The sequence below is a fragment of the Xyrauchen texanus genome, chromosome 5 (genome assembly GCF_025860055.1).
Source record: "Xyrauchen texanus isolate HMW12.3.18 chromosome 5, RBS_HiC_50CHRs, whole genome shotgun sequence".
Taxonomy (NCBI): domain Eukaryota; kingdom Metazoa; phylum Chordata; class Actinopteri; order Cypriniformes; family Catostomidae; genus Xyrauchen; species Xyrauchen texanus.
In genome coordinates, this window is record NC_068280.1 from 26,227,074 (window position 1) to 26,299,162 (window position 72,089).

At 43.8% G+C, this 72,089-nt stretch overlaps 1 protein-coding gene across 1 annotated transcript; it reads right to left on the reverse strand.

Annotated features, from left to right (window-relative positions):
- Positions 1-626: 626 nt before the first annotated feature.
- On the reverse strand, positions 627-31,840 carry irs2a (insulin receptor substrate 2a). The gene is made up of 2 exons (XM_052126597.1): positions 28,616-31,840; positions 627-3,163 (listed from the first exon to the last, which is right to left on the reverse strand). Exons 1-2 carry the CDS (start codon positions 31,698-31,700, stop codon positions 3,159-3,161), a joined length of 3,090 nt encoding a protein of 1,029 aa, XP_051982557.1. The 5' UTR covers positions 31,701-31,840; the 3' UTR covers positions 627-3,158.
- Positions 31,841-72,089: the final 40,249 nt, after the last annotated feature.

The window sequence follows — 72,089 nt, forward strand, 5'->3', positions numbered from 1 at the left end:
GTGATCATTTGTTTGTCAGGTGTCTGGTGTACCTGTGCAAACATGACAGAGTCAGAACACATTTTGTTTTCTGCAGTATCAACCTACAGGTCTCACCTCTTTAATGTTTATGCATCATAGAGAAATGTGATTATAATAACACTCAAAAAATAACTCTTAGGTTGAACTTAATTCAATGATGGACAGTGGTTCCACATGTTTGGAATGAGTTTTCTTAAATTAAAATGAGTGTGTTATTTCAATTGAAATACTTCAAGTAGAGGAAACCTAACTGAATCAAGTAAACCCAACAAAAATTTACTTGTCAAAGTACCTCAATTTAAACATTTTTGGTGATATGTTAGCTAGTCATTGTCAGCATGCTAAACGCATGCTTGATGGAAACACTACCAAAGTTTTGAAAATGTTCCAAAGAGCATCACGTGTGCTTAAATGGAAATGAGGATATCTGATCTTTTGTGCAAAGAACTTAACATGGTAATGTCACAAATTTGCTTTTTGATTAGTGAGCTAGTAATATTTCCTAGAGATATAATATACAGTAGATGTTATATTTCTTGATATAGATATGATTTTTCTTATTCGTTTTAGGTTATGTTTCTTTGTTTTACATTTTTTCAAATTCCTTAAACTTTGTTTACTTCCAGGTTTGAATTCGATTTTGAATCCCAAATTTTCAATGCTTTTGAACAGCACCATATGTTAGAATTTTTTTTTTTGTGTTTGTATCGTCATGCGTGTAATTGCTGTCTGGGCATAATTCTTTCTAGCTGTGTGTCCAACAGTGAAAGCATGAAGGATGTCTTTCAAACTCTATTAGCTTCCTGCTAACAGTAACAGAGGAAAAGAGGCACGTGGAGCTGGACTAGACCTCACTGTTTAGCACAGACTGGAATATTGTGATCCTGCAGCTTCTTGTTCTCTCAATGAGAACATGGGAATCATAGCATGGCCAGGGAAACACTCTGTCCTGCTCTTTCAACAGGAAGTAATCTTTCGACTTGTTTATTAATGAACTGTGTTCCTTCCTTTATTGCCCTCAAGCTAAGGGACACTGTGTCAGCAAAGAGGTGGAAATTATGGTTTTGTGTCATTTTCATTTCAGGTTTATTCAAATTTTTGTAGATAATTACTTAAAGGATGTAAGGAATATTAAAACAATAACACAGCTATTGTATTTTCCTTAAATAATGGTATTTATTTTGTATTATTGCATGTGACTACGCTTTGTCAACACGAACAAAAGCAATATTAATCTAGAATGCTTTAAATTATCTATCAAAATCATAATATATGACATTTGTACAATGGATGAATACTTTTTCAATCAAACTTTGCAAACATTTAAAATATATTAACCCTTTGATATGTAAAAACAATAGATTTATTTATATACTTCTACTCTGGATCTTCAAGAACACTGTTAAAAATACTTTTTGTTTTATAATGCAAAATAAGCTTTAAAAATAAAAGAGCAAAAAGAAATGTACAAACAGCGCAAATTCAATATCTCTGTAAAATCTTTTGACAAATATATTAATATAACTTATACATTTGGTTCCACTTTGTAAATTAATTTGATTTGTAAATATTGCATATCCAAGGGGTGAATGAATGCTGCCTAAGAAGCAAGACAGAATCTAGTAGCTGAGTACCATTTCTTCAAGAAATTACTTATTAATAAAGTGGCATTGAGTCATGTGTTACTCTTTTTAAAGGCTGACAATACCATCAACGCATCTACATCTGTGAAATAGATTTTTGCAGGTAAGGGAATTAAGTTTCACTAATGCAATTGTTTGTGTCTTGCATTTTTGTTTATTTGCTTATTTATATGCAAGACACTCTATTATATTGCATTGGATGAGGGATGTCAAATGGGATGAAATGCTTGGCAGATCCCAGCCTTGTATTTAGTTCACAACATTCAGGAAAATGACAAAAAATGACTCCTGTGGCGTTAATTTGTTTCTGCCCCACGATGCCGTTCTCTCTCATATAATTGTATTTTGTGCACTACATTCAGATTTGTCATGCTACAATCTATTTGAACGAGACATCACTGTCAATATTATGAACACAGAGCCAATGTGAGTGGATAAAGACACAGTCAGCAACTTACAAATTGCTGAGTGCCCATGATTTATCCGCAGTCTGACTTACTGGTAAGCATGTTAACTGTAAGCCAATAAGAAGTAGGTGTTGTTGTCATATACTATAACACTATTGAATAAAATCAATTATGCGAGTTCCTTACTTGAGGCAGAGAAACAGGGAATGGCTAAAACGTAAGTAAATTGGGGAAATGTCAGATGACAGAGTGACAATATTTGGTCATAAATATAATCTGTACTTGTGAGGGAAGTTATTAAACATTATGTGCAATTACCATATTGGAGTTAGATACTTTTAATACTTTTCAATACTTTCATTCATAAAAATATGTAACTATTTAATAAACTAAATATCTTTAAAAAATCAAGTGAATACAATATAAATAGTATATTTTGATATTTTTTCTTTGTTTAGGCCCAGAAAATTAAAAAAAAAAGTGTTTTGGGTGGATTAAAGATTAAAGTTTCATGTGAAAACATTCAAATTTGGAGGAAAAATAATACATTTCAGAAATCTTTATCTTTTCTAAATTGTGTGTACATGAATGCAAGTCTTTTTGTGAAGGTGGACTTGTGGCCGTTTATTTTAAGTAACTACCATTTAAAATCAGTTAAATTCCACAAATATACATATCTATTTGTACAATTGGGTAATAGAGGTAAATAATCAGGTAAATAAAGATGGAGATTTTCATAGGAAGATATGATCCAACCATTAATCTGATCTCAAACAAACCCAAAACAAGTGTTGATGTGAACAACAATAAACAAAAAAAGTCTCTTGTATGTGATTCGTGACTCTAGTTACCAAAAGAGCAGCTTTGCAGTTCTTGAAATAAGCAGATGGTAGAAGCAAGTGAAAGACATTAAAGTGGCCACACTGGAATAATCAAAACCCAGCCTTCTGAAGATCAGCTTTAGGATGAGGTGCAAAGGTCACAGTAAATTTACAGCAGCATAGTCCAGACGTTGTGGTGTCCACCTAGTCACTGGACGAGCTTCCACTTTCCCTCAGTACCAGAAGGAGTAACCTCTATTTCCTGTTCAATCTGAAAGAAAGAGGAAGAAAAAAGGCAGATATATTTAGAGACTCAATTTGTATGGTTAATTTGAATACAAATTAAAACCACAAGCAGGAAACACCAGTTGGAGTTCAGGGGGAACATTTGTTTTTTAGCTGCACTGTTAGTAAAACCCCTTCAATCAAACCAGATTAAAGCATCTTAAAAGTTACCCTAGTTTGTAGTTATACTTTTACAGGGTTCCCACACTTTTTTAGCAATTCATTTTCATGAATTTTCCGTAACCTTGTTCTAATTGTTTGTCATTACTGTATAAGGTAAATGATTTCCATGACTATTAAGAATGTATTAATTCCCATGACATTTCCAGGCCTGGAAAACATTTTTTTTATTTTTTTATATTTTATTATTTCCATGTTTTCCATAACTGTGGGATCTCTGCTCTTACAAATTGTCAATTTATGAAGTGTAACTACTACTCAAAAATGTAAAACTGGCTGAATTCACACTGTACAGTTTCTAAACTTCATTCTCAACAGCCATCCCACTTTTGTTAATTTAGACCTCACATTAATTTAGACCTCATGTCTGTAAAGGGATTTTCATTATAATCCTATTGGAATTATAGTCATTGACCAAAGGAATGGGGTAAATCTCTATGTCTGTTTTCTGCAAGTCATCGGGGGTTCAGGGTGATCCTAAAGAGTACTAATTACACAATCAGACAAATGAAGTGTAAAATGATGGCAAAGCACTTCAGGTGATCTCTCATTTCACAAAGGAGGAGATGAAAATTTTAGCTAAGATGCTGTGATAACCTTGGCAGCCAGTGATAGTGGAGGAAGCAAAGCAAATTCTGTCTGAAAATTAGAGGTCGACCGAGGTTGTGAAAAAGGCTGATAGTTTTTCAAACTGATTTATTGAATGTTATAAATGTGATAGAGGATACATAGAGGCCAAAATGTGCAAAATCCCAGATGCAGGTTTATTGTGCAAGTAAAATCCCAATCATAACCTGAAAAATGTAAGATAAAACAGGACTTTTAACTATAAACAAGCCCGAAACACACTTGGGACTTATTTCAAATGGTCTGTGCTTCCAAACAAAACATGCATTCTTACCTACAATGTATTACAATAAAAATGTATAAAAACAAATGTCATATGGGCTAAGTACTGTATGAGCAGAAATATATAATCAGTAGAAAATCATTCATCAATAGTAGATCAACAGAGTTTGATTGTCAATTGTCCAGTATTCTGGTATTATAAAATACTTTTTTTTTCTTTTCCCAATGACACTGTCAGTCAAAATCAACACGAACTCCACAATCAACAAAAGTTATAAAAATAAACGTTCCAATATGTCTGTGCTTCATATGTGTCTTCGTATTTTGTATTAATAATCATGAATTGGTTAATAAAAAGTGATGGTGACAGTGACTTTGCTACATTACAATCCTCTATATGTAAATATTAACCAAATTAAGCTTTTAATAGCCTATATATTAATCAGATTAGGGGTTTGGCCACAAAGGGAACATGGAGATATCGGTTAATTTTTTCAGATAACCGATAGTTCCAAAAAGCCACTATCAACACCGATTAATCTGCAAAACTGATATATCGGTTGACCTGTACTGAAAATTATCCTACTTTTTTATTTATAATTGAAGCAAATCACTCATTAGAACTCCTTATTTTCAAGGTACAGGCTCAAAATCCATCAGTAATAAATTATGCTGAAATCTTGTTTTGGGACTCCTAAACCTGAAGGGGCACATCAAGCTGGTTCAGGAAATGTGCATTCACATTCTAAAACTCGCTGACAAAACAGAATGGATTTAATAAGGAAGAGAGCAGTGACTGCATATAGAGATTTAATTAACTCAAACCCATGATTTCATTTCTTAAGCTGATTTCCTTTTCAGAGACGCATCATTCAAGCAAAATGTAGAGTTTTGGTAGTGAATAATAGTGAGGAATTTAAATGAAAATTTAGGGAAAGAAACTTTAAGATAAAGGGAGAATTCTTGCCTAGTTTAGCCAGCAAGGATCTGAAGAGGTGTAGATCAACGAGAAATGCTTGAGATAATATTTTTTGTTGCTTAATTCTCAGGAATATTCTGGGTTCAATAAAAGTTAAGCTAAATCAACAGCATTCGTGAAATAATATTAATTACCACTAAAATAATTTAGCAAACATCCTGGTTACAGTAAAGCACTTACAAAGGAAGTGAATGGGGCCAATCCATAACCGTTAAAATACTAACTATTTCAAAATTATAGTCACAAGACCTAAACAATGTGTGTTAACATGATTTTAGTGTGATAAAAATCACAACACAAACCTTTTATGTGTAAAATTATAGCCAATTTTACAATTTCGTTGCCATGCTGATGTAATGTCAATCAACCCTACAACCCTAAAATGGCTGTAAAAATTATTTTTACGATTTAAACAACTTTACAGCTCAAATAATACATGAGTTTTAACAGAAGAATTAACGTAAGTGCTTTTACAAAATTATAAGTTTCACATTTCTGCCTTTAAACAGCCTGAAAATTGGTTCCATTCACTTCCATTGTAAGCGTCTCACTTCGATGTTTGCTTTTTTTTAAGGAAAAGGACGGATGACTCAAGATAATTTTTTGTGGTAATCAACATTATGCCACAAATGCTTTCGAATGAGCTTTACGTACATTGAACCTGAAACATTTCTTTAAGGAAATGAACCAAACGCAAAGGAAATCAGAAAGAGGGGTGAAGAGTGATAAGCTTCTATTGCAAGAATATTGATTTTACTTCAAACAGAAAAATAAAACTATTCCGTAATTGACTGCAGTAAATAAGTAGTGGAGTAAGTTGTAAACAAATCTGAATGATCCCTTTAAAGTAAATACTGAGGATAAAAGTAACAACTACAAACTACAAAATATGTATGGATGAAGATGAAACAGACATCGGGAAGCGAGAGAGGGAGAGAGAGAGAGAGAGAGAGAGAGAGAGAGAGAGAGAGAGAAATGGCCTAGTTTTGGAAAGAAAGAGTAATACAATAGTAACCAAATTTTCAGAAAATGCACAGACAGCCCACTTACTAAAGCCACATGAAAACTGTGTGTTTGTGTGTATGAATTATTCTGTTATTCAAACATCTTCACATGCAGCCAATAATATGATTTGTACCATTTCATGCTTTTAAAAAGTGCAAATGTATCCTAACTGAAAACGTCATGGTTACTGTTGTAACCTCCATTCCCTGACCTCCTGAACTTGAGAAAAGGCCAATGAGAAGTAGGCTGACAGAATTTGCATGTCCCGCCCCCGGACATACGGGTATAAAGGGAAGTGGACGTGCCTCTGTCAGTCAGGTTTTGCACCGAGGAGCTGGGAGTAAGGTTTGGCCGCTTACAGTGGTAGGTCTAGTGTCGTGGCAAGAGGGACTCAACATCTCGTTCCCTCCATCAGGGATGATGTCCATGACATTCCCCTTCTGTCACTCACTCTAGATTGCGTTGATTGTAGTGACAAAAGGGGTCCCTCCCCAACGTCCCAAAAAAGTATCATATACAGTTCTTAGGTGAGGAGGGGGGAACAGGCGACATGACTATCATGGGAGCAAGCCAGCCAGCCGCTGCCATTTATCTCTCTATGTTTCTCGTCATAGATCATAAAGCAGCTGTGGCTATCTTAACGCTATGAAACGCACCAGGGAAGGCATTCTTTTCCGTTCCTATTCTTTCAGGGGTAAAACTCTGCGGAAACCACATCCTGTTCAGGCTGGTGGGAGGTAACATGTGGCCAATACATCAAATAGATGTGGAAGTGGCGCAGTGGTAGGTCCTACAACAGGGGGACCGTACCGTGGAAAATACATCACAGGGAGTTGCCTGAAAAGGAAATTAGGCCTGTAGAGCCCTAACCCAGTGCACTTGAGATTCGTAGTGGGCCTGGTCGCAAATTCCTCCACTGAATTCACAGGCGAGCTTAGTCCATAACCTGGGAGAAAGAGCGCACTGGATCACTTTGGTGAAGGGCACTAGGTACAAGCGGAACACCCAGCCAGTTGTTTCCGCGTTACAGAGTTTTATGTGCTCGGACCTGACAAAGCACGTTACGAGACCGACTCAACCCATTACAGAAACTCACCTTTAGGTATTGGGTGATGCCCAGCCCACTGCTCTGCAGATGTCTGCTAGGGAGGTGGCTTTGGCCAGTGCCCACGAGGATGCCACACTTCTCATCGAGTGTGCTCGAACCCGCAAGGGGGCGGGTACGGCCTGGGTCTGGAAAGCCAAGGAAATGACGTCGACGTCACAGCATGCAGCCTCAGTTTGGAGACAGCGTTCCCTTTCCGCTGTCTGCCAAAGCAGACAAGATCCGCTCAAAACATCTAGAGCTCTGCGTGTGGTCCAAATAGATATGCAAAGCATGTACCGGACACAGCAACGAAGGCTGGGTCTGCCTCCTCCCAGGGCAGCTTGCTTGCAGATTCACGACCTGGTCCCTGAAGGAGGGGGGCATGTAGCCCGGTCGCTGTCTTAGGATAACATGAGTATCTGCCGGAACGAACTCCAGGCAAGTGTCGCTGACAGAGAACGCTTGCAGATCCCCAACCCTCTTGATGGATGCTAGTACTATCAGGAGGGCCGTCTTTGAAGAGAGGGCCTTGAGCTCAACTGAATAAAGCGGCTCGAAGGGGGTTCTCTGAAGACCCTATAGGGCTACTGGAAAGATGCCAGTAGGTTGGAGGGGACAGCCTCCCCTCCAAACCTTAGAGTAGGTTCTCCCAAATTTTCACTGAACAGGAAAGTCTATCATGGTGGAAATTATGGGTCCTTGAGGCTTTTTGTTCCCCATGAGAAATTAGAAATGTACACCAAGTTTCAGAAGAATTGGACAAATGGGGTGGAAAAGAATTATTTTGAAAATGGGACTTTTGGGCGTGGCCTGTATCGCCCGCTATGGGCGAAAGTGAGCCATTCTTTGCATAGTACTTCTATGCAAACTAGAAAAAAAAGTTTGTCAAGACAAACTTTGATGTTGGCTTGAGAAAGGCCGAACCTTGAACCAAGACTGGAACTCGATGATAACAAGATCACTTCAAAAATATGATATATGCAATTACTTGAAAATTATTTAAGCTCTCAATGTCATTATTCCACATACGGCATTCACTAAGATTTTCTTATAAGTCTTACTGTACATTTACACCAGAAGCGGCGAGAGCGTCAAAATTCGCCCTGCCTTCGACGCTCGAGGACGCTCGTGGACGCTCTGACGTAGTTGAAATAGGCGGCAACGTTTGTTCAGAATGCTTTGTTTTGTGAACTATATTTAAAGGGGCCGCAATTTAAACATCCAGACATGTCGACCATTTACTTTTTGCAGACCTATCACAAGTAGCGTATATCCTCATGAACTCTTTAAAATGTGAAAATAAGAAAATCGATCGAAGGCAGAAAGTAATTAAAATTATAGTTGTTTGTTATCAAAATAAAATACATTTGTAATAATAACTGTGGTCTTGGTCATATATTACAGGGAAACCCGTCACGGCAATAATTAGTTTCTCCTCCATTTTATCTTCGGAACGAATGTTTGGTGGGAACCAAAGTTTACACGGTTATGTTCTCTAGACTTCACTAGAGCAGAGCACTTCTATATTCCAATAGGTTGCCGCCGAACCGCATCACAGCTCATTACTATAATGTTGACTGCACTTGAACTTCCATCTGACACCCACGCCGCCCAAGACTTCTCGCCGCCGAGAGACGCTGGCTGTCATTGAAAATGAATGACTTCCGGTCGATTTGACACTCTCGCCGCCTCTGGTGTGAACGTATGGTTATAAGAATAAGACTTCATTTTATACATTGTAAAAATAAGTGAATGTTAAAGGGATACTTGATCATTTCCTCACCCTCATGCAGTCCCAGATGTGTATGACTTTCTTCTGCAGAAATTGAATGAAGATGTTTAGAAGAATATTCAGCTCTGTTGGTCTATTCAATGTAAGTAAATGAGAAGTGGTGAGAAACAGATCAATAATTAAGTCATTTTTTACAATAAATCTCTACTTTCACTTTCATAAGCGCTCTTCTCTCTTAAGAGTTATTTTTCTGTTTTTTTGTTATTTACATAAGCATATCACCCCTACTGAGCAGGGAGGGCAATTTATAGTAAAACAATAAATAAATAAATAAATAAATAAATAAATAAATATATATATATTGATCTGTTTCTCACCCACACCTATCATATCACTTCTGAAGGCATGGATTAAACCACTGGAGTGATTACCTGTTCTGATTACCATTCAAGTGCATTGAAAGGACCAACGGGATATTCTTCTAAAAACTTAATTTGTGTTCAGCAGAAGAAAGTAAGTAACACACATCTGGGATGGAATGAGGGTGAGTAAATGATGAGAGAAACTTATTTTTGGGGTAAACTAAGTTTATTTGAAAGACTATCTAGGCACATAATAACACTGTATAGCTGTGACTGTTTATAAGTCTCAAGATGCACGGGCTCACACTTTAAAATGGTCAGTGCTTGGTATTTTAGATTGTTAAAATAGCAACAGATCCAGTGAAACAATGGAGATTGAGTGATTGTTTTAACATTTTACATGCCATTCAAAAACTTGGCATTTTACAATGTAAGAGTGAAATAAAAAACTAAAAATAACACCATTTGTACTTTTCATTTACTTGGAATGTCAATGTTCAGAACGAAGGCTAAATTGTTACTGTCTCTTTAAGAGGGATTTATCGCATGATACGACATTCAAGGCACAGTCTGTACAGTTTGTTTCATTGAGTTTAATATTTTGAGAACTGTGAAGTCTCATTATTTTCATACTCATGCTGTTGCATCTGTATTTAGATTGAGATTGTGAGACTGCAGTCAGTATTAACCCTCCGAGGTCGACGAACGTGCCGGCGCGTCCTGCTGGATATTTTCATCATTACAGCAGAAACAACTTAAAATACGTCATTTTGGGGCATACAGATAAGTTTAAGACATCATTAGAGACTATAAAGGGTGTTCTTTTATTTGTGTACACTCACAATAACAACAAAACCTTGTGCTTTTGTAAAATAAAGAAAATAAAAAGGGTGAGCTTTCAGCTGTCTCTGTGTTCATGAGCATATTTCTGAAACAAGTCACAAAAATTAACTGAAACTCCCCAAATACTTATCACACAAACATGAAACATATGTCTAAAGAAAGCTTAAAATGTCTACTTTTAAATAAAACTATTCAAATTTAAAACAAATATTCTCCTGCAATGTAATCTGTATGTAACAAAGCGATGCACAGTTTTTACTGGCTTAGCTCATTACAAGTGATTTTTATTGTCGTTTCAACCATATACAGTTAGTACAGTACACAGCAAAACGAGACAACGTTCCTCCAGGATCATGGTGCTACATAAAAACAACAAAGGACCAACACAGGACCACATGAGACAACACAACGAAATAAAATACCTATATAAAAAAACCTACATATACCTATATAAAGTGCACGTGCAAACATGTGCAAAAAGTACAGGACAGTACAACAAATTTCTGACAATGAACAGGACAATAGACAGTGCAGCGCCGACCAGTACTCAGTAGTGCAAAAGGATGACAGTTTCTAAAAATGTAAACATAACATACTATGAGATAATGTTCTATGCACATAGCAGTTACTGAGGTAGCAGACAGTTATAAAGTGACAGTAATTAAAGTGCAACTCAGGACACGTGTGTGTCAAACCAGTCTCTGAGTATTGAGTCTGATGGCTTGGGGAAGAAGTTGTTACACAGTCTGGCCGTGAGGGCCCGAATGCTTCGGTACCTCTTGCCAGACGGGAGGAGGGTAAAGAGTTTGTGTGAGGGGTGTGTGGGGTCGTCCACAATGCTGGTTGCTTTATGGATACAGTGTTTTTTGTAAATGTCTTTGATGGAGGGAAGAGAGACCCCAATGATCTTCTCAGCTGTCCTCACTATCCTCTGCAGGGCTTTGCGGTCCGAAACGGTGCAAGTCCCAAACCAGGCAGTGATGCAGCTGCTCAGGATGCTCTCAATAGTCCCTCTATAGAATGTAGTGAGGATGGGGGTTGGGAGATGTGCTTTCCTCAGCCTTCGAAGAAAGTAGAGACACTGCTGGGCTTTCTTGGTGATAGAGCTGGTGTTGAGGGACCAGGTGAGGTTCTCCGCCAAGTGAACACCAAGGAATTTGGTGCTTTTGACGATCTCCACAGAGGAGCCGTCGATGTTCAGCGGAGTGTGTTCACCTTGTGCTCTCCTAAAGTCAACAACCATCTCTTTTGTTTTGTCGACATTCAGGGACAGGTTGTTGGCTCGACACCAGTTCGTCAGCCGCTGCATCTCCTCTCTGTATGCTGACTCGTCGTTCTTGCTGATGAGACCCACCACGGTCGTGTCATCAGCGAACTTGATGATGTGGTTCGAGCTGTGCATTGCTGCACAGTCGTGAGTCAGCAGAGTGAACAGCAGTGGACTGAGCACACAGCCGTGGGGGGCCCCAGTGCTCAGTGTGGTGGTGGTGGTGGAGATGCTGTTCCCGATCCGGACTGACTGAGGTCTCCCAGTCAGGAAGTCCAGGATCCAGTTGCAGAGGGAGGTGTCCAGGCCCAGCAGGTTCAGCTTTCCAATCAGGTGCTGGGGAATGATTGTGTTGAATGCTGAGCTGAAATCTATGAACAGCATTCGAACGTATGAGTCCTTATTGTCTAGGTGGGTGAGGGCCAGATGGAGGGTTGTGGTGATGGCATTGTCCGTTGAACGGTTTGAACGATACGCAAACTGCAGTGGGTCTAGTGAGGGGGGCAGCTGGGTCTTAATCTGCCTCATGACGAGCCTCTCGAAGCACTTCATGATGATGGGTGTAAGTGCGACGGGACGGTAGTCGTTGAGGCAGGACACTGAAGACTTCTTTGGCATGGGGATGATGGTGGTGGCCTTGAAGCACGTTGGAACAACGGCGCTGCTCAGAGAGATGTTGAAAATGTCGGTAAGAACATCTGCTAGCTGGTCTGCACATCCTCTGAGCACTCTGCCAGGAATGTTGTCTGGTCCAGCAGCCTTCCGTGGGTTGACTCTACGTAGAGTTTTCCTCACATCTGCCGTGGTAAGACAGAGCACCTGGTCGTTGGGAGGAGGGGTGGACTTCCTCGCCATCACGTCGTTCTGCACTTCAAACCGAGCGTAGAAGTCGTTCAGCGCATCTGGAAGGGAGGCATCTTTGTCACAGGCAACTGATGTTGTCCTGTAGTTGGTGATGGCCTGGATGCCCTGCCACATGCGCCGCGTGTCACCGCTGTCCTGGAAGTGACTGTGGATTCTCTGGGCGTGTGCGCGCTTTGCCTCTCTGATTGCCCGTGACAGTTTGGCCCTAGCTGTTCTTAGGGCTGCCTTATCGCCTGCTCTGAAGGCGGAGTCTCGGGACCTCAGCAGCGTGCGCACCTCCGCAGTCATCCACGGCTTCTGGTTGGAGCGTATGGTGATGGTCTTGAAGAAAGTGACATCATCAATGCACTTGCTGATGTAGTTGGTCACTGATGCTGTGTATTCCTCCAAGTTGGTAGAATCGCCATATGTTGCAGCCTCCCTGAACATGTGCCAGTCAGTACACTCAAAACAGTCCTGAAGAGCAGAGATGGCTCCTGCTGGCCAGGTTTTCACCTGCTTCTGAAGCGGTTTTGTGCGTCTGACGAGCGGTCTGTATGCTGGAATTAACATAACAGAGATGTGGTCTGAGTAGCCGAGGTGGAGGCGGGGCTCTGCCCGGTACTCGCCTGGGATGTTTGTGTAAACAAGATCAAGCGCGTTCGCCCCTCTCGTTGCAAAGTCCACATACTGATGGAATTTAGGGAGCACTGTCTTGAGATTTGCATGGTTGAAATCTCCGGCGACAATAAACAGTCCGTCGGGGTGAGCGTTCTGCAGTTCGCTCTTAGCCCCATACAGTTCACAGAGCGCTTCCTTAGCGTTAGCGCTGGGGGGAATGTAAACTCCGGTTATGCAAACAGTGGTGAATTCCCGTGGTAGATAAAAGGTCTGCATCTAACAGTCACAAGCTCCAACAGCGATGAACAGTAACTAGAGACTAGCATAGAGTTCTTGCACCATTCCATGTTGATGTAAACACACAAGCCACCACCGCGAGTCTTACCGCAGAGAGCTGTATTTCTGTCGGCACGAAACGAGGCGAGCCCGTCTAGCTGAATGGCGGCATCCGGAACTCTGTCGCTGAGCCACGTCTCCGTGAAAACAAAGATGCAGCAGTCTCTAAACTCACGCTGCGTAGCCTGCTGGAGTCGGATATAGTCCAGTTTATTGTCCAGGGAGCAAACATTTGAGAGCAGGATAGACGGGAGAGCCGGCCGGCTAGGGTTTGTTTTTGGCCTAGCATGGACCCCGCCCTCTTTCGCGCTTCCGCTTTCTCGCACACTGCTTACGACGTCCTCTCCCCGGCCACCGGCATCAGGCGACGCCGAGGGCTGGAGGCCTGGTCTCCGCAGCAAGCCGAGTACGCGTAGCGCCTCCTGCAGGTCATCATGCAGCTTGGTTTTTGCATGAGTCTTATATTTCAGTAGTGTCTGGCGATGGTAGACATGAACACCGGTTGCTCCAATGTCCATGTGTTGCAAAAGTCGGGCTTTTTAACAAAAATAGCACCATTGTGGATCCGGAGTGGCCGCTGCGTGCTACCGCGCGCCATCTTGGATCACATTTTGGATCACATTACAGCTAATGTGATCACTAACACCAGCAGAGCGCGCCATTCACATGCTAATGTATTGATGTGATCAATGCAAATGTACACGCCCCTGACAGTGAGGTTTGATTTAAACACAATTCATTCATTTTTCTGCGCGTTTGTAACGATACACAGGCGATGAAACTCCAGGATATTAAGGAAGAGTTAATATTTTCCTCAGAAGAAGAGCGGGACTCCGATGAACGTTTGTATTTTGAAGAGAGACTTGATCCAGCCGAGTATACAATTTCGGACAAGTAAGTCACTTAGTTTTCATTAGTTGACATGCTATTTTATATAAACATGTACATATTTTACTAGTGGGACCGTTTCCAGACTTGCCAGACAGGATTCAGAGTATTGACATTTGAAATATGTCCTATTAACAAGTTTAGTTACATTTAAATGCTGTTTCAGCTAAAGCATGTATTTAAATTGTATGCTGTATGATATAAATATGATATGTAATATGGTATAAAAATAATATGAATGTTTAGAATATATGTTATCTAGTCTTTATGCTGCCTCATAATCATCAACAACATCATTATCACCAACAAAGCTTGTGCTTGCAAATATCTGTTCAGGTGTAAATGAGTCAAATGCACTTTAAATATGCCCATATTAGAAAATCACCATCTTATAATGATTTCTGAAGGATCATGTGACACTGAAGTCTATAGTAATGAAAGAAAATTCAGCTTTGATCACAAATGGCATTTTACAATATATTCAAATAGAAAACTGTTCTTTTAAATTGTAAAAATAGTTCAAAATGTCACTGTTTTTACTGTATTTTGGATCAAATAAATGCAGTTTTGGTGAGCAGAAGAGACTTCTTTTAAATGGTCTATAATTAAGTAAAGTCTTTATTTAAAGAAAATATATAGTCGGATTACTTCTATTAACTTAAAACTTGATTTTGATCATTAAGTCTCCTCACATTCATTCTCTTTCTGTCACATTCCTCATTGATAGGCCCAGGGAGGTTCTTTGTCTTCTCAGGTGTAAATCACCTCCATATTCATGATCATTCACGCCTCCTCGCATATAACATTTCAACACTAAAATTGTCTTACAAAAGTTAAATTAGTATATTGTTTTGTATGAATGAGTGATCAGGATGGTTTTCAAATAATTTTGTATGCAAAAAATTCTAAGCTACAAGATCCAGTTCTCAAAAGTCTTGTGGACAAATGTTTAGTATGTGTTATATGGCCTTATTTCAATGACTTAAAATTTTAGTTTTTTTCAAAAACCATGCATAAACATTTGTGGCAGGGCGGAGGGCGGGGCCGGGAATGTGATCATACACACCCGGTCCCTTATCAGGCTCATCAAGCCTCCGAGAGGGATAAAGGTCGACTCGTGGAGGATTGTGCGAGAGAGATAGTTTACGGACATGTCCGTCATATGTGTGTTTGTGTCTGTTTAAGGGATCGGGTGTGTATGATCACATTCCCGCCCCGCCCTCTGCCCTGCCACATTGACTACTGGTGCCGAAATCTGGGAAGGAGGATGGATACACCGTAGTAGAGTTCTCCTCCTTCCCGGTTTCGGCACCAGTGTAAAGTAGTCAATGGAAAGGAGGCGGCGAGAACCGGCTTGTCAATATAAATAATATTTTTAATATAAAACTTAAACAGACAAAAACACACACATGACGGACATGTCCAGTAAACTATCTCTCTCTGCTGCACAATCCTTCGCGAGTCGACCTTTATCCCTCTCGGAGGCTTGATGAGCCTGATAAGGGACCGGTGTGTATGATCACATTCCCGCCCCGCCCTCGCCCTGCCACATTCCTCCCTCGTTCTCTCAGGCAGGGGTGGGGTACTACACTGTTACTTCCTGTAACAGTGTAGTACCCCCAAAAAAAACACTGTAAAATTTAAACGACAGGGAAAAGGCCAACGCGAGTGGCAGTGAGAGAGAGAGAGAGAGAGAGATTAAAAAACACTTACTCGCCAGTTCTCCGATACGCCGTAGCTTGTTCCTCCGCCACTCCTCCACCCTCTAACGGACGACAGCCGCACCTCTCCGGGCAGATCGGAGGCAGACCTCCAGCCCCTGGCGGACTGAACGCCCCACCGTGTTCTCGGGGAACAGAAGGGTCTCCCCGCCCCTGGCAGCGGTTCTCCCACTCCAGGCGGTCGGTTAGGAGCCCCTTCTCCCTTCGCGGTCAGCGGCCGTCGTCCTCTTCCAGGCGGTCGGGCTCCTCGCCCCCACGGCAGATGGCCGCGACTGCTCCATTGGGGTGGACTGTAGTGGCGAGAACTCTACTACTGTGTATCCCTCCTCCTTCCTGGTTTCGGCACCAGTGTAAAGTAGTCAATGGAAAGGAGGCGGCGAGAACCGGCTTGTCAATATAAATAATATTTTTAATATAAAACTTAAACAGACAAAAACACACACATGACGGACATGTCCGTAAACTATCTCTCTCTGCTGCACAATCCTTCGCAGTCGACCTTTATCCCTCTCGGAGGCTTGATGAGCCTGATAAGGGACCGGGTGTGTATGATCACATTCCCGGCCCCGCCCTCCCACATTCCTCCCTCGTTCTCTCAGGCAGGGGCGGGAGTACTACACTGTTACTTCCTGTAACAGTGTAGTACCCCCCGCAAAAAAAAACACTGTAAAATTTAAACAACAGGGAAAAGGCCAACGCGGAGTGGCAGTGAGAGAGAGAGAGGAGAGAGAGATTAAAAAAAACACTTACTCGCCAGTTCTCCGATACGCCGTAGCTTGTTCCTCCGCCACTCCTCCACCCTCTAACGGACGACAGCCGCACCTCTCCGGGCAGATCGGAGGCAGACCTCCAGCCCCTGGCGGACTGAACGCCCCACCGTGTTCTCGGGGAACAGAAGGGGTCTCCCCCGCCCCTGGCAGCGGTTCTCCCACTCCAGGCGGTCGGTTAGGAGCCCCTTCTCCCTTCGCGGTCAGCGGCCATCGTCCTCTTCCAGGCGGTCGGGCTCCTCGCCCCCACGGCAGATGGCCGCGACTGCTCCATTGGGGTGGACTGTAGTGGCGAGAACTCTACTACTGTGTATCCCTCCTCCTTCCTGGTTTTCGGCACCAGTGTAAAGTAGTCAATGGAAAGGAGGAGGCGAGAACTGGTTTGTCAATATAAATAATATTTTTTATATGAAACTTAAACAGACACAAACACACACATATGTAAGTAAATGAGAAGTGGTGAGAAACAGATCAATAATTAAGTCATTTTTTACAATAAATCTCTACTTTCACTTTCATAAGCGCTCTTCTCTCTTAAGAGTTATTTTTCTGTTTTTTTGTTATTTACATAAGCATATCACCCCTACTGAGCAGGGAGGGCAATTTATAGTAAAACAATAAATAAATAAATAAATAAATAAATAAATAAATAAATATATTGATCTGTTTCTCACCCACACCTATCATATCACTTCTGAAGGCATGGATTAAACCACTGGAGTGATTACCTGTTCTGATTACCATTCAAGTGCATTGAAAGGACCAACGGGATATTCTTCTAAAAACTTAATTTGTGTTCAGCAGAAGAAAGTAAGTAACACACATCTGGGATGGAATGAGGGTGAGTAAATGATGAGAGAAACTTATTTTTGGGGTAAACTAAGTTTATTTGAAAGACTATCTAGGCACATAATAACACTGTATAGCTGTGACTGTTTATAAGTCTCAAGATGCACGGGCTCACACTTTAAAATGGTCAGTGCTTGGTATTTTAGATTGTTAAAATAGCAACAGATCCAGTGAAACAATGGAGATTGAGTGATTGTTTTAACATTTTACATGCCATTCAAAAACTTGGCATTTTACAATGTAAGAGTGAAATAAAAAACTAAAAATAACACCATTTGTACTTTTCATTTACTTGGAATGTCAATGTTCAGAACGAAGGCTAAATTGTTACTGTCTCTTTAAGAGGGATTTATCGCATGATACGACATTCAAGGCACAGTCTGTACAGTTTGTTTCATTGAGTTTAATATTTTGAGAACTGTGAAGTCTCATTATTTTCATACTCATGCTGTTGCATCTGTATTTAGATTGAGATTGTGAGACTGCAGTCAGTATTAACCCTCCGAGGTCGACTGAACGTGCGGGCGCGTCCTGCTGGATATTTTCATCATTACAGCAGAAACAACTTAAAATACGTCATTTTGGGGCATACAGATAAGTTTAAGACATCATTAGAGACTATAAAGGGTGTTCTTTTATTTGTGTACACTCACAATAACAACAAAACCTTGTGCTTTTGTAAAATAAAGAAAATAAAAAGGGTGAGCTTTCAGCTGTCTCTGTGTTCATGAGCATATTTCTGAAACAAGTCACAAAAATTAACTGAAACTCCCCAAATACTTATCACACAAACATGAAACATATGTCTAAAGAAAGCTTAAAATGTCTACTTTTAAATAAAACTATTCAAATTTAAAACAAATATTCTCCTGCAATGTAATCTGTATGTAACAAAGCGATGCACAGTTTTTACTGGCTTAGCTCATTACAAGTGATTTTTATTGTCGTTTCAACCATATACAGTTAGTACAGTACACAGCAAAACGAGACAACGTTCCTCCAGGATCATGGTGCTACATAAAAACAACAAAGGACCAACACAGGACCACATGAGACAACACAACGAAATAAAATACCTATATAAAAAAACCTACATATACCTATATAAAGTGCACGTGCAAACATGTGCAAAAAGTACAGGACAGTACAACAAATTTCTGACAATGAACAGGACAATAGACAGTGCAGCGCCGACCAGTACTCAGTAGTGCAAAAGGATGACAGTTTCTAAAAATGTAAACATAACATACTATGAGATAATGTTCTATGCACATAGCAGTTACTGAGGTAGCAGACAGTTATAAAGTGACAGTAATTAAAGTGCAACTCAGGACACGTGTGTGTCAAACCAGTCTCTGAGTATTGAGTCTGATGGCTTGGGGGAAGAAGCTGTTACACAGTCTGGCCGTGAGGGCCCGAATGCTTCGGTACCTCTTGCCAGACGGGAGGAGGGTAAAGAGTTTGTGTGAGGGGTGTGTGGGGTCGTCCACAATGCTGGTTGCTTTGCGGATACAGTGTTTTTTGTAAATGTCTTTGATGGAGGGAAGAGAGACCCCAATGATCTTCTCAGCTGTCCTCACTATCCTCTGCAGGGCTTTGTGGTCCGAAACGGTGCAAGTCCCAAACCAGGCAGTGATGCAGCTGCTCAGGATGCTCTCAATAGTCCCTCTATAGAATGTAGTGAGGATGGGGGTTGGGAGATGTGCTTTCCTCAGCCTTCGAAGAAAGTAGAGACACTGCTGGGCTTTCTTGGTGATAGAGCTGGTGTTGAGGGACCAGGTGAGGTTCTCCGCCAAGTGAACACCAAGGAATTTGGTGCTTTTGACGATCTCCACAGAGGAGCCGTCGATGTTCAGCGGAGTGTGTTCACCTTGTGCTCTCCTAAAGTCAACAACCATCTCTTTTGTTTTGTCGACATTCAGGGACAGGTTGTTGGCTCGACACCAGTTCGTCAGCCGCTGCATCTCCTCTCTGTATGCTGACTCGTCGTTCCTGCTGATGAGACCCACCACGGTCGTGTCATCAGCGAACTTGATGATGTGGTTCGAGCTGTGCATTGCTGCACAGTCGTGAGTCAGCAGAGTGAACAGCAGTGGACTGAGCACACAGCCGTGGGGGGCCCCAGTGCTCAGTGTGGTGGTGGTGGTGGAGATGCTGTTCCCGATCCGGACTGACTGAGGTCTCCCAGTCAGGAAGTCCAGGATCCAGTTGCAGAGGGAGGTGTCCAGGCCCAGCAGGTTCAGCTTTCCAATCAGGTGCTGGGGAATGATTGTGTTGAATGCTGAGCTGAAATCTATGAACAGCATTCGAACGTATGAGTCCTTATTGTCTAGGTGGGTGAGGGCCAGATGGAGGGTTGTGGTGATGGCATTGTCCGTTGAACGGTTTGAACGATCACGCAAACTGCAGTGGGTCTAGTGAGGGGGCAGCTGGGTCTTAATCTGCCTCATGACGAGCCTCTCGAAGCACTTCATGATGATGGGTGTAAGTGCGACGGGACGGTAGTCGTTGAGGCAGGACACTGAAGACTTCTTTGGCATGGGGATGATGGTGGTGGCCTTGAAGCACGTTGGAACAACGGCGCTGCTCAGAGAGATGTTGAAAATGTCGGTAAGAACATCTGCTAGCTGGTCTGCACATCCTCTGAGCACTCTGCCAGGAATGTTGTCTGGTCCAGCAGCCTTCCGTGGGTTGACTCTACGTAGAGTTTTCCTCACATCTGCCGTGGTAAGACAGAGCACCTGGTCGTTGGGAGGAGGGGTGGACTTCCTCGCCATCACGTCGTTCTGCACTTCAAACCGAGCGTAGAAGTCGTTCAGCGCATCTGGAAGGGAGGCATCTTTGTCACAGGCAACTGATGTTGTCCTGTAGTTGGTGATGGCCTGGATGCCCTGCCACATGCGCCGCGTGTCACCGCTGTCCTGGAAGTGACTGTGGATTCTCTGGGCGTGTGGCGCTTTGCCTCTCTGATTGCCCGTGACAGTTTGGCCCTAGCTGTTCTTAGGGCTGCCTTATCGCCTGCTCTGAAGGCGGAGTCTCGGGACCTCAGCAGCGTGCGCACCTCCGCAGTCATCCACGGCTTCTGGTTGGAGCGTATGGTGATGGTCTTGAAGAAAGTGACATCATCAATGCACTTGCTGATGTAGTTGGTCACTGATGCTGTGTATTCCTCCAAGTTGGTAGAATCGCCATATGTTGCAGCCTCCCTGAACATGTGCCAGTCAGTACACTCAAAACAGTCCTGAAGAGCAGAGATGGCTCCTGCTGGCCAGGTTTTCACCTGCTTCTGAAGCGGTTTTGTGCGTCTGACGAGCGGTCTGTATGCTGGAATTAACATAACAGAGATGTGGTCTGAGTAGCCGAGGTGGAGGCGGGGCTCTGCCCGGTACTCGCCTGGGATGTTTGTGTAAACAAGATCAAGCCGTTCAGCCCCTCTCGTTGCAAAGTCCACATACTGATGGAATTTAGGGAGCACTGTCTTGAGATTTGCATGGTTGAAATCTCCGGCGACAATAAACAGTCCGTCGGGGTGAGCGTTCTGCAGTTCAGCTCTTAGCCCCATACAGTTCACAGAGCGCTTCCTTAGCGTTAGCTTGGGGAATGTAAACTCCGGTTATGCAAACAGTGGTGAATTCCCGTGGTAGATAAAAAGGTCTGCATCTAACAGTCACAAGCTCCAACAGCGATGAACAGTAACTAGAGACTAGCATAGAGTTCTTGCACCATTCCATGTTGATGTAAACACACAAGCCACCACCGCGAGTCTTACCGCAGAGAGCTGTATTTCTGTCGGCACGAAACGAGGCGAGCCCGTCTAGCTGAATGGCGGCATCCGGAACTCTGTCGCTGAGCCACGTCTCCGTGAAAACAAAGATGCAGCAGTCTCTAAACTCACGCTGCGTAGCCTGCTGGAGTCGGATATAGTCCAGTTTATTGTCCAGGGAGCAAACATTTGAGAGCAGGATAGACGGGAGAGCCGGCCGGCTAGGGTTTGTTTTTGGCCTAGCATGGACCCCGCCCTCTTTCGCGCTTCGCTTTCTCGCACACTGCTTACGACGTCCTCTCCCCCGGCCACCGGCATCAGGCGACGCCGAGGGCTGGAGGCCTGGTCTCCGCAGCAAGCCGAGTACGCGTAGCGCCTCCTGCAGGTCATCATGCAGCTTGGTTTTTGCATGAGTCTTATATTTCAGTAGTGTCTGGCGATGGTAGACATGAACACCGGTTGCTCCAATGTCCATGTGTTGCAAAAGTCGGGCTTTTTTAACAAAAATAGCACCATTGTGGATCCGGAGTGGCCGCTGCGTGCTACCGCGCCGCCATCTTGGATCACATTTTGGATCACATTACAGCTAATGTGATCACTAACACCAGCAGAGCGCGCCATTCACATGCTAATGTATTGATGTGATCAATGCAAATGTACACGCCCCTGACAGTGAGGTTTGATTTAAACACAATTCATTCATTTTTCTGCGCGTTTGTAACGATACACAGGCGATGAAACTCCAGGATATTAAGGAAGAGTTAATATTTTCCTCAGAAGAAGAGCGGGACTCCGATGAACGTTTGTATTTTGAAGAGAGACTTGATCCAGCCGAGTATACAATTTCGGACAAGTAAGTCACTTAGTTTTCATTAGTTGACATGCTATTTTATATAAACATGTACATATTTTACTAGTGGGACCGTTTCCAGACTTGCCAGACAGGATTCAGAGTATTGACATTTGAAATATGTCCTATTAACAAGTTTAGTTACATTTAAATGCTGTTTCAGCTAAAGCATGTATTTAAATTGTATGCTGTATGATATAAATATGATATGTAATATGGTATAAAAATAATATGAATGTTTAGAATATATGTTATCTAGTCTTTATGCTGCCTCATAATCATCAACAACATCATTATCACCAACAAAGCTTGTGCTTGCAAATATCTGTTCAGGTGTAAATGAGTCAAATGCACTTTAAATATGCCCATATTAGAAAATCACCATCTTATAATGATTTCTGAAGGATCATGTGACACTGAAGTCTATAGTAATGAAAGAAAATTCAGCTTTGATCACAAATGGCATTTTACAATATATTCAAATAGAAAACTGTTCTTTTAAATTGTAAAAATAGTTCAAAATGTCACTGTTTTTACTGTATTTTGGATCAAATAAATGCAGTTTTGGTGAGCAGAAGAGACTTCTTTTAAATGGTCTATAATTAAGTAAAGTCTTTATTTAAAGAAAATATATAGTCGGATTACTTCTATTAACTTAAAACTTGATTTTGATCATTAAGTCTCCTCACATTCATTCTCTTTCTGTCACATTCCTCATTGATAGGCCCAGGGAGGTTCTTTGTCTTCTCAGGTGTAAATCACCTCCATATTCATGATCATTCACGCCTCCTCGCATATAACATTTCAACACTAAAATTGTCTTACAAAAGTTAAATTAGTATATTGTTTTGTATGAATGAGTGATCAGGATGGTTTTCAAATAATTTTGTATGCAAAAAATTCTAAGCTACAAGATCCAGTTCTCAAAAGTCTTGTGGACAAATGTTTAGTATGTGTTATATGGCCTTATTTCAATGACTTAAAATTTTTCAAAAACCATGCATAAACATTTGTGGCAGGGCGGAGGGCGGGGCCGGGAATGTGATCATACACACCCGGTCCCTTATCAGGCTCATCAAGCCTCCGAGAGGGATAAAGGTCGACTGCGGAGGATTGTGCGAGAGAGATAGTTTACGGACATGTCCGTCATATGTGTGTTTGTGTCTGTTTAAGGGATCGGGTGTGTATGATCACATTCCCGGCCCCGCCCTCTGCCCTGCCACATTGACTACTGGTGCCGAAATCTGGGAAGGAGGATGGATACACCGTAGTAGAGTTCTCCTCCTTCCCGGGTTTCGGCACCAGTGTAAAGTAGTCAATGGAAAGGAGGCGGCGAGAACCGGCTTGTCAATATAAATAATATTTTTAATATAAAACTTAAACAGACAAAAACACACACATGACGGACATGTCCGTAAACTATCTCTCTCTGCTGCACAATCCTTCGCAGTCGACCTTTATCCCTCTCGGAGGCTTGATGAGCCTGATAAGGGACCGGGTGTGTATGATCACATTCCCGGCCCCGCCCTCCGCCCTGCCACATTCCTCCCTCGTTCTCTCAGGCAGGGGGGGTACTACACTGTTACTTCCTGTAACAGTGTAGTACCCCCCGCAAAAAAAAACACTGTAAAATTTAAACGACAGGGAAAAGGCCAACGCGGAGTGGCAGTGAGAGAGAGAGAGGAGAGAGAGATTAAAAAAAACACTTACTCGCCAGTTCTCCGATACGCCGTAGCTTGTTCCTCCGCCACTCCTCCACCCTCTAACGGACGACAGCCGCACCTCTCCGGGCAGATCGGAGGCAGACCTCCAGCCCCTGGCGGACTGAACGCCCCACCGTGTTCTCGGGGAACAGAAGGGGTCTCCCCCGCCCCTGGCAGCGGTTCTCCCACTCCAGGCGGTCGGTTAGGAGCCCCTTCTCCCTTCGCGGTCAGCGGCCGTCGTCCTCTTCCAGGCGGTCGGGCTCCTCGCCCCCACGGCAGATGGCCGCGACTGCTCCACTGGGGTGGACTGTAGTGGCGAGAACTCTACTACTGTGTATCCCTCCTCCTTCCTGGTTTCGGCACCAGTGTAAAGTAGTCAATGGAAAGGAGGCGGCGAGAACCGGCTTGTCAATATAAATAATATTTTTAATATAAAACTTAAACAGACAAAAACACACACATGACGGACATGTCCGTAAACTATCTCTCTCTCCCGCACAATCCTCCGCAGTCGACCTTTGTCCCTCTCGGAGGCTTGATGAGCCTGATAAGGGACCGGGTGTGTATGATCACATTTCCGGCCCCGCCCTCCGCCCTGCCACAATTTTATTTTCTCAAAAATACAAACCTGTACATACATGTTGCTCACATATTATTGTAGCCCAGTTTGTGCTGAATACAGTGTTATCTGACTTTAGCCATTAATTTGTTTTTAAGCAACTGAAAAAAGCACAAATGTCAAGGCATGTCAAAACTTCTCCAGGGCCCAAAACACCCTCAGACCCCTGAGGGTTAAATTTGTGATGATGTTGAACCTGAAGCACTAATTCTGCTATTAGTGCTGCTATCCGTGATCCCGCGCTGTCAAGTGAAGCTGAACAACATCATTTTCATCTCTCATACCCTCATTTGTTTAGGTGTGAGATGATAAAATACAGACTGTGTGAATGGTGTAAAATCGCCAAACTGGCAAGCATTAAAACATACAACCGACAAAACTTCATGAAGATGCAAGCAAAAATTATCTGGCCTCGCGGATCGCGTGTTGTCAGAGACAACCCTGATTCATCATCATTCACGGAAGTATTGATACTTTAGGATCGATCCACCCATCCCTAATTTCTTTAGACATACGTTTCATGTTTGTGTGATAAGTATTTGTGGAGTTTCACTTGATTTTTGTGACGTGTTTCAGAAAGATGCTCACGAAGACAGAGATGGCGCACCCTGTTTATTTTCTTCATTTTACAAAAGCACAAGGTTTTGTTGTTATTGTAAGTGTACACAAATAAAAGTCTTACATGTATCTGTATGGTCAAAAATGACGCAGTATTTTTTTTAAGTTGTTTCCGCTGTTTCGAGAGAAAAATCTAGCAAGACGTCACCTGGAATAATGCCAATATAATGATACACTATTTCTTTCTCAACTGTTTATGTTCACTTGAGACATAACGGACTGCCCAATATATCATGTATTTTGAAATTTTTTGTATGAAATTGTCCGTTCAAATGCAAGAAGAAGCGAAAGCGATCTCTCATCGGGGTGCATGCATCAGACAAGACGCGGCTTGCTGTGTCACACAAACTGCTCGCAAACATTTATTTGAGTTGTTTTGCCATTTGTTGAGTTGAATAGTGTAAAATCGCTTGAATGGTCAAACTGACAAACATTAAAACACAAAATTGACAGACCTTCGTGCAGACGCAAGCAAAATTAATCTGGCTTCTAAGTCTGGAGCTCCAACCACTAGTAGACAGAATTGCTCCATTAGAGAGATTGCTCCAGTAGAGGTGCATTTGGTAGACAGAGTTGCTCCAGTAGAGGGAGCCTCTTTGCTCAGCCAATGTAAGTGAATGGGATTTTACTTGTAGACCGTATTTATCCAGTAGAGGGGGCATTTTTGCTCAGTCATTGTAAATCGATGGGATTTTTTTCATTTTTGATCGTCATTTATATAAAAAGCTTAAGTCGCATCAGGTAAAGAAAGACATACCAGCAAACTTCAGAACAGTCCCCAGATCTATGGCGAGTTTGGTGCTTGTAGCATTAAAGCTCTTGGAGGTAACATAACATAACATAACAATATGTTGGCTTTCTCAAGCCAACCAGAGGAATCTAATAATAATAATAATAATACAACAGTCAATAACAATAGATTTCCTCCTACCGGAGGAATCTAAATATGAAGTTAACTGAGGGGTCAAAAGTCACCCAGCTTATCCATAATACAACAGGAGCCGGAAGGGACATTGACAGAGGTGTTAAGTTACATATACATAACTGAGAGATACTGTATAATTATCAATCATTACAAAACAATCCACTGTAGGCAGTTAAAAAGAGTCCCTGCTGACCGATTTGTGAAATGTTGAATTCATTTTTTCTAATTTGGTTCTCTCCATCCAGTGACTCTAAAGGCCCAGGTATACTTCATTTTTGCGTGTTCTGAATCAGGTCGCGGCTGGCCAACCATGTTGCCTATTTGAGTATCTTTTCTGAAAAAATGTGCGAACGAATATGAAATATGTGCTGATGCTGAAATTTGCATCACACATACTGTTTGTGGAGCGATCTGCAACATGGACACCCGAAGTATACTTTGGCATTAAATGCCACACCATACTGGGATTTTTTGAGTGCAAGGCTAGCTACAGGTGTGTCCCGACCATGTTTATGTACACATCATATGAGAGAGAGACACTAAAGGTGAAACAAAAACACAAGTGAATATTCTGCTCTGCCAGCAACCTTTGCTCAGGAAGGCATTCAAAGCATGAAACCTCATCAGTTCCTGACAAGGAGCCACAAACAACCAACTGGCTTGTTTTTACTCCTGACAATAGCACATAGCACGCGGCAGCATGTGTCCTTTTAGGAGACAAAATGCAAACAATCCTTCACCCTCCACTGCCTCCAGCCCTATGAATTTCTCAAGGCTCAAAACACCAGCCAAGAGACGGTTAATCCACACTATGCTATTTCCACAATGTCCAAAATCCCTCCCACCCTGCCTGATGTTTACACTGTTCGCTGCCTGTGATGAAGCTTACCAGCCATGAACATTCTCTTAACTAGGGATAATTTTGGCCCACAACACTGCCTCCAACTGAGGAAACATGGGAGAACCAGATGATATGCAGTACATGCCTCAGAACACAGCATGTTTTGTCATCTGTGTGTGCTATGCAAATACAGTATGTGCAGAGAATATCCACTGGCAATGCACTGCATGAAGAGCAGCATATTGTTAAAGCTTGTAAGAGCAGTTTGATCTCACACATGCCCACAGATGATTCAATTAGGCAAATTTACACATGAACTTTTGCAATAAAATCTCATGTGTGTGGAATTATGAAATTTGAAGGGAATATTTCCCAGATGGTGGGAAATTAGTAATTAATTTAATATACATTTTCACTTCTGCTTTTGGCTTCAACGTGTTAGCACACGTGGAACAGGAATCAGCAACCTCACCATAATGTGAAGTGAAAACCTGCGTGATAAAGTAAACGGAGATTAGGTTCTTGGAAGAGATCGACCCAGCAGTCAGACCACAGTTAGAGAACGATAACTGTCCTGCTCGTTAAACCAAACACTCAAAACTATAGTTCTCTCCTTTCAGTGGACCACTTGTGCTGCGCTTCTTTCTCATTGTCTGAACAGCTAAACACCGTTATACCCAAGCCAATAAGCATGAAAACAGTGACTCATAAATACAACTGTGTCAGTAAAAAGTCAGCTTATCAAGTTGGGCTATAAATAAACAGGCGCGCACCGCTCTATCCTGCAGTGTCACAGTGCCAGTGCAGCTGGGTTGTTTACAGCGCGCAGCCACTAAGATAGTCACGTTTCTCATGCGTCACATTTCTCTGGAATTCCTCTGAACGAAAAACAGCTTATCAATACCATAAACGACCCGTCCACTAACACAAACAGCAAACAAACGCTTGATAAACCAAACACTCAAAACTATATTTCTCTCCTTTCAGTGGGCCACTTGTGCTGCGCTTCTTTCTCATCGTCTCAACAGCTAAACACCGTTATACCCGAGCCAATAAGCATTAACCGTGACTCATAAATACAACTGTGTCAGTAAAAAGTCAGCTTATCGAGTTGGGCAGTAAATAAACAGGCGCGCACCGCTCTATCCTGCAGTGTCATAGTGCCAGCGCAGCTGGGTTGTTTACAGCGCGCGGCCACTCAGATAGTCAAGTTTCTCATGCGTCATATTTCTCTGGAATTCCTCTGAATGAAAAACAGCTTATCAACACCATAAACGACCCGTCCACTAACACAAACAGCAAACAAACGCTTTAAGTTGCATAATACTACCCATTTCGTTCAGCGTGTGTGTTTTGTATATTAATTACTTTATGCTCTGTGTCTCATCTGTCTCCAAATTAGCCTATAGCCTATCCGCAAATAATAGTTAAACACACTAAATGACATTTTATATTACCTAAAAAATAAACTGAAACTGTTCACATTTCAGAAAGAATCTCTCATATATATACACACCATTATGTCATAAATATTTTGTTTGTTTGCCTGATTTAAACTTTTTAAAACACTTTTATGGGCTAAAAGATGCCTGTATATAAAAACTGCAATAATTATGCCTATGATTGATTTAAAATGATATCATAATAAAAAGTCATTTTATTTTACCATACTTTGTATCACATTCAGAATACAGAACAGAATAACCCACACTGACAACTTTTACATGATCAATAATCTCTTAACAGTAAGCTTTTCTTTAATCATATCCCAACACATGAGTGGAACTCACCTTGTACAGTGGTTGCAGTCTCTTTGAATCCCAGACACACATATGGAGTCGCATGTAATCCATTTATTCCAGATTTACAGCAACCACCAGTCTTGAAGCCCACAAGGTTTTCACAAGATCCCATCTCTTGTTTCCCCATGAGGTTTAAGGTAATGTAGTTAAGTCCATTCTGATAGCCAGCTGAAGTCTCTCGGCACATTGAAGCCCCATGTTCCTCATCAGAACCTTTGCTACTTCGGGCAGAGACGTTCTCTACGGAGGCAGAGCTGTGCCGCTTAACATTGTGTGCAAAAGAAGGAAATACAGGTGCAACTGTGGTGGTGGATGAAAAGGTCTCAGAGCTATGGCGTCTCCGGCCCTGAGGGTCTGCTCGAATCAACTTCGCTCCTCCGTCCGGGTCTACAGAGGAGGTAGCCAACAAGAAAGCACCAATTCCTGTTGAAACCCCCTGGTCACCCAAGTTAAGCCTTTTAACCTGGATAGTGGGGCTGACTGAAGCTCTCTCATCATTGTCAGACAGGAACAGAGGTGAGATATGCGCATTGTTGAAAGTCATCTCAGCATAATTGTCATCACCTATGCCAAGCAAACATGGAGAGTTTCTCTGTTCATTGAGGAATAAAGACCCTTCATCAGGTTGGCATGGACATGCCGCCAGCTCTGACATCCCATCCAAGGGACTGCTGAGTGCTTCCCTCAGTTTAGGAGAGTGTGAATTCTGGTTGAGGTTTATGTAGTCTGAGAGAGGGGATCTCTGTCTGAGGTTGGATAGTGAGCCTTGGTTTTCCATAGAAACCAGAGGGGGAGAACAGTACTCTTTAGCATCAGAGAAGTCTATGTTGATGTACTCGCCTGGAAGAGGATGTTCAGTCATACAGGGAAGTATCCTCAAAGTGTCTAAAGATAACCTATTGTGTCTGATTACTCTTGATCTGTGCGCCATGCCATCAGTGCGACGGAGAAGGGGCAGGGCAATGGGGCTTTTAGACACCTCATTAGTCTCCACTGTTGGATTTTGGCCCTGTGGACTCATCAAAACATACTGGTCATCCTCTGCCCATTTAGGTGCCTGTTGTTTGTTAAAGCTAATACATAGAGAGGGCGAGAGGTGCTGTGCTGGTTCACCCACTAAATAATCTGGTGGTGTTGGTGACAGCTGTGTGTCAACAGGTGACATATTCATGTATTCTCCATTCATTGCTCTCCCATCAGAGCTCTCCAGTGAAAACTTGGACCCAGACCACATCTTCATGTACCCGTTGTCCTCTAGAGATCCACTGCTGGGGGAGTTGGTAGTGCAGCCACTGCCAGTGGACTGATGATGTGACCTCGGGTTAATGATCTGCTTGGGGGCTGAGACACTCATGGGACTCATGGGTACGTTGTATTCATTTTTACCACACTGAGGTGCCATTCCTGGTGTCATGGGCATGTAGCAATCATCAACCAAATTACTGTTAGAGCCAATCTCAATGCCCCCGTAATCTTTTGGGTATGAGATTTTAGAAGATACACAATGTGTACTCTGTCCACAGTGGCTGTTGGTGTATGCTGCCCTCATCAGCATGTATTCATCAAGTGATGCTGAAGATATCTGGGAGTGTGCTACATGTTGCTGTGGTGTTGTCAGAGAGTATGTCCTCTTTCTGTATGTCTTCTCCATGTCCAACATCCTGTTATGAGAGAGGGTGAATGGCCACTCCATCACCATATAACCATGGAGTTCACTGGCTTCTTGTGAGGGTGGTGTGCTGCAGAGAGAAGAAGGTGTGTCACTCCTATTTGTTGGGTTGTATCGTACATCCCCTGGGCTTGAACTGTACTCATCATATGAGAGGAAGCCAGTATCATTAGGTGACCCAGAAATTGAATCACTGCAGCTAGAGAGTCTGTGTACTGCGGATGAGATGAATCCATTCATACTGGTGGAGGACAAACTTAGTGGGCTAACAACAGATTTGGGAGAGTGGGGCATTGTCATAGACATGGATCTGCAATGTTGAAGAAATGATGGTTCAGATGATGACTGACCCACATAAACTGTGTTAGATCTGCTTATGTGGTTCCGGCCTGCAGCTGTTGGGCTTCCATTCTCAGATATAGACATGGAGACTGTCCCGTTCATGGTACCCTCCCCCTCACTGGCTGTCCGTATCCGACAGGAAGTTAATTTAGTGACAGGAGATGTGGCTGCAGTACTGTCTGTCCTTGACCTCCTTACCAGTCCTGTCTGACTAGGGGGTAAATTGTTTATATTCCGCCGAGAGGGCACGGATATGGGGTTTGATGACTGGCTTTTGCTGCGTGGCCTGAACTCAGACAGCTCTTTCATTGCTTTCATAGCTTCTAAAATTGTCTCATGTATATTTTGTGCAACCACAGAATCATCTGCTTGCATCCACAGCTCTCCAGGTCCAGTAGAGGCAGATCTTCCCACCTCAATGAAGAAAAAGCTATGAGAGTGCCCGCATCTGCGTATATTTATTAACTGCAGGGTCACAGATGCCAGCTCTGAGTTAAGTTTCACAAAGCTAATTGTTCGACTTGATAAGCACAGTCTGTAAACTCCAGTGATATTTCTGCTCTGGCCAAGTCCTTTTGCTTTAAGTGTCACCTGCCATACCTCCTTATAAGCAGCATTCACCAGTGTAATCGTGCCATAATTTCCCTCGTCGAAACCCACCAGAGATGATGCCGAGCTGGAAACGGTGCTGTCACACACTTTCCCCTTACTTACTAAATCAGTTAGGTCTCTGTGCCAGTTATCCTGTTCTTGTTCATTCTCTGCAGCAACAGCAAAATACTCGTCCTTGGTATAGAGGGCTATCAAATATCTGTGTTTGGCGTCAGCGCGCTTGTTTATGCTCAAACACGAGTGAAGGAATATGACTCTTTTCGCAGCGCACTTGTTTTTCCATTTCTTCTCATTCTCGTAATACTCTAGTCGCGCAGGGAGCCCATCACTCAGATCTTTTAAAACAAAAAATCGCCTATGTCCGTGCTTTTGCTTCTTGAGGTATCCACATTTTTTAATGTTGTTGTCGTTTGATAACGAGGGTCCTCCTGTAAGTGGCGGACTTGCCATACTTGCGTTAAATTGTACTAGTCTCTACAACTTGTTATCCATCCGAAGGAAAAAAAGAGTAAAAATAAATAAATAATAACATTAACTTCCTCGCCACTTTTCCTGTGAGATAGGCCTATGTGAACGTCACAGCACATCTTGGATCGTTGAACAAATTAAATAAAAACAAGACACACACACATATAAGGCGGTGCGACCTTAAAGGGGCGTACCAAGGGGTTGCTCATTGGCCAGGCTAGAAGATTGACGATGCTTTGTCAAATCCGTGACGTAGTATTGGCAAATCTCCCTTACACAAGCTGTTCTCTCCTGAAATAAACAGCACTTTTTGGCTGACACATGCACAGTACACACGCGCACTTCAATGCTGCAGAGACTTTTGATTGTGCCAAAATACAAGGCGTATGAGGCATAAGCATTGCTATTCATAAGCAGCAGAATAACAAACGGTTAGGAATGTAAACATTTAAACCGTTAATCTAAACACACACGAATCTTTTTTTCAACGTCATCAAGAGTAGGCTACGTGTCATTTTCACATTATAATTTTGCCAGACCCGATGTTCACTTTAAAGTATGTCAGCCTGTGGAAATATGCATTTGGGGACGTGAGCAAACGCATATGTATAGTGAGCTTTGAGAGTCTATTCAACTTGTAAACAAGCGTAAAGTCGTAGTGCGCTAGCTGCATATTACATAACGCATACTATAATTTAAAGGTTTATTTTTACGCACTCTTCTGTCCCTGTCCAACAACAGTGCCTTCCGCCTGAGAACAAGCGTTTGCATTTTACAATTTAGCCTAAATTACATTGCTATCAAACGGATTTTGACTATTCATTAGGTGGGTATTATTTCAAATGTAGGTCGACTATGTAACTCGTCCGAGGGGCCACATATGGAGCATTCCAGCGTGCAGGTAAATCATTTAAAACCCATATTGATAGTAGGGACTTGTTCTCGTAAGTGTCTGTATTTTCTGAAAATGGATGATATGGATCTGTTTTTCTAGAAAAAATCCAAACTGCGCTGCACTATGAGGAGGTACGCCACCCCATGGTCGTGCAACAATACGGAATATGTCAGTAGCCTACAGTATATGGAGCCGGATATATGACACAACAATTTTAATTAGAATTGTGTAAATTTAATTTATAGACTTTTGTATTTTAATTATAAGTGTGATTTTGCCAAATTTGATATTACGTTATATTTTAAATAGGTTTGAATTTGAATTTTTTAAACTCCAATCCTGGACAGTTCATATTTAACTAATTTAATTGTTGTTTTTTTTATGGCACAATTTTATAAATATGTATTTTCAAACAGAACATTTTTGGTTCTGAATTCTTACACTGTAAATATCCCGTTTTTAAAAATACAGTTTCAAGTTTTCAAAGATGAAGAAGAAATTCAGAACACCAAATTCAATATCCTAAAATCAGAATTACATTCATTATTTAGTTATATGTGATGCTTACTCTTACGCATACTAATCACTTTCATACTAAATATACTTTATACTAAAACAAATACCAGAGACCGCTTAGACAAATGTCTCATGTGCTGAGAATGTGCTAACGTGCTAACCATAAAATATAAATCATTCAAGTTTTAGAACCATTTCATGGTCAGAATGTCGACCTTTTGAATCACGCACGCACCAGAGAATTAATGCACCTCAACCTGTAATTGGCCAAAATGCTCCTTTCGACTTTTCTGAGACCCTCTACTCTTCCCTGTGGAACAAGGAAGCTTGATCTATGACCCACTTTCTGCAGTTTGATTTTTAGAATATTGAATTTGGTGTTCTGAATTTCTTCTTCATCTTGAAAAATTGAAGCTGAAAAAAACGGAATATTTACAGTTTAAGAATTCAGAACCAAAAATGTGCTGTATGAAAATATATATTTATAAAATTGTGTCATGAAAAAAACAATTCAATTTGGTTGAATATGAAATGTCCAGGATTGGAGTTTAAAAAATTCAAATTCAAACCTATTTAAAATACAACGTAATATTACATTTGGCAAAATCACATTTATAATTCAAATTCAAAAGTCTATCATTCAAATTTACACAATTCTAATTCAAATAGTTTTGTCATATTTCTGGCTCCATAACAATAAACTCATTGCACTGTGGTTTATAATTTATTCAAGTTAAGGATTGACCCTTGCCTTTTGTGAGAATGAATAGGCTATACAAGCATTATAGAGAGACAATTATGGAGCATAATCTGTATTTGTAACTTTATAAAGGCCTACACATAATCGACCAAGTTTCTTCTCTGCTCAGTCCCTGCAGTCATATGAAACACCTATTAGTTGTATAGGTCTACATTTTATAAATAATCTAATAAGGATTTAAAAGTCCTATGTTATATAACTATGACTAAACTAGTTTAACCCTTATCAGGTGACAGAGTAGCAGCCTATTTGTTTACGGGAAGATAGGATATACTGTATAGTGTAGGGTACAATGGGGCTAATGGCCCCAGTGTAAAAGGCTCCTTTGATTTTGTTTTCTCCCCAAAAACAAAACAACAACCAAAAATACCATAGCACTTTCCTAAACGCCTGTTTGTTACAATATACTGCAATAATAGTGCTAGTCCATGAGATCATTGTGTGCAATGCCTAAAGTTTATTTTGTGGTTATTTGATCTAATATTTAATGTTTTTCAAATGTTGCAAAATGATCACACTTATTTTTTAGACAAAATATGATTTTCAGTTTTGTTCAAGGTTATTGAATCAAAAGTTTTTTAATAACTGTCCAATAAGTGAAAAGATATCGTTTGGGGTTAAAAGCCCCCCTGTTGCAGGGGCTAAAGGCCTCCATAATACACATTGTTTTTCTTAAGTGGGGCGAATAGATTTGTTATGAAAAATGTACAAAGTGAGCTCACATTGACTGATCTAATAACAATAGAGATTAATTTGTTTATAGAATATTTAAGACATTGTGAAATGCCAAATGTGATTGAAATGAACAGAAAATTGTTAACACTTTTCTGAAGTTGTTATTTTGTGAATGTTACATTTTGTTAAATTGTTACTCAAAAAGCATCAAAAGTATTTGCATAAGTTAACAAATTTGACCCTATACCTATTGTCCCTATATTTACACAATATCACTTTAGCCCCCTGGGGGCTTTTTACCCCAAGTGTGAAGTAAAAGGCTCCCTCACCATCTTTTAAAAATATATATTTTAAACAAAACAACGTTCTGTTATCATTTCTTTTCACACAATAATAATAATAATGTGAGGGGTTTTTCCCCCCAAGAAACATAGTCACACCAAAGACCAAGTGACAAGTGATTTTATTCTTGAGTCGGACTACTGACTAATGAGATGTTTAATTAACTTCTTATACCTGTTAAATAACGGCCTTCTAAATACTTCAAATATTTGAAATGAAAAAGTATTTGTTCTTTCTAACTAGCCATTTATTATTGTTTTCCTTGGCAGTGATTTAGACCAAATCAGGTCAAATAATTACAAGCAACAAAACACCTCAGTCTGTTGTTTGTATATTGTGCAAGACAAATCTAGTGATTGTACTGTATTAGCAATTTTAGACACCCCTGTATGGAGGTTTTTTGCCCAACAAGGTAATGTATTGATGACATTAACTAAGGTTTATCCCAGTCCAACAGAACCTGGAGTTCACTGGCCTGCCAATGGATACACAGCTCTGTGACTGGTTTCATAATCTGGCCCTTAAAGAAGATTAGTGTAAACAAACAGATTGGCTGATCTGCCTAGGAACGATTTGGAGCCTTTACACCCCAATTCTGAAATGAGCAGCTGTCCATGCAAACAATATAACAAATTAAATAAGCTTCAGAAGAATGACTTCTGCCATGTTGCATTGTCCACAGATCCTGTTGTGCCTGATGTTTTTTGTTAATCTGATTTGCTATTTTGACATCAGGCTCCAACCCCTTTTTTTGTCCAAATGTCAGGTCAAGGGAATTACCCCACACAAAACCATTGTTTTGAGGTATTAGCAGTAGGTGTCCATAAACTTGCACAACAATGAAATGCAGTAAATAAAACTCATTGGTCAACACAATACAGCTACTTCACCATGACACAGCGTGTGTGGCAGGCTGAGCTAATGTATAGGGCCAGCAAATGGAGACATTATAAATAACAGTATCACAACCTGGCCTTGAAATACACAAGCTCACTTAGTGGTTTAGCACTGACTCAACACTTTTCCAATATGCTAATACCTTGTGTAGTGATACAATTTACATGTAATTTAAACAGATGTAGGAACTCCTGAGGAAAGTAGTTCTGCAAATAAATACAATTTATGAATTGACCCTCAACTAATTTAATTAACAAATTGATTTTAGATATTCAAGATATTTAAAAGAAAAATAAACGTTCACATTTCATTTTAACTGTTCTTATCAGTGGTTTACTGTTGAACATTTTGTCAAACAAAATCAACAATTTATGATTGTATGACATCCCTGGATGGTGTAGGTTAGGTCTAATTGTTTTTACTTGCTTTACCACACCGATATCATTAGTTGTTGATCATAATTGTATCACAAAAGTAGTGGAACACGGGATTCTGCATGTATTGCTGAACATGTGAAAAAACATCAAGAAGTCTTTATATTCTGATGGACGCACTATAGTGAAGAGGATTTGAAGTCCAAAACATAACAAGGATAGCATTAACAATGCTAATTAGTCATTGAACAAACATTTTACTAAACACGTTTAAAAAAAAAAACATACCCACAAAATGTAGGTAGGAGTAAACATGATGTGCAAACAGCAATAATCTATATGCATTGTAAATGTATTTATTTGTTATAAATCAATGTATATCTATAATGATCTACAGGCCTTATTTACACACTTTAGGTATTTATACAAAATAAGGCCAATTCCAAGTTGGGTAAAAGTGATTTCTCTGCCTCAAATTTGTTTATGGTTCGCAAATTAGTGGTAGAAATGACATGATAAAAATTTTTCATAACTTTTCAGAAAAATTTAAAAAATTACAGAGCTCTGTTTTGATGCATATCTAACTTGTGAGAGTGTGACAAGTGTATTTTAAGAGCTTATTTTCTGTAAAGTGTACAATGCCAAAAGTGTGCATGTTGAAGAAAAACATGTATAGCACACTCATGAAAAGGACAGTCCACTGTGTGTACTTTTTATTGTATCTATGATATTAGAATTCACTTTACAAAATACATTTTCACTAAATGTGTACAGTGATGTAAGCACTTGAAAACTAATAAAAATATATAATGTTGTGTATTTGTGATGGAACATTAAAGATGGGTAAACCATACATTTTCCACAGTGATAGTTTCATTAGTAATTCCATCAGTGATCCAAGCCTTGCGTGTTTCTGAATGCTTAGTGCAGAGTGCTGTTGAGGGGAATCTTTATCTGTTTTAATAACTATCAACATCCCCCAGTCACAAAGACCATTTAGCTGCAGTTTTTTAATATCTGTCTATGTCAAGAGCTATCTGAGATTTACATATCCATGATTTGATAGTCCAGGCTTTTTGACTGCAGCAGTTGTAGAACATTTGGTCTTCAGAGATCTCTTGTCTCCTTCCCTCATCCCGATAAATGCAACAAAGATTGTAAAGAATTCTAATACTTGCCTTGGCATCTACATTTAGCACTCTGAATTTCTGATAAGGATAAACAATGAGCTTTTACTAAAACAACCAGTTAAACATCTTATGAACAAACAAACAGATTAGTAGCTTGTTTTTATTCAGATGTTATGCTTTATTATAAATGGCAAATGCAGTTTATATATAAAATTAGTTTTCACATTTAAGGCATTGTTTTGAACCATTGTCTTATGTTATTGAACACACTTTCAGATTGTCTCTCGCAAATTGCACAGTGCCTAATGGAGGACGAGATACAAACAACAACATTTTGTAAGCCAGTCTGCAAGACAGTTAGCATGTATTTTTAACACATTAGATGGTAAATGGAATTATGTCAGCACAAATCAATCAATGCAATGAAATAAAAGGGGTATGTTTGACTTGTTACATAAAATATTAGTGAATACAGAAGAAATCTACAAGACTGACTTTCCATAAGATAAAGACTTATAAAAAACTTATAAAAAATGGCTGAAACGACATTATAGCAAACTCCAAAACATTTTTAAAGTCTTTTCACTTACAGATACAAACATGTAGCTATAATATTTATTTCTTTATTAAAGGCATTCTATAAAAGAATGAATTATGCAATGTCTTGGCTGTCCAAAGTAGATGGTGTTGTGGGGAAGTAAACCCAATATGAGGCTCTGCCTGGTCAGAAGATATAACATGGCATATGCACATTCTCCAACTTGAGTTCTCAGTTTCATGCAAGGATTGCTAATGGCAAGACAACTGTAATATGAGGTGAGTATGTGTTTGTTTGCATTTAGCTTGGGGCTAATGTTATATCAAAAATGAATCTGGGGCAAGGACGGGAGTCAAACCCAGATAATAAACAACACCACTGTCTTTCTTGGAAATGTAAAGGTATAGTAGTTGCATATATATTGTGTTGTTACTTACACTGTTTGATCTCATGTATGGCATTATTTACGAAAATGACACTCTAGTATTTGCTCTATGTGTGGGTGTATGCATGCAAACTGTGGGTGCATTGTATGGTAATTAAGTGGCGCAAAGTGCAATTTGCTAATTTCCTGATAAATAGGTCATTGTGCTATAATGTTTCAAAACCAGGTCTTATCTTAGTACAAAGTCTAAACTTAGTTCCTGCACTTGCAGTGTGGCGATTCCACCAGCAGATGGTAATAAATTAATGTCCAAAATCTGAAAATATAGTGACAATAGCCGTTTTATGAAAACTAAAATTTATAGAATTTGTGTGAAACTTTTAGATTATTATTATTTATGTTTATATTTACAATTGTATTTATTATCTAATTGGTATTTTTCCACCTGTTGTCGTAGAGTGATTTTTATGTCACTTCAAAAGAGGACTGTGGAAGAAGTTGGGAGTAAAATCTTTGGATTTGAAATATTAAATGATTAATAATACTTACATTCTCTATAATTTAATGGAATTGCCAAATGGTCAAACCAGAGAAGGACCAAAGAATTAAATTGTAATTGACCCAACCCATTAGCGTTTGCACGTTTAAATTCGCCAAACACATTTGCGCTTAGACTTAGCTCATGCTTGCATGAAATACCAAAACTTTATGGCCATGCCCACTGACATTGTGCTCATGATTATGTATAGCACTGCAGTTAAACCTCTCGCTGTTAAAATAGGGCCCTATATGTTCCCAGTGTTACTGGTTATAATTGCATTTTAAGTAGTATGAATTCCAATTAGAGAGTATTTTTTTTACTTGTCATATTGTTTCCATTGACTCCTATTAATTTTTAATTACAGAGCTTTTCAATTGAATTAAATTAAAATAGAGAGCTCTACAATAGCAATTCTTACTAGTAATAATTTAATTCTAGAACTCTCTATTCAGTGTCATCTCTTTATTGTAATCTCACCTCATGCATATTCATATTCATCTGGTTTGTATAAATTGGCAGCCGGGAAATTTTATATAATTACTTATATTAAATATAAATTCTGCTTGAAAATAGACCAGATCTTCTGATCTTAAAAAATGAGGACAGAATATTTCTTATTACACAACGATAGTGTATACTACACTACTACCTTTAACATTCTGCATTTATTGCATTTTTAACATTTTGAATGAACACAATAATGATTCCCAGTAGGCCTACTCTTGTTGTCCGTATTGGTTATTATCATCTTTCTCAAACTAGTAAAGAAAGAGTGAGGTACTAAACAGTTTTTCCTCACTAAGTCTGAAATTATAAATTTAACGGGCATACTTGCATAACTTAAAATTAGTTACAAATAAAAAATAAAAAAAAAAAGGTTTTGATAAATGGCATTTAGTTTACTGAATTAGCGCTGGTGAGATATACCAGTGAGCTTCTTTCTGGAACATACTGATGTTTATTTGTTTACATGGCATGGAGGTAAATGACCAACTGTAATATATTTACTTTGTATGGATGACTATTCACTTGTTAATTAAAGAAAAAAAAAGTCATTTAAATGTATTTGTTTTCATTACTTTAACTTATAGTTCTGTTTATTAACTGCTAGAGCGTGAAACAAAAACAGCAGCGCGACAAAAAAACTGCGTACCTGTGTAGTGCGTACGTGTGTCTCTGTTGTTGAAGTGTATCGTTAATTTGATACTCATTTTAACAATTATGTAAACATCACGTGCGTCTATTCTGGTCAGTCGTCATGGAAACATGGCGTTTGGACCAGAGTGAAAACAAACGTATCACTATACCACCAGTATGTGTGAAAACACTCACTGTGGCTTTTTAAATGAATTGTTATTCATCCCTAGATTTATATCTGTTATTTTTCAGTTGTGGCTGACTATCAAACTAGACAATAAAAGAACGTTTAATGTTTTTCTTTTGCTGTATTTATTCATTCCTCACACACAGAGGATTTAAATTGAACCAGGCTTAACTCCTGAATTCCTAGCATTACACACTCTCTCTCTCTCTCTCTCTCTCTCTCTCTCTCTCGTGTGCGTGCGTGTGTGTGTGTGTGTGTGTGTGTGTGTGTGTGTGTGGCCTGCCAGTGAGCAATGGACATATGACAGTTCTTTAAAATAAAAAAGACAGATTCAGGTGAGAGACGGGACAGTCCATAATGACCTCTGTCTTGTTTTTTTTTTTTTTTCTGAAAAGTGTTAAGCTAAAGTAACAGATAATGCAAACCAGCTATCTGTTGTTGTATCAAATTACTTATCTAGGCAATGGTCCCCTGCTTTTATTTTTTGTATTTATTTCAAACCCACAATGGAGAATACAGCTTCTCTTGTGAAAGGAATTTGTGATTTAAAAAAGTTTCTAAGCCCAATAATAATAATTATAAAGACATTTAAAATGACATGCCTCTGTGTGCCTTTTGATCATATCCTTAGAATCTGTAAATGGTCTCCATAACATTTTTGTGACATGACAAACTGACCTCAACTCTTCTGCCTACAATATATTTGGGTATGATTGTCAGTTCCAAGAGAAAGAGAGGGAGATGGCGAAGGAGAAAGGGAAAGGGAGAGCATGCAGGAAGAACCAGGTTAGGAAACAACAACAATAAATAAACTGACATATAGTGAATAGTGGCAAGCAAAATGGTAACTACTCATACTCCTATACTAACTTATTGGCATTAAGTAGCCTATATTAAATTTACATTTTGTAACATTATTTTACACCACATTTTTTCATAATAAAGGAGGAGGAAAACAACAGGGAGAGTCCATAAAGGATGAGAGGGAATTGACTAGTGAAAGAAATGAAGAGACAGAGGGAGTGCAACATAGAGACCACCAAGCCAAAGCAGCAGAGACAGAAGAGAGCTGTTCAGATTTAGGGGATAAGGACACTGGTCCTAAACAGTTAAAGCTGTCTCAATACCCTCATACTCAGTTTGGCACACAAAAAAGAGCCTTTCAAGAACAGTGGTTCAAAAGTTACAGATGGGTGGAATACTCAGCTTTCCTTGTAGGGTATTTGGCAAAAATGTCAGAAAGGATGCACTTGTTAATGATGGAGTTAATAACTGGCAAAAGGCACTTAGCAAGTTTCAAAAACATGAAACAACACAGTCACATAAGGACAGTGTGGTTTGTTGGAACAGTTACATAGCAAGCCTGTCAAAAGGGAATGTTGTAGTGCATATAGAGGCAGCAAGTACCACTGAAATTAGTGAAAGAAGGCAGTACCTAGAGCGTATTATGGCAGTAACCTGCTTCTTGGGTAAGCAAGGCATAGCATTCAGAGGTCATGATGAAACAGATGAGTGTCACAACAAAGGCAATTTCCTAGAGTGCATGTCACTTTTGACCAGATTTGATCCCTTCTTACAGATATACACAGCCCCTTCAAACACCACGTACCTCTCATCTGATGAGATGATGAGATGATAGAGTGCTGTTCACAAGAACTAACAGAAAATATCATCAGTGAGATAAAGGGAGCAAATATGTATGCTATTATGGCTGATGAGGCCAGGGATGGAAAGACAAAACAGTTGGCACTCTGTGTTAGATACGTGTCTGTTGAGGGTGCCATCAAAGAAAGGTTCCTAGCCCTTACAGGGGTGTCACAGTTTGATGCTACTTCGATAACATCTGCGATTGAAAATCAGTTGGTAAAGAAGGGAATTGATCAGTTGAAATGTGTGGCACAGACCTACAATAGGGCAGCTGTCATGAGTGGGGATGTTGGGGGTGTACAAGCCCATTTAAAAAAAAAAAAGCACCCTGAGGCAATTTATGTGCATTGCTATGCACATGAGTTAAATCTTGTTTTATGTCACACATGCAAAGCTGTCTCTGAAGCCACAGAGTTCTTCAACATGCTGGAAAGTCTCCATTCTTTATTTAGTGTCTCCCTTGTAAACCACCAAAAGTTTGTGGACACTCAAAAGAAGTTAGGGTTGCAGCCAAGAGAACTTGTGCAGTTGTCAACTACACGCTGGGCGTGCCAGCTTCATTCAGTGACTGCAGTGATTGATAATTTCCCTGCTATCATTGAGTGCCTCTCCACAATCAAGACACCTACAGCAGTTGGATTGAGGACAAAACTCAGTAAATTCTCCTCAGTTTATTTGCTGATGGTTTTCCACACTCTTCTGTCTGTAACAGCAGGTTTACCCAGATACCTACAGAAGGAGACCATTGACATTGCCCAAGCAGTGACATACAAAAATGCAGTGACTGACACCATGAAGCAGAAACGCAGTGATACCACTGCTGTAGATCTGTACTCCAGAACAATAGCTATGTGTGAGGCTAACCAGATAGCAGTAGAATCATCCACAGGACAGAGGCGGAAGACAAAGAGAATGGATGAATATGTTGTTGAGTCAACTTGTGGGGCAGGCAGTGAAACCTGTGTCTCTTCAGAGTCTGAAAATCTCAAGAGGAAACTTTTGTTTCCTTGTCTGGACTGAATGATCTGTGAACTTGAGAGGCGTTTTTCTGGTGTGAATTAGGATGTGCTCAATGGAATTCAGGCATGCAGTCCAACCTCAGGCCATTTCTTGTCTGAGCCTCATCTGACAGCACTGGCTCTGCATTACCATATTGAACTTAAGTCAGAGGAAGTGATAGTTGCAAAAAACTTTCTGAAGCGCAAGAGTGAGGCTGGTACAGTTCAGGACATGCTAGCAGTGTACAAACTCCTAGATTCGGAAATGTTCCCTTCACTGAAAGCTGTTATGCAGGTTGCCTTGACAATACCAGTTAGCAGCTGTACATGTGAGCAGTCTTTTAGTGCCTTGCGTCGGCTCCATACATGGCTCAGGAGGACCACAGGCCAAAGCAGACTCCAGCTCCTAGCTGCGATGTCTATTGAGAAGGAGTTGCTTGAAAAAATTGAACACCAAAGGGTCATTGAAAGGTTTGCCACCCTCAAAGTGCGGCGACATATATTAACTCTCCCAAAGTAGAGCCAAATGGGGATTCAGGGGAAGTACTTCAAAGATTTCCCTCTCTTTCTTTTTTTAAATCTTTACTTTCTAAGTATTTTCAAGACCTCTGTAAATAATCTGGATATTTTGGACTTTTTGGTTTTACCTTCTTTGTTTTTTTTTCTCTTGATGTGAAGCTTGTTTTATTATTATTTATTGATGACTTATATTGGTTTATGAAAGTTCAGACAGGCGTGCAACCAGATATGTTAGAGATGGCCATTTGTAAATAATTTACAGAAGATAAATAATTTTTTTTTGTCCAAGTACCTGTTACTTTGTTCAATGACAATAAAGTTGAATCTAATCTAACCAATCTGATGACTGTTGATACAAAAGGAGGCACATGGAGTTAACGGTCAGGAAAACCAGCTGAGTGAAGAAGGTTTTGTGTTTGTTACAGGGGGCTGTCTGTGTGAACTCTCACAATTAAGCTGGTGCTCTGAAAAGGTCTCAAAAAAAAGAAAACAAAATCTGGATTTTGGAGTTAGTTGAACCAAGGTTAAAATGATAAAGTTATTTTTCAATAGACATATTTTTTGTTTTTGTGTGAAAAGAGGGTGGGTGGTGGCAGTGGGGCTCATTGGGTGCTCAGCACCCCTAAAGCTCTGACCCTAGAATCACCCCTGGTTTGACCTAATACAGTCTTCAGACAATCTAGACATTAGACCAACGTAGAGAGTTCCTAATGCAACTCCAAACGAGGACCAACAAATAAACTAACTGGCGGACATACAAATACATAATTTTTCACGAACAGCTCATGACACAGTGAACGACATGTTTTGGGAAGAACGTGAATGAGGTGAGTGAATGCTTATCTTAAAGCAGTTTAGAGAAATATTCATTAATTTCCGTTCAATGACATTATTTCATTTGTATTTTGTAGAAGTGTGTTTTCCCTTTGAGTAACGTCTCGTTTACTGACGTAACCTCCGTTCCCTGATGGAGGGAACGAGACGTTGTGTCGCTGAGTTGACACTAGGGGTCGCTCCTGCGGAGCACGGCCATCTCTGATTTTGAGAAAAGGCCAATGAGAATTGCCGTGTGGAATTTGCTTGCCACTCCCCCGGACATACGGGTATAAAAGGAGTGATGCTGCAAATACACATCAGGTATCGCACTGAGGAGCCGAGCCAAAGACCCGGCACTTTCAGCGGATGGTTCAGCATTGTGGCTAGCGGGAACACAACGTCTCGTTCCCTCCATCAGGGAACGGAGGTTATGTCAGTAACCGAGACGTTCCAAGTCTGTCACTCAGTCGACGTTGTGTCGCTGAGTTGACACTAGGAGCCACAGAGCTGAACCGAGTTACGCAGACAAGCGGTGCGAGACGGGCAAACCTCTGTGTGCCTCGTAGCCAGCGCGGCAAGCCGTCGCATAACTACCCCCAACACCCTGGCAGGCATGAAGCGGTCCCCTGCACCTAGGGGGAACGGCTAACTGCTCAGAAGTATAAGGACTGGCTGGCCCATTAGGGGCATTGTCTCTATTTTTCTCCCCTGTAAAAGGAACAAAATCGTTCGGCTGGGGGCCAAATATAAATGGTCCAAGCTGGGGGGTGTCCCTCCAAAGAGGAGGACACCGCGGAGACCACACTCGGCCCCGAGAGGGGGGGTTTAGGTGGAATACACACACACGGTCTTACCGGCTAGCAGCGGAAGCACATCGTGTGGAGGTGGGGAGGGGTTACTACAAACACGGCGACCCAGGGCAGAGGGCCCTCTGTCCAAGGAAGACGCGGTTTGCCGGTAGGGAAACCATTTTGCGGGATATACATTACACGGGGTTGCCGAAGGGGGCAACCAGCACATGTGGAGCACTTACCTCAGTACGGGGGCCTAGTGACGCCCGTACTGGGGCAGCAGCGAGCCTCTCCGAAGACTCGACGGCCGCTAGGCTAGGGAGGAAGAACGTCCAGGTTTCACACTTCCTGCGAACGCAACTGGGGAAAAGAGTGCACGTCTTCACCACAAGGGAGGGGAAAGGCACTATGCACAAGCGATACACCCGGCCAGCTGACCCGAACTTACCTGTTTGTGTCACCTGATAACACACGGGACGAAACTGGCTCAACCCTGAGGTTATAGAACCTCGCAAAGGTGTTAGGTGTTGCCCAACCCGCGGCTCTACATATGTCTGCTAAAGAGGTGCCATGGGACAACGGCCATGAAGCCGCAACGCCCCTGGTAGAATGGGCTCGTAGGCCAGCAGGGGGCGGCACGTGCTGGCCGTGGTATGCCATCGTGATGGCATCGACGACCCAGTGGGCGATCCTCTGTTTAGAGACAGCGCTTCCCTTCCGCTGTCCGCCAAAGCAAACAAAGAGCTGCTCGGAGCTTCTAAAGCTCTGCGAGTGGTCCAAGTAGATGCGAAGAGCATGCACCGGACACAGCAACGTAAAGGTTGGGTCTGCCTCCTCCAGGGGCAGCGCTTGCAGGTTCACCACTTGATCCCTAAAGGGGGTCGTGGTAACCTTAGGCACGTAGCCCGGTCGGGGTCTCAGGATGACGTGAGAGTAAGCCGGACCGAACTCCAGGCACAGTTCGCTAACAGAGAACGCCTGCAGGTCCCCTACCCGCTTTATGGAGGTGAGCGCCGTCAGGAGGGCGGTCTTCAGAGAGAGCGCCTTTAGCTCTGCTGACTCAAGGGGCTCGAAGGGAGCTCCCCGAAGGCCCCGTAGGACCATGGAGAGGTCCCATGAGGGAACGAGGCGCGGCTTGGGGGGGTTTAACCTCCTCGCGCCTCTCAGGAACCTGGTGATCAAATCGTGCTTCCCTAAATACTTACCTTCCGCTGCATCGTGATGTGCCGATATAGCGGCTACATACACCTTCAAGGTGGAGGGGGACAGCCGTCCTTCCAACTTTTCCTGCAGAAAGGAAAGCACTGATCCAACTGCACATCTCTAGGGGTCTTCACCACAGGAAGAACACCACTGAGCAAACAGACGCCACTTCAGGCCGTAAAGACGCCTCGTTGAGGGGGCTCTCGCCTGAGTGATCGTGTCTACCACCGCGGGTGGTAGGCCACCTAAGTCTATGGCGTCCCATCCAAGGGCCATACATGGATATTCCAGAGGTCTAGTCGCGGATGCCAGATGGTGCCCTGACCCTGAAAAAGAAGGTCCTTCCTCAGGGGAATTCGCCAGGGGGGGCTGTTGCGAGGAGCGTGAGGTCCGAGAACCAAATACGATGGAGGCCCAATAAGGGGCCACTAAGAGGACCTGCACCCTGTCCTCCCTGACTTTGCACAACGTCTGTACAAGTAGGCTCATTGAAGGAAACGCATACTTGCGAAGCCCCGGGGGCCAGCTGTGTGCCAGGGCATCTGTGCCGAGGGGGGCCTCGGTCAGAGAGTACCAAAGTGGGCAATGGGAGGATTCTGGGGAAGCGAACAGGTCCACCTGTGCTTGGCCGAATCGACTCCAGATCAGCTGAACCACCTGGGGGTGGAGCCTCCACTCTCCCCTGGATGTGACCTGCCGCAACAGCGCGTCCGCTGTGCTGTTGAGGTAACCTGGGATGTGAGTGGCCCGCAGCGACTTGAGTTGGTGCTGACTCCAAAGGAGGAGACGGCGGGCGAGTTGTGACAAGCGGCGAGAGCGTAGACCGCCTTGGTGGTTGATATACGCCGCCGTGGCTGTGTTGTCCGTCCGGAGCAACACATGCTTGCCCCGGATCAACGGCAAAAGCCTCCTCAGGGCAAGTAGTACTGCCAGCAACTCGAGGCAGTTGATGTGACAATGCAGTCGCGGGCCCGTCCAAGGGCTGAGAGAGCGGCAGCACGTCTGCGTGACAAGGACGCGGTGTGTGCCTTGGCGCCATGCTCGTCTCTCGACTCGGGTCTGCAGCCAGTACTGGAGTGGTCTCATATGCATCAAGCCAAGTGATGTAACCGTGGCTGATGATGCCATATGCCCCAGGAGCCTCTAAAAGGATTTCAGTGCGACCAAAGTGTTCTGTCTGAACGTACGCAGACAGCTCAGCACTGACTGTGCGCGCTCGCTGGTGAGACGCGCCCACATTGAGAACGAGTCCAACTCCATACTGAGAAAAGAGATGCTCTGAACCGGGACGAGCTTGCTCTTTTCCCAGTTGACCCGAAACCCCAAGCGGCTGAGGTGTCTGAGCACCAAGTGTGAGCACACAACATGTCTCGCGAGTGAGCTAAGATTAGCCAGTCATCGAGATAGTTGAGGATGCGGACGCCCGCTTCCCTCAATGGGGCAAGGGCTGCCTCTGCGACCTTTCTGAAGGCGCGAGGGGACAGGGACAGGCCGAAGGGGAGGACTTTGTACTGATATGCCTGCCCTCGAAGGCAAACCGGAGAAAGGGTCTGTGCCGAGGAAGGATCGAGACGCGTCCTTCAGGTCTACCGCCGCGAACCAATCCAGATGCCGGACACTCGCTAGAATGCATCTGTGCGTGAGCATCTTGAACTGGAGTCTGTGCAGAGCCCGGTTCAGAACTCGCAGGTCGAGGATTGGCCGCAACCCGCCGCCTGTTTTGGGTACGATGAAGTAGGGGCTGTAAAAACCCTTTTTCATCTCGGCTGGAGGGACAGGCTCTATCGCGCCCTTCTGTAGGAGGGAGGTGATTTCCGCACGCAAGGCAGCAGCATTCTCGCCTCTCACCATGTTGGGGCAGACGCCGTTGAACCTGGGCGGGCGCCTGGCGAACTGAATCGTATAGCCGATTCGGACGGTCCTGATCAACCACGCATCGGACGTACCGGTAGGCGGGGCCTCACGACGGGGCGCAGCCCAGGGTGCTGAGTCTAGGGACATCGAAGCACTTACCTGGCTCCTTGTGACCGCTCCCGGAACAGCCTGGGACGGGGGAGGAAGAATTTTGTCCTCGTGGCCCGCGGAGACCGTCGGCTCGGGGGCGGGGTTGTGCCATGGCTGGGCGCGTGGAAGCAGAAGACCCGGTTCTAGGGTGCTGTACCTACCAAAGAGAATCGGTGGTTGGCAGTCGTGATAACGACGGCTGGGGAGACCGGAAGTGGAGCCCGGGGGCTGAGGAAACTGCTCTTTTTTTGAAAATGTGGGAACCGCAGCCTGTTGGGTGTGCGGTGAAATAAATTTCAAAAGGAAATAAGTATTCTCCACCCGCCCCTCCGGCGGGGGAGGGAGTGGTCTGCTCACCAGCTCCCGAAGTGCAGTTTCCTGAGTCCCAGGGCTGCCCATCTCAGGGGCGCTTTGAAGCCTTCCTAGGGTTCTTGGTGGCCAGCCATGAGGCGGGGGGCGTCGCCGTCCTGCGGGCAGCTCCGCGCCGGGGCCGGCCCCGAGGGGCGGGCTGTGGCGGGGCTGGCGTGGTACCGCAGGGGGACACGCTGGGCGACGAGCAGACGGGGTGCGCGGCCTGTAGCTCCGCCTGGGCAGGATGTGCTGTATAGCCTCCATCTGCCTCCTTACCGTTGTGAACTGCCGGGCGAAGTCTCCAACGGTGTCGCCAAACAGCCCAACCTGGGAGATGGGGGCGTCAAGGAAACGTACCTTGTCAGCCTCTCGCGAATCGACCAGGTTGAGCCATAGGTGGCGCTCCTGGAACACCATGGTGGACATCGCCTGCCCGAGAGCCCGCGCCGTGACCTTTGTTGCCCGGAGGGCGAAGTCGGTCGCCGAACGCAGCTCCTGCATTAGACCCGGGTCAGGACTACCCTCGTGTAGTTCTCTAAGTGCCTTGGCTTGGTGCACCTGCAGGAGTGCCATGGCATGTAAGGCGGAGGCGGCGTGTCCAGCAGCGCTGTAGGCTTTAACAGTCAGAGACGACGTCAGCCTACAGGCCCTGGACGGAAGCGTCGGGCGGTTCCGCCAGGTGGAGGCGTTTTGCGGGCATAAGTGCACCGCGACCGCTTGGTCCACCTGGGGAATCGCCGTGTAGCCCCTTGCCGCCCCGCCGTCGAGGGTAGTAAGAGCGGAGGAGCTTACCGCTCGTGTGCAGGCAGTGAAAGGTGCCCGCCACAAGCACGTAAGCTCCTCATGCACCTCCGGGAAGAAAGGAACGGGGGCGGAGCGTGGCCGTAAGCGGCGCTCTGGCCCCAGGAACCCATCGTCGAGCCACGAGGGTTTGGGGGGAGGCGGAGGGTTCCACTCCAGCCCGACACTCGCGGCTGCCCGGGCAAGCATGGCTGTCAGCTCCGCACCCGAGGGTGGGAGCTCAGCCGAGTCTTCAGCGTCAGACATGACAAACCCTCTCTCCAATGCCGCGATCGAGATCTCATCGTCGTCAGGCGCTCCGAACGTGATCGCGGGTCCGCTATGAAGCGAACCGGCAACCACGCCCCAGCGCTCGGTTGGAGCATACGAGCGTGGCGGGGAGTGAGAGGTCTGTGGGGTTGTACCTGGCGGAGAGGCTCCCACTGAGGTCCCCATATCGCCCCCAGGGCTAGCCGACACCGCCTCATACCCGTAGGTAGAAGGACCGAGTCGGGGAGCGGCTGGGGTGCCTCGCGCTCTTACGAGTGCGAGGCGCGATCGCAACGTAGCCATGGGCATGCTCTTGCAGTGAGAGCATGAACCATCCACGAACGCTGACTTTGCGTGGGTAGCACCCAGGCACAAGAGGCAGCGATCGTGGCCATCAGACGGGGAGAGAGAACGACTGCAACCAGGAAACACACACAAAAGGAAAGACATCTTGAAAAAGACGCTTTACCGTTTGTGCCACTCTTTTAATGTTGTTTTTTTATATATTTTTATATATATATATATATGTATACGAGAATATAAATATATATATATATATAAACTAAGTTATTCACTCCGTAAACTCTTTTATCAGCTGCTGAAGCGCCAAGGGGTGTAGGCTCAGCACAACGTCGTATGCGAGGGGGAGGACCGCTGGAAAGCGCCGTAAAGCCAACAGCTTGCAGAGATGAATGAACAGCAGAGGAATTCAGCTCTATGACTGCTTTCTCGGCTCCGAAGTAGATATCTGATGTGTATTTGCAGCGTCACTCCTTTTATACCCGTATGTCCGGGGGAGTGGCATGCAAATTCCACACGGCAATTCTCATTGGCCTTTTCTCAAAATCAGAGATGGCTGTGCTCCGCAGGAGCGACCCCTAGTGTCAACTCAGCGACACAACGTCGACTGAGTGACAGACGGGGAACATATTTTACTGTAGTTTAGCATATAATACAGTGGTAGATCTGTTTTGCTGCTTTTACACTGTAAATCCTAATGCACAGATCACATATTCGGACACATTTGACCTTTAAAGCGCGCATTCGCAGGGGTTCTACTGAGCATCCGCAAATATTTTCGCGCGTTTTGAAAGAAGCCGTTGGTCAGTTAAGTCAAGTCAAGTCAATTTTATTTGTATAGCGCCTTTCACAACACACATCGTTTCAAAGCATCTTTACAGAAGATCAGCATTAACAGACGATAAAACTGTAATGTCTATAAAGTCGATGAATCATCGTTGTGTAATTTAGATAAAATACGATTCTTAATTGTGTTTAAAAATAATTAAATAATAATTGCATTAATAACCCCAGTGAGCAAGCTGTAGGCGACTGTGGCAAGGAACACAAAACTCCATAAGATGTAGATTAATGGAGAAAATAACCTTGGGAGAAACCAGACTCACTGTGGGGACCAGTTCCCCTGTGGCTAACATTATGAATGTAATGTAAATATTACTTATGTATAGTTAAAATCATGGTTTAAAATGATTAAACTAAGTAAGGGTTAAGGGCCAGTGTTTAAACATATATTGTGTTTGAACTGTAAGATTAATGACCACAGTCTTTGAAGTCCATCTTGATTAATTGCAGAAGTTCACATAGATGCAATTGTCCTTGTTAATTGGCTGATGAAGGCTTTTTTTGGCAATAGTTAGTCTATGCATTCCATTTCAAGATCGTAGTCCATCAATAGACAGAGGTGATGCAGGTTGGAGTTGGCATCAGTTCATCCTCTGAAGTCCATCATAATAGACTGAAGTGATATATGGCTGGCACCGGCTGCATTTAGTCATCATCATTCAGCAACATGTAGCAGTGGAGTCCAACACGAAGCAGGAATGGAGCTGGATCCAGCCGGTTCTGGTGACCTCAGGATAGAAGTCCCGAGGTTGAGACAGGGAAACAAATAAAAAGATGTAAGCATAGATGCCATAAAATTTATTGCAGAGTTAGAGATCATGATCACGGTTTCTGGTTTCTGGTTCCGGCAGACCCAACTAAAGCAGCCTAATTGTGGGTTGGAGTATAAATTAGGTGTATGCCTGGTTAAATAGATGAGTCTTTAGTCTAGACTTAAACTGAGAGAGTGTGTCTGCATCTCGAACAGTGTTTGGGAGACTATTCAATAGTTTAGGAGCCAAATATGAAAAGGATCTAACACCTTTTGTGGATTTTGATATTCTAGGATCTATTAAAAGGCCAGAATTTTGCGATCTTAATGAACGTGATGGAATATAGCATGGTAGAAGATCACTTAAGTACTGCGGAGCTAGACCATTCAAAGCTTTGTACGTAGTTAACAGAATTTTAAAATTAATACGGAATTTAACAGGTAGCCAATGTAACGATGATAAAATGGGGCTAATATGATCATATTTCTTGATTCTTGTTAGCACTCTGGCTGCTGCATTTTGAACCAATTGAAGTTTATTTATTGATCTTGCTGGACATCCTCCCAGTAATGCATTACAATAATCTAGTCTTGAGGTCATGAACACATTTTTGTTTTTGTTTTTCGGCATCGGCAACAGAGAGCATATGCCTTAATTTAGCAATATTTCTTAGGTGGAAGAATGCTGTTCTACAAACATTTGTAATTTGATTTTCAAAGGACAGATTGGTTTCAAATATAACATCTAAGTTCTTTGAAGATGATGTAACAGTACATCCATCTATAGTCAAATTATATTTTAGCGGCTTATTTTTAGAATTTTTTGGTCCAATAATTAGAACCTCTGTTTTGTCAGAATTGAGTAGAAGGAAATTTCTGGCCATCCAATCTTTTATTTCATTGATACACTCTGCTAATTTTGAGAATTGTGAAATCTCATCAGGTTTGGAAGAAATATAAAGTTGTGTATCGTCAGCATAGCAGTGGAAACTTATTCCACGATTCCTGATAATATCTCCCAGGGGAAGCATATACATGGAGAAAAGCAGAGGCCCTAAAACGGATCCCTGTGGCACTCCATATTTTACTTTTGTTTGGTTTGACAATTCCTCATTTACATAGACAAAGTGGTAGCGGTCTGCTTAATATGACCTAAACCATGCTAATTCAACTCCACAAATGCCAACATAATTCTCTAGCCTATTCAAGAGAATGTCGTGATCTATCGTGTTGAATGCAGCACTTAGATCTAAAAGCACTAGAAGAGAAATGCAGCTATACTAGAAGAGCAAGTCATTTGTAACTCTGATAAGTGCAGTCACTGCACTGTGATGAGGCCTAAATCCTGATTGAAATTCATCATATATACTATTTCTCTGTAGAAATTAACATATTTGGGAGGATACTACCTTTTCTAGTATTTTTGACATAAACGGGAGATTTGAAATCGGTCTATAAGTTCTCCAGGATCAAGTTGTGGCTTCTTAATAAGCGGTTTGATAATTGCCATTTAAAAGTTTCTTGGGACATGTCCTAAGCATAGCGAGGAGTTAATGATATTAAGAAGAGGTTCTGAGATTACAGGAGATACCTCTTTTAAGAGCTTAGTTGGTATAGGATTTAACAAACAAGTTGTGGCTTTTGATTTTTCGATACGTTTTGTTAGCTCTTCATGACCTATGATAGTGAAGGATTGAAGTTGCACATGAGGAAAATTATTAGACACTGTTTTCTGGGGTGCTATGACAGATGATTGCATAATTCCAATTTTATTTCTGATTATTTAAATTTTATCTGTAAAGAAATTCATGAAGTCATTACTCTTGTGCTGCGACGTAATATCTGGTTCTGTTGAGGCTTTATTCCTAACCAATTTAGCCACAGTACTGAATAAACATCTAGGATTGTTGTGGTTATTTTCTATGAGTTTACTAAAATATGCTGACCTGGCAGCTTTGAGTGCGTGTTTGTAGCTACAGACACTGTCCTTCCATGCACCATGAAATACTTCTAATTTTGTATTTTTCCACATGCGCTCCATTTTCCGAGCTGCTCTCTTGAGAGCATGAGTGTTATCATTGTACCATGGTGCAGGGCTTATTTATTTAATTTTCTTTAATCGAAGTGGGGTGACAATATCAAGGGTGCAAGAGAAGACTGCATTTAAATTGTTTGTTATTTCATCAAGTTCTTCTGGGCTTTTGGGTTTATTGAGTGCATGAGATAGATCTGGAAGAGTATTAGTGAAGCTATCTTTAGTTGTCTAAAGAATAGTTCTACCTGAACGATAGCGTGGTGTAAATTGAGTAACATTAGTTGATTGCAGCATACAAGAGACACGGTAATGATCCGAGATGTCATCGCTCTGCTGCAGAATATCTACATTATCAACATCAACTCCATATGAAAGAATTAAATCTAGCGTATGATTATGGCGATAAGTTGGTCCTGTTACATTTTGTCTGACTCCAAGAGAGTTGAGAATATTGCTAAATGCTAATCCCAATTTTCATTATCTATGTGAATTTTGAAGTCACCAACAATTAAGGCTCAAAAAGTTGTAAATTCACTAAGGAAATCAGAATAAGGCCCGGGTGATCTATACACTGTATCAAGGGTAAAAGAAGACAGAGATGTTTTATTTATATTTGACGGTGTCACATTAAGCATTATTAGTTCAAAAGACTTCCATTTATATCCTCTCCTCTGAGTAACACCAAAAACTTCACTGTAAATTGTAGCAACACCTCCTCCTCGACCCTTCAGATGAGGCTCATGTTTATAACAATAACCTGGGGGAGTAGATTCATTTAAACTAATATATTCATCCGGTTTAAGCCAGGTTTAAGTCAAACAGAGCGCATCCAATCTATGATCTGTAATAATTTCATTTACAATTAGTGCTTTGGTAGAAAGAGATCTAATGTTTAGTAGCCCTATTTTTTATATGATGTGTATTTTTAATTTGTTTGTTTTGTTCAAGTTTGACCTTAATAAAATTTTTCTAAATGATTTAGTGAGGGTATTGTGTTTCGTAATTCGGGGAACAGACACAGTCTCTATGAGATATCTAGGTGATACAGTCTCCATGTGTTGTAGTTTATGTATCTTATGAGACAGTAGGGATGGGCGATACCACTTATTTTCTTTTCGATCCGATAGGCCTACCAATATTTTCAAGTCCAATATCATCGATACCAATACCAATACTTCTGTTAAATTATTTTTTTTGCGATTACTTTAGATGAAACGGTTAATTAAAAATAATATTTTTAGTCATTATTCAAGTCATTATTATTATTTTTTTATTTTTTTTTTGCCTAAACAGAAAATGATTAGACTTCTGTTTTGTTTACCCTTACAAAAATTAACAATTTCACTACAGTAATAAAGTATAGTTTAACCATGGTATTTAGTTAAACCATAGTTACCACACAATTAACCATGGTTACTACTACAATATTACTGTAGTAAATAAATGGGTTCAATGGTATAGTAACTTCATGTTGAATATGTATTTAAATAAATAGGTGTCATTATTGTTCCTTTTATTATGCTACTATGAAAATTGTTAATACTTGATTATTATTCTGACTAATAAACTAATTCATAATACGCAATAAACTGTTAAGCATTAATATGAGTGTAGTAATGTTCACGATAACTTGTATTCCCATATATAGTCATCATAAAAACATTTTATGTTTATTTATTTGTGTAATATTATGTGCTTTCTGTGTAGAGTGAAATAGTTTTCCTACTTTGAAATATAAATTATTTGATATCACGAGAACATGCACCACGGACAGCAGTAAAGGGCACAAAATCAGGGTTTCAATGCAGTATTTTCACAAAGTTTAATTGTATAAGTTATATTTAAATGTATATACATATATTTACGTTTAGCAGGGAAATAAATATGCATTACAAATGATAGTTTCTCCAGGGATGCTTGTGCAAAAATATGATTGTTAGTAAATATCCAATCGCGTCTGAAATGAACGTTCTGATTGGTGGATCAGCTCAGTCGAACTGTCTGTTTTGCCAGTGCTCCCCAGTCAGTGCATCTAGAGCTCGTTTAGAGAGAATCTCTGTTTATTTTATTTTTTAAATAATAACATTAAAACACAATTCACTCAACGGTGCTGCGGCATCACGTTATTAGATTGAAAAGTTCCGGATCAAATGCTCATTGTTCTGGAGGCCAATATAGAATCAATATTTTTGTGTGAGGATCGATATTTTCGATACAACATCAGTATCGTTAGTATCGATACTTTTAGGATCGATCCGCCCATCCCTATCAGACAGCGAACAGGTGAGCTGGTTTGCCCAACTAAATAAATACTGGTATCTTAACATCTCTTTACTTGTTATATTGACTTGGTACTGAAGTTCAGGTAATTTTAACATCCTCTGTCCATTCTATCAAACTTGTATGGCTGCCTAGCTAGGTTAAGATTAGTTAGCAAGACGTCACCGGTCAGTGAAGCTTCTTTTTAGTGGGCTGAAACAAATAGACAACGTTCTCTTACGAGAGGTTCTCTCGTATTGCGTAAGCTAGCTTACGCTACGGGAAAGATTCATCTTTTCTGAGATATTGAAGCCAAAAAATTATCCTTAATTTTTGTATCCATTGTCAACGCAGTGCAGCAGCTGCAGACCTTGAGCGGGCTAGCTAGCGAGCTCATAGGTTGCTCTGCGGCAACTGCTGCAGCCTATAGACGAGCTTGGGCGAACTCGCATCCAATGAGAGGCGTCCGCGCGCTCACTGCATCAAAGCCCGCCAAAATGGCCGTGACTTGAGTGCATATAAGCGTAGTTCGTAGGCTGGAACCCTGATTTTCATCTCTTCAGCGAAGCTCTTCGCATCGCTGACCTGGAAGCCGCGTCGCCGTTCGAGGGGCATCAAGCAAGCGTGGACAGCGCTAGAAGAAGCCGGCCGTCTCAGCCAACTTCAGCCATCCTGCGAGCTACGCCATCCGACGACGTATCCTTTTATTCAGCAAGCTAGTTCTCACAAACTATTCACAAAAGAGTACGAGCGTCTTTTTCAAGATGCCTCGCTCCACTTGCGCCTCATGTCGCGCCCTTCTCAGCACAGGAGACCGCCACATCATCTGCGCTCTCTGCCTGGGACTGGGGCACGCAGAGCTCGCCCTCACTGAGGGCGGATGCGATTTCTGCGAGGAGCTACCGATGTCGACCCTGCGGGCTCGACTCGAAGCGTTCAAAGCAGAAACCGCCGCGCTGCCTTACCTTCAGCCGCGCAGGAAGAAGCGCCGCTCACAAAGGCTGCCGGAAACTGTGGTTGAAGCGACTGCCTCGCCGGAGCCTCTCCCTCGAGCATCGCTTTCACCCTCCCCGCCCCGGACGCCGCAGTTGCCGCCGAGCGGCTGCACTGCTGCCATCTCGGATGACGAGGTGGAGGATAAGGGCCGCTGTTCCATCATGGCTTCGGACAGCAAGGAGTGGTCAGGCTCCCAAGCCTCCTCCTCGGCCCAGGAATCCAGCAGGACCCGCGCCGGAGTCGAAGGGGAGTTAACACGCCTCCTCACACAGGCCGTCGACCGCCTCGGGCTCGAGTGGTCACCGCCCCCCTGAGCAGGCACCCAACAGACTCGACGGCTGAAGCGACGGCTTCTTCAAAGCCATCACCGCTCTACACCCGCGGCCCGGGCCGCTCCCTTCCTGCCGGAATTACACACGGAGCTTGCAAAGTCGTGGAACGCTCCTTTTTCAGCCAGGTCCCGTTCCCACGTTTCCACCTCTCTCGCGTCGGTGGACGGCGCCACTGAGAGAGGCTACTCCTCCATCCCCCCGGTCGAGGACTCGGTAGCAGCACACCTTTGTCCGCCCTCCGTGAGATGGCGTTCCAAGCCTGTGCTCCCGTCTAAGGCATGCAGAGCGACTTCCGCCTATGTTGGCCGCGCCTATTCCGCTGCCGGCCAAGCCGCATCTGCTCTGCACTCAATGGCTGTTTTACAGATCCTACAAGCAGACCTTCTTCGGGAGTGGGATGAGAAAGGCAGGCACCCAGAGGCTGTTACTGATCTACTGGCCGACAGACCTCGCCCTTCGCGACTACCAAAGCTGCAGCCCAAGCTCTAGGGAAGTGCATGGCCTCGCTGACTGTGACCGAGAGACACTTCTGGCTAACACTAGCCGACATGGGAGAAGCAGAGCGCTCCACGTTCCTCAACGCACCGCTCTCTCCGACCGGTCTCTTCGGCTCCGCAGTGAGTGGCATTGTTGACCGCTTCTCAGAAGTCCAGAAAGCCACCCAAGCCATGAACCTCTTCCTGCCGCGTCGCGCTAGCTCCTCTGCAGGCCGCTCACGTGATCAGCCTCCTGCACGAGCCTCTTCACAGCGCCCAGTTCAACAAACTCACACTTCTCAGCGTCGACAGGGCTGCCGCCTCGATCAGGCTCAGACAGCCGCCGCGAGACCGCGCCCCGCAGGCCTCGATCTAAGGTAACGCTGAAACCCGAGCAGCCGAAGTCTTCCTAACTGTGTTGAACAAACGACGGCTCAGTCCCGCTGCGGCCGGACCACCGTCAAAGCTTCGCCCCCTGTCAGTCCCCTTCTCTCAGGCTACTGCAGTGGTGAATTTAGCAGCCAACAAGCCGGTGACACTGCCCGCTTGCCTGCACTCAAACGCAGTTTTCACGGCGACCCAAATAAATCTTGTAAAGAGCAAACATGTCTTATGTGTAGAAAATGTGCCCACAACCCTACACACAAGCATAACACATCCCGTGCCCCTATCAGAGCACGCTCTCATAAAGCGGTTACTCCGCTCGAGTGTCAGAGTCACTGATGGCGCCCACAAATGCGTGCGCGCGCCCATTCTCTGCCCGCTCTGTTACACGGCCAGCAAACATTCCTCTGTGTGTAAGTCCCGTGCCCATGACTATGCTTGCGCATCACGTAACAGATGTGACTCTTTCCCCATTCATTCCAATCGGGAAGTCTCTCATAAAACAGCCTGTTCATGCTGTCTGCGAGCAATCATGCATAAACACACTAAACGCGCTCACACATTTTGTTCAGCGTGCTGTGTGCGGCAATCAGAGCGAATTGGCCATTCACCCTCTAGCGCTACGCTTCAAAGCGTGGGAAGCTATTCCAGGGATATCCAAGTGGGTGTTAAGCACAATACAACAGGGCTATTTGCTACAGTTCGATCGCCGCCTCCTCGCTTCAGAGCTGCTCGAAACCACTGTGAACACGGAAGCAGCGTGCATGCTTCGCTCAGAAATAGCAAGCCTTCTGTGCAAAAGGGCCATAGAGAAAGTGCCACCCTCTCTGAGCTGAAGTCGGGCTTTACAGCCGTTATTTTCTTGTTCCCAAGAAAGACGGCGGCCTCAGACCCATATTAGATCTCAGGGTTTTGAACAAGGTGCTTGCAAAAGACCGCTCAAAATGCTTACAATCAGGAAACTCCTCGCGCATGTGCGCCAGGGGACTGGTTTATTTCTCTCGATCTGAAAGATGCATACTTTCAGATTCAGATAAATCCCCGTCAAAGGCCATTCTTGAGATTCGCTCGACGGCCAGGTTTATCAATACACCGTCCTTCCGCTCGGCCTGTCCTTAGCACCTCGTACTTTCACGAAGTGCATGAATGCGGCGCCCCACCCCTGCGGAGTCAGGGTTTGCGAATTTTAACTATTTGGACGACTGGCTGATTATGGCACAGTCACATATGGAGCTTCTGTCTCACAGAGCAGTTCTCCTCAGCCATCTGAACAGTTTGGGTCTTGCAGTCAATTGGACCAAGAGCTCACTACAGCCCAGTCAGACAATTTCCTTCCTTGGAATAGAACTAGACTCCGTGGCAATGACGGCTCGCTTATCTACACAGCGACGCTGGCGTGTTCAGCTGACTAGCTGCATCTTTTCAGATGAACAGCCTCACGCTCTGAAGAAATTCCAGAGAGTGCTAGGTTACATGGCCTCAGCCGCAGCAGTACTTCAGCTGGGTTTACTGCACATGCGCCGCTTCAGCATTGGCTAAACACCCGACGCCTCGCCGGGCTTGGGCCACAGGCCGCCAGCCCATCAAGGTGACTCAGACCTGTATTTCAGCTCTGCAGCCCTGGACAGTGGCCGAATGGTATCAGCGGGAGTGAAAATGGGAGCTGTATCTCGCCAAAGTCATCTCGACAGACGCCGCCCAACACGGGTTGGGGCGCGTCCGCGAGGGCTCTCCGGTTTCGCCTATGGTCAGTTCAGGAAAAGCTCCTTCACATAAATTGTCTGGAAATGATAGCGGTCGAGTACGCCGCGGCGCTTTCTCCCGGTCATTCAGGGTCACCACGCCCTGGTCCGCTCGACAACAGATCTGTGGTATCCTACCTAAACCGCCAGGGCGGTGTCAGATCCAGGAACCTATTCCATCTGACCTAAACGCATACTGAGTTGGTCCCAGTGCCACCTGCGCCGCTGAGGGCGACGCGACGTGCCAGGCCACCTGAACGACGCGGCCCGGACATATTCCCCAGGGAATGGTCCCTGCACGCCAAACAGTCCAGACGCTATGGCACCTATTCGGCAGAGCAGAGATAGACCTCTTTAGCGCCCAAAGAGAACTCTCACTGCCCAATATTTTTCTCGAAAGCGAGGACGCTGGCCCAGGACTGGCCCAGGACTGGCCCAGACGCCCGCTTTACGCCTTCCCTCCCGCCTCGCTATTGCCACAGGTAATGCAGAGGATCAGGGAACGCGCCACCGGTGCTCCTCATAGCCCCGCTGGGAGAATCAGACATGGTTCCCGGAGCTTACGCAGCTGTCACTGACAGCCGCGGGCCCATCCCAGTGAGAGCAGATCTCCTCTCTCAAGCTCACGGCACAATCTGGCATCCCCACCCAGAGTGCTGGGCGCTGCATGCGGGTGATCAACGACTACCCGTCGCTCTGCCAGAAGGAGTAATAAACACCATCATACACGCTAGAGCCCCTTCCACGAGAAGACTCTATGCGCCAAAATGGTCTGTGTTCTCAAAATGGTGCACCGACAGAGACCTGGACCCGCGGACATGTGGGGTGTCGTCGCTGCTCAGTATTTCTACAAGAGCTGCTGGATAAGGGCAGATCCCCATCCACGCCAAAGTGTATGTGGCGGCCGCTGGCGCTCGCTGAACCCCTGCACGCCAGTCATGGTGTAAAAACGAGCTGGTCATCCGCTTCCTCAGGGGAGCTAGAAGGATGAACCCCCGCGCCTCCATCGGTTCCTATCTGGGATCTTTCTATAGTTCTCGAAACTATGAAAGCCCCCTTTCGAACCACTTCAATCCGTGGATTTGAAATACCTTTCACTCAAAACCGCTTTTCTGACTGCCCTGTCATCAGTCAAACGTGTGGGAGACCTTCACGCCTGTCTGTCAGCGCTGCGTGTCTTGAGTTTGGACCAAGTGACTCCAAGGTCATTTTAAAGCCTAGACACGGCTATGTTCCCAAGGTGATCGGTACTCCTTTCAGAGCACAGGTCATTTCCTATCGGCGCTGCCAGCACCGATAGCTGAACGCGACGCCAATCTCCTTTGCCCGGCCAGAGCACTGAGATTGTATACTGCGCGCTCCGCCGCATTCAGACGCTCTGAGCAGCTTTCGTTTCGCTCGAGGGCGCACCAAAGGTCTCGCCGCTCGAAACAGACACTATCTAGATGGATAGTGGACGCTATTGCTGCTGCATACACGCCAAAGATCTGCCATGCCCGTTGGGCATTAGGGCTCACTCCACTAGAGGCATGGCATCCTCGTGGGCATGGTCCAGCGGGATTTCCATTCACGACATATGTGTGGCAGCGGGATGGACTTCCCTCCACCTTTGTCAGATTTTACAATATTGAAGTGCCCGCTCTGCAGGCAAAACTACTAGCGGTTTAATACGCTACAGCTCCCCTGGTGAGCTGCACTGATGGGACACATTCCACACAGACCGCACCGCCGCTCTGTCGCTCCCTTCCCACTATGTGCTTATGTATTATCAATCAATGACCCGCATTCTTGCCGGCCAAATATTATTTCCCCACTCATAAGGGCTCCCCGGTCCCCCTTAATTCCCTGGGGCTCATACAGTGGATGCTTGGCACGCACGGCGCTGACAATGGGTTCCCGTAAGCGTAAGCTAGCTTACGCAATACGAGAGAATCTCTCGTAAGAGAACATATCGGTTACCTAACGTAACCTCGGTTCTCTCTAGATGAGGGAACGAGTATTGCGTAGCCGGCCGTGCTTCGCGCCACTGGCGACTTTTCGCTTCAGTCAGTGAAAACCAGGGTTCCAGCCTACGAACTACGCTTATATGCACTCAAGTCACGGCCATTTTGGCGGGCTTTGATGCAGTGAGCGCGCGGACGCCTCTCATTGGATGCGAGTTCGCCCAAGCTCGTCTATAGGCTGCAGCAGTTGCCGCAGAGCAACCTATGAGCTCGCTAGCTAGCCCGCTCAAAGTCTGCAGCTGCCGCACTGCGTTGACAATGGATACAAAAATTAAGGATAATTTTTTGGCTTCAATATCGCAGAAAAGATGAATCTTTCCCGTAGCGTAAGCTAGCTTACGCAATACTTGTTCCCTCATCTAGAGAGAACCGAGGTTACGTTAGGTAACCGATACGTTAGTAGACTATACAATTATTGTATACACAAATCTCCGTTGTCGAATAAGTCGTTTAATCTCAACATGAGGTCAAGCACTTCTGATGGTAGAAAGTTATATGAATTGTATAAACTTGGGTACTAACCAACAAGCTTTTCATATTTACCTCCCTTTGTAGTCTATACCCATTATAGTGAATATCACCAAATATTTTAATTGGATAGGTAGCTTAGATTTTAATGCTTGCAGATTAAAGTAAGGTACCTCATAGCAAGTTCTGATAATTAACTTTCTCTTTTTACAGGCACACAGTGTTTGGCTGTGACTGGATGAAGTGGACTTGTAAGTTTTGCAATTTTGTCACATATAATGAAAAACATATTTTCTCATTACAAAGACAGCCATGGACCCAATTGTAGATGACATTTTTGTTTAAGAAAGTGGCTTGGCTGTAGCTCAACAAATATAAATCTTGAATAGGTTATAGGTTGAACCGTGCATCCCAGCACTGCAGCCCATCACTGCATATTACATTTACTGTATATCATGTTCAGCTGTGTCATGCATCTGTTTCTATAGATTTTCACAGAGTTCAAGAGAATCATCACCATAGACCTTATGTAGATTTTTCTTTATGGACTTGATGGCCCCAACCTAAGAAGCCTGGATGAGTACAAATCTGCAGTAGTATCTGGGAGAAGGCCGGCACTCAAAAGCATTTTCAAGTGTCTTGACAAAGATATAAGTGGAAAAACTATGAGAACAAAATATGTAATTGTTTAGGTTTATGAAAACATTTCCATTAGAGGTGTCAATATACTGTATTATAAATATTTCTATGCATTTGGCAGATGCTTTTATCCAAATATAACTGGAAAAATGTAATTAAGCATTATCATGTTCAAAATCAGGTTATTGTTCTAAATATCAGTATGTTTGATTCGGCAACAGTCTGAGTGCTGTAGGTAAGCCATGCTGATATTCAGTACAACAGAACGATTGCGAGTGTGATATTGTTTGTATACAACAGTTCTTGTTATGTATCCTGCTTCTCTGTTGTGCACACACACTCGTGAACAGCTTTTGTTGAACTTCTATACAATGATGTATATGTGAGTTTGTGCATGTATTTGTGTGTGAGGTGGGGTCCCTTTCGTTTCATACCAACCTCATTCAACTGCGCAGTGTAGAAAGCGTGCAGCAAACTGGGGCTAGCAAGTGTTATGTTGCGTAAAGAATATTAAAGGATTATTGTTCTATTATTATTATTATAACTTCTATTATTATTTACTTACCCTGAAGCCATCCCAGATGTGTATGACTGTTTTACTTCAGTAGAACACAAACAAAGTTTTTTAGAAGGAAAGCCTTGGTCTGTAGGTGCAGACAATGCATGTGAATAGGTGCCAGCACTTTGAGAGTTCAAACAGCAGATAAAGGCAACATAAAGTAATCCACACGACTCCAGTTGATCAATGAATGTCCTCTGAAGTGATTCGACAGGTTTAAGTAAGAAACAAAGCAATAATTAAAACTTTATTAACATTTAAAAAATTGCTTCCTGCCAGCACTCGACACATCACATAGCTGTCATTATTATATTATGTACACAAACCCCTTATGAAGATGTTTTATTAACCACTGGAGTTTTTTTTTATAACTATTATGCTGCTTTTGTGTTTTCTTTTTTTTTTTGTTTTTTTTTGCTTTTGGCAAAACTTTGGCACTCATTCACATGCATTGTAAGGAGCTAAAGAGATCAGATTTTCTTCTGTGTTCTGCAGAAGAAAGAAAGTCATAGACATCTGGGATGGCATGAGGGTCAGTAAATAATATAGAATTGTCATTTTTGGGTGAACTATTCTTTTAAACTTAATCACTCATAAACATTCAAACACTTACATTTGCAAGAAGGACCAAAGGACTAAAATCTAAATTTCTTAAATGTTTTTAAGCTCGTTTCCAGTTTTCCATGAGGAAGGTCTTCCTGATATGTTCAGATACATTTTTATGACCGTTTCTTATGAAAATGTCTTATAATTGTTGATAATGAGGGTAAAATATAAGGAGATCAAGATATTGCACTAACTCAAATAACACACTCCGTTAAACACACTTACTCAGATTCACATTTATGCATTAAAATCTGCAAGAAAGAACCCAGGACTAACACTGACATTTAAGAAATATTTTTAACTTGTCTCCAGTTTATTTTCCTTGAGGGAAGTTTAAGAATATCTTCAAACCCATTTGAATGCCTGTTTGTTATGAAAGCTGATACTGTTGTGCTCTTGTTATAAACAATGTATAAGCATATACAGATTAATAATACACTCACATATACTCACTTAACCCCCACCACACACACACACACACTAACATGCTCAAATATACATTCACTCACTAACACATTCAATGGCAGGCTTTGTACCATTCTTTTTAAAAAGCTGCATGAACTTTTAAAGGAAAATTAAATCTAGATGTTTCATAAAAAAAGGGGTGATTTTATATCTATGAACTTAACTTTAAAACACTTCCTTTTAACTGAAATAGATAAGTTGAAACCACTTATAAGGACAAGATAACAGAACGCCAATTAGTAATTAATCTCTTTTTTTAAGTTGAAACAGCTTATCAGCTGTTAAGTAATTTCCACATACAAAGAGCAATCCAAAGCTTTATAATACTTAAAATAATGAGTTGAAATGACTTGAAAAAAATCATTTGATTTTACTTACAATTTTAAGGCAGCAGTTAAACTTCCATTTTAAAGTTGAAGTAGGTGAACTTTTTTTACAGTATACCTCAGAATTGGAAAGGGAATTGGGTATAATTGCAATTGTAGAGCTCTGTAATTGGATTTCTTACTAGTAAAAGTTAAATGAGAGAGAGCTCTGTAATAGATCTAGTAGTTTGTTTCTAGTAAGAATCGAATTGCAGAGCTCTTTAATTAGAATTTATTTCTATTAAAAATGCAAATGGAGAGCTTGGCAATTGGAATTAATAGAAAAAAATGGTAACGCTTTAGATTACAGCCCGCAATTTACAGCGCAAGTACACAGAATTTACAGCGTAACTTTTTGTAATAATAGTGTACCTATAAATTACTTACGTGAAGGTATAAGGGTACAATATGCAAAGTTTGGGGAATAAAGGGGTAACAACATTGAAAATTAAGTATTAATTTTATATTATAAAAGTATTTTATAATTAAGGAGAAACTATTCTAATATTACATGGTATGTATGACCTATAATGCTAAACAACATGGAAAATTAAAAATAATTTATACTGTAAGTATTTTATAACTAAGGGGTAACTATTGTAATATTACGTGGTATGTATGACCTACTATTCTAAACAACAATCTTATGTTTGCGAGCAATTTGGCAAGAACATACACCTTTTCTATATTACCTTTTGCAATCATACATAAGTATTATATTATAATATATATATATATAGGCCTTAACATACTCAGAGATTTCACTTAACCTCCTTTCTGAAACCCCAGATGACTTCGCGTAACACTTAAGACAGGACCTCAGATGGACTCAACAAAGAAACTGTGAATTGTTTTGGGAGGGGGGGGGGGGCATTTCTGATGCCCAAAAGATTAAAAGGTGACCACAACATCACAGCTCTCTTAATACTGTGTTAAAAGCAGGCCAGTTAAACTAATTCAAACACACCTGAACAGCATTCCCTTGCAATGTGTATAAACACCACCAAACAAAAAATAAAGCAAGGGCTTAAAGCCAACGCATTACAATTTTATTTATTTTTTTTTAAATACTTTTTTTTTTTTTTTTTTTTAAATCACATTGCTTATACTTCTAGTAGAGTGCTGGTCTTAATGATGTGTAACTTTAGAACTACATACAGGAAACAAAAAAATCTATTTTTAAAACTATGTTCTTGTTGGCAGTGGTTCAAATTAATTAACTATTTAGTGTGTCATAATATACACTTCAATGAGCGTGTAGGGTTCTCTTACGAGAGGTTCTCTCGTATTGCGTAAGCTAGCTTACGCTACGGGAAAGATTCATCTTTTCTGAGATATTGAAGCCAAAAAATTATCCTTAATTTTTGTATCCATTGTCAACGCAGTGCGGCAGCTGCAGACCTTGAGCGGGCTAGCTAGCGAGCTCATAGGTTGCTCTGTGGCAACTGCTGCAGCCTATAGACGAGCTTGGGCTGAACTCAGCATCCAATGAGAGGCGTCCGCGCTTACTGCATCAAAGCCCGCCAAAATGGGCGTGACTAGAGTGCATATAAGCGTAGTTCGTAGGCTGGAACCCTGATTTTCATCTCTTCAGCGAAGCTCTTCGCATCACTGAACTGGAAGCCGCGCCGCTCGAGGGGCATCAAGCAAGCGTGGACAGCGCCGAAGAAGCCGGCCGTCTTCGCCATCTTCAGCCGTCCTGCGAAGCTACGCCATCCGGCGACGTATCCTTTTAAAAGCAAGCTAGTTCTTAAGAACTTCACAAAAGAGTACGAGCGTCTTTTTAAGATGCCTCGCCCACTTGCGACTCATGCCGCCCCTCTCAGCACCGGAGACCGCCACATCATCTGGCGCTCTCTGCCTGGGACTGGGGCATGCAGAGCTCGCCGCCGGCGGATGCGATCTCTGCGAGGAGCTGCCGATGTCGACCCTGCGGGCTCGACTCAGCGCCAGGACCGAAGCCGCCGCCGCTTCCGCTCAGCCGCAGAGAAAAAAGCGCCGCCTCAAAGGCTGCCGGAAACAATGGTAGAAGCGATTGCCTCGCCGAGCCCATCCCTCGAAAGCATCGCTTTCACCCTCCCCGCCCACCCGGACGCGCAGTTGCCGCCGAGCGGCTGCTCTGTTGCCATCTCGGATCGAAGAAGCTGAGGATAAGGGCTGTTCCATCATAGCTTCGACAGCGAGGAGTGGTCAGGCTCACACGCCTCCTCCTTGGCCCAGGAATCCAGCAGGACCCGCGCCGAGTCGGCGGGGAACTAACACGCCTCCTGACACAGGCCGCCGACCGCCTCGGGCTCGAGTGGTCACCGCCCTTGAGCAGGCACCCAACAGACTTGACGGCTGCTTTCTACAGAGCCGCCGCACGCAGCACTCGCTACCCGGCCGCTCCCTTCCTGCCGGAACTCCACGCCGAGCTTTCCAAATCATGGAACGCGCTTTCTCGCCAGGGTCCGATCCCACGCCTCCACCTCTCTTGCTTCGTGGACGGCGCCACTGAGAAGGGCTACGCTCCATCCCTCCGGTCGAGGATGCGGTAGCAGCACACCTTTTGCCCGCCTCCGCGAGATGGCGGTCTAAACCAGTGCTCCCGCCTAAGGCCTGCAGAACAACTTCCGCCTGTGTTGGCCGCCTATTCCGCCACGCCAAGCTGCATCTACTCTGCACTCTATGGCCGCCCTACAGATCCTCCAAGCGGACCTTCTGCGGGATTGGGATGAGGAAAGCAGGCATCCAGAGGCAGTTGCAGACATACGGAGTGCTACGGACCTTGCCCTCCAGGCTACCAAAGCTGCAGCCCAAGCTATAGGGAAGTGCATGGTCACGCTGACTGTGACCGAGAGACATCTGTGGTTAACGCTTAGCCGACATGGGAGAAGCAGAGCGCTCACGCTCCTCAACGCACCGCCTCTCCATCCGGTCTCTTCGCTCCGCGGTGAGTGGTATCATTGACCGGTTTTCAGAGGTTCAAAAGCCACACAAGCCATGAATCTCTTTCTGCCTCGTCACGCTTAGCTCCTCTGCAGGCCGCCACATGATCAGCCTCCTGCACGAGCCTCTTCACAGCTCCAGCTCAACAATCACAGACTTCAGCGCCGACAGGGCGATCGCCTCGATCAAGGCTCAGACAGCCGCCGCAGACTGCCGCTCCGCTGGCCTCGATTTAAGGTAACGCTGAAACCAGAGCAACCGAAATCTTCCTAACTTTGTTGAACAAACGACGGCTCAGTCCCGCCGCGGCCGACCACCGCCAAAGCTTTGCCCCCTGTCAGTCCCCTTCTCTCAGGCTACTACAGTGGTGAATTTAGCAGCCAACAAGCCGGTGACACTGCCCGCTTGCTCAGACTCAAACGCCGCTTTCACGGCGACCCAAATAAATCTTGTAAAGAGCAAACATGTCTTATGTGTAGAAAAAGTGCCCACAACCCAGTGTTCGCCTCTACACACAAGCATAACTCATCCCGCGCTCCCTATCAGAGCACGCCTCATAAAGCTGTTATGAACCGCCGAAGGCCAGAGTCAATGAAGGCGCTCACAAATGCGCAGCGCGCTCCATTCTCTGGCCGCTCTGTCACACCCACCAGCCCTATGTGTAGAAAATGTGCCCACAATCCAGTGTTCACTTCTGCACACAAGCACTGCATGTCTCGTGTCCCCACCAGAGCACGCCTCATAAAGCGGTTACTGAACCGCCGAAGCGCCAGAGTCAATGAAGGCGCCTACAAATGCGCAGGCGCTACCATTCTCTGCCCGCTCTATTACACGGCCAGCAACCATTCCTCTGTGTGTAAGTCCCGCGCTCATGACTATGCTTAGCGATCACGTAACAGATGTGACTCTTTCCCCATTCATTCCAATCGGAAGTCACTCACAAAACAGCCTGTTCATGCTGTCTGCGAAGCAATCATGCATGAACACACTAAACGCACTCACACATTTTGTTCAGCTCTGTGTGCGGCAATCAGAGCTTAATTGGCCATTCACCCTCTAGCTGCTACGCTTCAAAGCTGGGAAGCTATTCCAGGGATATCCAAGTGGGTGTTAAGCACAATACAACAGGGCTATTTGCTACAGTTCGATCGCCGCCTCCTCGCCTCAGAGCTGCTCGAAACCACTGTGACCACGAAGCAGCGTGCATGCTTCGCTCAGAAATAGCAAGCCTTCTGTGCAAAAGGGCCATAGAGAAAGTGCCACCCTCTCTGAGCGAAGTCGGGCTTTACAGCCGCTATTTTCTTGTTCCCAAGAAAGACGGCGGCCTCAGACCCATATTAGATCTCAGGGTTTTGAACAAGGTGCTTGCAAAAAGACCGCTCAAAATGCTTACAATCAGGAAACTCCTCACAGATGTGTGCCAGAGGGACTGGTTTATTTCTCTCGATCTGAAAGATGCATACTTTCAGATTCAGATAAATCCCCGTCACAAGCCATTCTTGAGATTCGCCCGACGGCCAGGTTTATCAATACACCGCCTTCCGCTCTGCCTGTCCTTAGCACCTCGCACTTTCACTGAGCGCATGGATGCGGGCGCCGCACTCCCTGCGGAGTCAGGGTTTGCGAATTCTGAACTATTTGGACGACTGGCTGATTATGGCACAGTCACATATGGAGCTTCTGTCTCACAGAGCAGTTCTCCTCAGCCATCAAAACAGTTTGGGTCTTGCAGTCAATTGGACCAAGAGCTCACTACAGCCCAGTCAGACCATTTCCTTCCTGGGAATAGAACTAGACTGCGGGCAATGACGGCTCGCTTATCTACACAGCGCACGCCGTGTTCAGCTTGACTAGCCGCGTCTTTTCAGATGAACAGCCTCACGCTCTGAAGAAATTCCAGAGAGTGCTAGGTTACATGGCCTCAGCCGCAGCAGTACTTCAGCTGGGTTTACTGCACATGCTCGCTTCAGCATTGGCTAAACACCGCTGCCTCGCCGGGCTTGGGCCACAGGCCGCCAGCCCATCAAGGTGACTCAGACCTGTATATCAGCTCTGCAGCCCTGGACAGTGGCCTAATGGTATCAGCGGGAGTGACAATGGGAGCTGTATCTCGCCGAAAGTCATCTCGACAGACGCCGCCCAACACGGGTTGGGGCGCGTCCGCGAGGGCTCTCCGGTTTCGCCTATGGTCAGTTCAGGAAAAGCTCCTTCACATAAATTGTCTGGAAATGATAGCGGTCGAGCACGCCGCGGCGCTTTCTCCTGGTCATTCAGGGTCACCACGCCCTGGTCCGCTCGACAACAGATCTGTGGTATCCTACCTAAACCGCCAGGGCGGTGTCAGATCCAGGAACCTCTTCCATCTGATCTAAACGCATACTGAGTTGGTCCCAGTGCCACCTGCGCCGCTGAGGGCGACGCGACGCGCCAGGCCACCTGAACGACGGCCCGACAGACTGTCCAGAGACAATATTCCCCAGGGGAATGGTCCCTGCACGCCAAACAGTCCAGACGCTATGGCACCTATTCGGCAGAGCAGAGATAGACCTCTTTAGCGCCCAAAGAGAACTCTCACTGCCCAATATTTTTCTCGAAGCGAGGACGCGCTGGCCCAGGACTGGCCCAGACGCTCGCTTACGCCTTCCCTCCCGCCTCGCTATTGCCACAGGTAATGCAGAGGATCAGGGAAACGCGCCACTCGGTGCTCCTCATAGCCCCGCTGGGAGAATCAGACATGGTTCCCGAGCTTACGCAGCTGTCACTGACAGCCGCGGGCCCATCCCAGTGAGAGCAGATCTCCTCTCTCAAGCTCACGGCACAATCTGGCATCCCCACCCAGAGCGCTGGGCTGCATGCGCAGGTGATCGACCACCCGCCGCTCTGCCAGAAGGAGTAATAAACACCATCATACACGCTAGAGCCCCTTCCACGAGAAGACTCTATGCGCCAAAATGGTCTGTGTTCTCAAAATGGTGCACCGACAGAGACCTGGACCCGCTGGACATGTGGGGTGTCGCCGCTGCTCATATTTCTACAAGAGCTGCTGGATAAGGGCAGATCCCCATCCACGCCAAAGTGTAGTGGCGGCCGCTGCGGCGCTCGCTGAACCCCTGCACGGCCAGTCATGGTGTAAAAACGAGCTGGTCATCCGCTTCCTCAGGGAGCTAGAAGGATGAACCCCCGCGCTCCATCGAGTTCCTATCTGGGATCTTTCTATAGTTCTCGAAACTATGAAAGCCCCCTTTCGAACCACTTCAATCCGTGGATTTGAAATACCTTTCACTCAAAACCGCTTTTCTGACTGCCCTGTCATCAGTCAAACGCGTGGGAGACCTTCACGCTGTCTGTCAGCGCTGCGTGTCTTGAGTTTGGACCAAGTGACTCCAAGGTAATTTTAAAGCCTAGACACGGCTATGTTCCCAAGGTGATCGGTACTCCTTTCAGAGCACAGGTCATTTCCTATCGGCGCTGCCAGCACACGATAGCTGAACGCGACGCCAATCTCCTTTGCCCGGTCAGAGCACTGAGAATGTATACTGCGCGCCCGCTGCTTTCAGACACTCTGAGCAGCTTTTCGTTTCGCTCAGAGGGCGCACCAAAGGTCTCGCGCTCGAAACAGACACTATCTAGATGGATAGTGGACGCTATTGCTGCTGCATACGCCAAAAGATCTGCCATGCCCGTTGGGCATTAGGGCTCACTCCACTAGAGGCATGGCATCCTCGTGGGCATGGTCCAGCGGGATTTCCATTCACGACATATGTGTGGCAGCGGATGGACTTCCCTCCACCTTTGTCAGATTTTACAATATGGAAGTGCCCGCTCTGCAGGCAAAACTACTAGCGGTTTAATACGCTACAGCTCCCCTGGTGAGCTGCACTGATGGGACACATTCCACACAGACTGGCACCGCCGCTCTGTCGCTCCCTTCCCACTATGTGCTTATGTATTACACAATCAATGACCCGCATTCTTGCCGGCCAAATATTATTTCCCCACTCATAAGGGCTCCCCGGTCCCCCTTAATTCCCTGGGGCTCATACAGTGGATGCTTGGCGCGACGGCGCTGACAATGGGTTCCCGTGAGCGTAAGCTAGCTTACGCTAATATGAGAGAACCTCTCGTGAAGAGAACGTATCGGTTACCTAACGTAACCTCGGTTCTCTCTAGATGAGGGAACGCAGTATTGCGTAGCCGGCCGTGCTTCAGCCACGCAGCTACTTTTCGCTTCAGTCAATGAAAACCAGGGTTCCAGCCTCACTAACCACGCTTATATGCACTCTAGTCACGCCCATTTTGGCGGGCTTTGATGCAGTAAGCGCCGGATGCCTCTCATTGGATGCGAGTTCGCCCAAGCTCGTCTATAGGCTGCAGCAGTTGCCACAGAGCAACCTATGAGCTCGCTAGCTAGCCCGCTCAAGGTCTGCAGCTGCCGCACTGCGTTGACAATGGATACAAAAATTA

Bases quoted from the DNA above. Each gene is read 5' to 3' on its own strand.
- irs2a (XM_052126597.1), bottom strand. From the start codon at position 31,700: ATGGCAAGTCCGCCACTTACAGGAGGACCCTCGTTATCAAACGACAAC.